Source organism: Perca fluviatilis, chromosome 23 (genome assembly GCF_010015445.1).
Source record: "Perca fluviatilis chromosome 23, GENO_Pfluv_1.0, whole genome shotgun sequence".
NCBI lineage: Eukaryota > Metazoa > Chordata > Actinopteri > Perciformes > Percidae > Perca > Perca fluviatilis.
The window spans coordinates 8,937,265-8,998,706 of record NC_053134.1 but is presented as its reverse complement, the minus strand read 5'-3'; the positions used below and the strand labels follow the sequence as shown (position 1 = coordinate 8,998,706).

The window sequence follows — 61,442 nt, the reverse complement described above, 5'->3', positions numbered from 1 at the left end:
GCTGCGGTGTAACAAGCTCCGCTGGCCGCGCTCTCACTCTCCAACCGGCCCATTTAGCTAGCAGGAAGAGGGGCGTTGAAGGCCCTGGAGCTCTGTCAGGGCAGCGGTGTTGGTAGTCCCTACTGTGGGCTGCCAGTCGTGACGGAGCTCCAAGTACCTCATAGCAGGCCGGGGTCTGTGAAGGAAGGCAGGCCGGGCGGCGAGGCAGCACTGGTGGGCGGCGAGGCAGCACCAGCGGCTGAACTCCGACACACAGTCTTACCAAATTTGCAATTAGCCATCAATTTTCATAAAACGGCCCATATTTGAGCTTTATATAGTTGATTTCTCGCTTAAAAAAGTCTCAGAAGTGAATTTAATAACGAAATAGCCCGACAAACAATGTATAACTTTGCAGTGTCTGAAATATGAGGCCTGCTGCCGAGTCTCCCATATGTTTCTATGTAGTTTGCTCAAACCAATCAGTGCGTAGCTCATTCTGAATATTCATTAGCATACCATATTTGGAAGAAAAGCTCTTGTTCCAAATAGAGCCATATTCACAGGGTAGTTAAGGGCCTAATAAAATAGCATTCGGGCAATTTTCAGCCCAACCAATGTTACATACCCCATTAGGAGACCTTAAGGAACAGTGTAAAATACCCTATATAATCATTCTATCACCCCTTCAAGTGATTAATCATCTAGTCACTAAAATGTCAGATAATAGTGAAAAATGCAGGAGCCCAATGACATGTCTTTAAACCAACTGTCCAAAATTTGTATTTTGCCCTATTGCAGACCTTTTTTAGTTACACAAAGTGTCATAACTAGTTTAACCTTTGTAACACTCTCAGGCCCCAAAAGCAGGTCACTAGCAGGTGTGGTAAAAACTCTCCTTACTGGGTCAAAAGGCAAGTAGGCAGCAGTCAAAAGATGAGCAGATTTCAGGTCAGACATTTTGAGCTGTCGTAGTAGGAGAAGCACAGGTGCAAATAATAAAATGAATGATGGTTGAATTCCATTTAGCTGCTTTAGTTTCAGGGTCCTGGTACACTCAAGCAACAATGAACCAAAGACGACAATGATGACCTGAGCGGGAAACTCAGTAGTGATGGCTGGTGGGCAGGTGTGGAATGACAGGGGAAAGAGAGGAGGATGAAGCACCTGTCGCCGTGACAACCTCTGTGAAAAGCAGGTGAAAAAGTTGGTTGTAATTTTGTATGTTTTCTATTTAGGAATATTTGTATTTCTCTTGTAAATGTTTATATCCACTATACCATTTTTTTTTTAAATGGTATTGTTGGTTTTGACTGATCAATGGACTGTAAATATGGAAACAACATCAGACACCACCCTGGTTAGGGCAAGATAGCCGTAAACATTTGGTTAATAAAGCATGGCGTAGGGAAGTAGGGTTCTGCAACACGTTTTAATTTTGGATGCTCCTGCTGCACCTCAACCCTCTCACATGTGGACATCACCCTCTGGTGTCAAACAGATGTTAAGACATCCAGTGCCTGTCTCAGTGATGATAACTCACTGCATTGCAGCACTGGGACGCTGGCATGTGGTTTGACTGGGATCAGTGTTGCTTTACTTGTGAGAAGTACATTATTTTGGAACAGAAATTCTCAAAGCTTGACTCAACGAGCTTAGCTTCCTCTGAAACATAATGTTCTGTCCAGATGTTCAGCTAAACATAGTAAACTGTGTCATCCCCTGCATTGCAGGTAGTGTGTCTCAGTGGAATATCAAAATAAAATAACCTCAGGGCATTATTTGATTACTAATAGACCACTGAGCCAGAGCTACAGATTACAATGAGTTTCTTTGGTTATTTTCTTTGCCTTACCGACCGATCACGTCTTTATTTTACAGTGAGAAGTTGTAACTATGTTTTACTGACAGAGATTACATGTTCATTGAGCAGTATGAGTCCTTGTGAGGAAACTAGGAATTGCAACAGTCAAGTGCACTGAGAGCATGCTGCTGTCAAAAGTATGTGGACACTTATTGGTTATTATCAAATATGGCTGTGTGTTTTGTGCAGCGTATACTTTGTGGGAAATGCAAAACAGAGAATCTGATACAGCTGATCTATCCACAAATGAGGTAACAGTAAGCGCAGTGCATCCCTGGCATGACAAGTCACTGAGGTCTCATGTGCTTGTGTCCTTTTGCCTGTGACCTCCCTGTTAAAAGGTCATCCTAATGAGACTGCTCCCCGTGTGCCCTTCAAGTTCCACGCTGGAGTGCAGGAAACAATGCTACGTTACAGATGCTATTTTGAATGGTGTCACGCTGTAAAACTGGCAGCGTTGAATTATTGCCGGCCCCTTTGATGCTGTTTATATCCCTGCCGTCTTGTCAACACATATAATCATACTGCAGATTCTTGATCCAGGACCTGATATTGCCAATAACGCTGCCCAAAAACACAAGCAGCAACGTCTTTATTCTTGTGCAGTAAATGACTTACTGTTTTGCTCAAGCCCAGCAGTTCCCAAAATGGGGTCCCAATATAAATCTGAAAGGTCATGACTCACGGCTTGTTGGACTCACAATAATAAGTAAAAACTTTTTTTTAAAGCTAAAAAAGAAAGAAAATCAATGCAGCAGAACTGGAGATATCCTCTTTTTTATTCCATGCATCCTACTTCCTTGTCAAAACATGATGCCTGCATTACCCACAGTGGCACTTAGCCGCTGACTGTTAACTAGTGAGTTATGCTAGTAGCGGTATGCTACTATGCAGCTAGTATGCAGTATGCTAGTATGCAGCCTCGAGCGGCGATGAGGAGCGGGCTACAGAGGTCTGGTAAGCTCACTTCTTTCTAACTGCAGCCCCCCCCCCCATACACACAGATTTTTTTCATTTTTCAAACTTCAGTCTTCAGCCCTAACCGACGCTGACTCAAGTGACATCACTTTATTTATCGAACTTCACACAGCTCCCTCTGCAGCCACAAAAAGCTTTATCCAACCCTTTTTCAGTACATATGCAGTAGTACCCCCCAAGACCTGCAAACAGACTTGTATGTGTAAATTGGTGGAGTTCCCCTTTAAAGTGATAAGAAAAAAAAAAACTGTACATAAAAGTGCTTGTACATAAAATTTGCTTGCAGTTAATGAAAATATGAAAATGCCTGAAAACCAAACAAATATGGACGCCTCACATCAGCCAAAAACAATCCTTCAATGTAATAAACCTCAACTGAGTGGATATGATGTTATATTGTCACAGTATTTTAATTCTCACGACCAACAACTCTATAGTCGTACAACCATCTTGATGGTGCGATTGCTCGCAAATCGCTAACATGGGAACCTTTCCCATCTCTACCCACCATCTCTACCCACCATCCTGACACGAACACCGCATTAGGCCATAACCTGTGATGAGGGGTCACATGTGGACTTTGCTTCATTTTTAAAGCCAAAAATGGTTGAGACCCACTGCTCTAGCATACTCTAAATACCTTAAAATATAACAGACCAAAAGTCCCTATGAAAGTCACGTTAAACAATCACAATTACTTGTGCAATAGTCCGATTTATAACTTAAATCCATTTTTACATTACGGTAGGTTCTACCGTGTCTTCCAAAAGCACTTGTCAACATTGTTGTTGTCACAAGCCCACACTAAAATCTCTCTAGGAATGTTCATCTCCAGGCTCTCATCTCCCTTACAATTAGCTTTGTGGCTGCCGCGTGTGTACTCCAAGTCAGCGAAAGCATGCACTTAAGAAGACAAGGTCTTAAAAAAACAAACTCCGGAAGCCACTGATTGACAGATGTGTCTGCCCACTCTGGTTCGCTGGCTAAAGCCGTGGCTGCTGTGGCTGTGCTGTGGTTGCCACTGGTCTATGCCTAAAGACATCGGACGCAAGGGCATTTCTAGGTTAAAATAACAACACCACACTGACACTGCAACGCAGCCGGATATCCGAAAAAACGTAGGAAGACATATTTAGTTTGAAGCATGTAAATAACTGCAGAATGCCAATGAATTTTGTCATTGACAGAGCATTTTGTTTCCATGAAGAGCTAAAAAGACTTCCAGCTTGCAGCATATGTAAATAACAAGAGTATATGAGTAAAAGAAAAATCAAATCACCTCTTTTGCAGTACTTTTTATTACATTATCTTGCATCTTATTCATGCAAAACATGGTAATCTTTTTGCATCTTGACTAAAATATCTCACTACTAAAGAACCAGTTTATTTTTTCTTTGCTCTGCGTGGAATGTAAATAACAACACTGCAGTCTCCACCTGCGGAACAACCATACAAGGACAACGGCGCTGGACTGAGAGAGCCCCACACAAACTACCACTCTGAGATGCTATACAGTGCATAATGATGGCATTCACATCAGTGGTTGAGGGGGAAAACTGCCTCCTGACCACTTCCAACTAACAAGCTCAAATTAAGACCACTGATGACCTCACAACTGTCAACTAGGCCAGTAAATCTAGCTGGATGTCTAATTCCAAAATAGTCTGGTAATAGTGCCTGCTGGTGCCACGGATACAAGGCACAGTTATGGGTTTGTAAGATCTCTTGAAACAGGACAGGTGTATAAATTTCATATTTTGCCTGATGATGGTCTAGTACCGAAATGTTGCCAGCTATTAAATTGACCTTGCACGTTAGACAGTGTGCGGGAGTTTATTTGCATATTTTGATCCAACAAAACTAACTAAATATGTGACAACTTAGTTATAGAAAGACCTTATTTACCTGTGCAACTAGCAACAACTTCATATTTTATATATGTACTGTGTGACATAACCAAAAACGTATAGATCATACATGTACTTTAACTAATCCAGATTCTTTCCTGTACTTCTCACCAATAGTCAACTTAACATTTGCTGAAATTGTCTCCTGGATATGTTGTTTGACTTTGTCTTTCTTCACCTTTTTATTATTTATTCTATTTTCAAGAAGATTTATTTTTTATTGCAGTTGTGTACAATACCTGTACCATGCTTTCTAAATAATAATAATAATAATAATAATAATTGCTGCACTGCAAATTAAAATCAACAAAATATAAAATCAATTAAAAAAGGTGGCAGAAGACATGAACTGAAGCATTTAATCAAAGGTCAACGATATCTTATGTGCACAGCCGTGTTCAGCTACATTAACACACAACAAAACAAACAAGGAGGTTTAATAGATTGTATTGACATATAGAGGCTTAAGATGTGTTTGAAGATTTAAGGGCTGCTACTCACTCGTGAAAAATGTCCTTCATTTCTAACTAGCTGCCTGGATAAGAATAAAATAGGTAAACAACACTCTGATAATATAGGATAAAAAAAGAAGAGACAATTCAAGTAAAATAAAGTGAACAGCTCAAGTAAGCTCTCTGAAAAAAATGATTTTTTTGTAAGGAAAGATTTAAAAGAGGACATTACAAGCATTTCAGTTCCAACAGAAATGAGAGTAGCTCAATGTTTTCTTACTTTTGCCCATTTTTGGCTAAGTGAATAATTTGTGTCCAACCGAGTACAAATGTATATAAACTAAATGTACAGCACAATACGCATTTTACTTGTTTTGAACATTTACCATAACATACCTAAATATTTTTAACGCAGGACAATTTTCAGTATGCACCTTTTACCAGAGTCTTAAACAAGGAGGGTATGTCTACTTTTAGTGAAGTGAAACGTACATTGTGTTCTCCACGTGCCTTTGTTTGGGTACATACATTAAGAGGCGGTGCAATTTTCACTCCAGCAACATAAACCAAAATAATTTCCTGTACTAAGTTAAAAAGAGATGTATCCATGGAGAAGTGCCAGATACATGGAATTGTCACCTCATGATTACCTTAAGCAAAGAGATAATGATTTCTGGGCGCCTGGGTAGCTCACCTGGTAGACTCTGACCTGCGGCCCTTTGCTGCATGTCATTCCCCCTCTCTCTCCCCTTTCATGTCTTCAGCTGTCCTATATAAATAAAGGCCTAACATTTCCAAAAAATAATCTTAAGAAAAAAAAAAAAAAGGGCATAATGATTTCTCAGGTGGTTAGGACAACAATCTAGTCAGGAGCACAACGTAAACATCAATATGTGTGAATGGAAACGTGATGTTGTGACCGCAGTGTTTGCATGACTGGATCTGATATTTTAGTCATAGCTGTAGGCAGCGCTGGAGGAGTTTAGGAATGTGTGACCACAGGAACCTTTGGCCCCACGGCTGCAAGTCTTCCTCCCTTGTCTGGGTCCGAAGACACGGACCATCACACCCTTGAACGTCTCAGTCCAGGTCCACTGTGTGACAAACCGCAGCCGACAGCCACCCACTCACAAATTGGAAAATGACAACCCTTAGGGACGGCTGGTGCTCTCTTAGACGTGCAGTAAAAACTGAGCGATTTCCCTTTTACTGCACTTCAGAGGGAGCTGGGATTGCTTCCGCCCTGAGAGTGGGCGACTGGGTGGCTGTAGACATGTCATGTTCATGTCAATAGCAGGTCAGTGTCTGTACCTCTGTGATCTAAGGGCCTCAAGCATCAGACTCCTACTGCCATCTGCTGGACAGCTGGCTGAACTCTCACATGGGTATAAATGGAACTGCTGTGGCCTGCAAATGGAGACACAGAAATGTCCTCACAAAATCAGCACGTCAGTGCTTTTTCATTATTTTATCAGTTTGTTCCATTTAAAATATACATCATCTTATGAGGAGTAAAATGTGAAATGCAATCCAATGATCAAATCTGTATAAGAGCCACAGCAAGTATCCATATTGAACAAAAAACACATTTCACTTTAATATTAGAACATAGTTTGGAGTTTATTTGAAATCTATAAAAACTGCACGGAAAGATATATTTGCATGTAGGCTATATTGAAAGAGGACCGTTGATATACAGTAGTAGTAGCATACATATTAATATACTATTTGACACCTCGATACACTGTATAGTTTGAATAATAAATATCATGTATTTCTTTTTTAAATCTCTAAATATATTTTTTAAGTAAATTATGTTTCTTTTTTTTTTTCTTCAACCTGAGCCCCCACACACCTACATGTTCACTCATGCAAACTTGGGTTTGGCAGCCTGGTGCTGTAGGTGTGGGATGAGTAACTACTTCAGACTCTCTTTGGCATGCTCTGTCTCAAAATGTCCCTTTTTTTAACTGGCAAGAGGAAATATTTACTCAAAACAACAGGAAGCACAAAGACACCAGCTAGCACATGTTATCCTCACCATTCATTTACTGAAATAAATACTGGAGTCTGAACAGCTGATTTAAGTTTGACACATGTAATCAAAGCTAATCATGTATGTAGAGTATGACCAATAGTGGATTCTTGAGGCAGATACTGATAGTTTAATAATATATATATATATATAATATATATAAATATATATATATATATATATATATATATATATATATTATATAATAAATCTGCTATTTGTTTTTTTAACATAAACACATACCATAAACAAATACCTTTGATAAGCAATGTGACCAAGTACGTACTGAGTTTTTCACTTGTGTTTGTAAAAATAAGTTCTATGCACTTTTATTTCTCTTACCTGTGTTTCTATTACCTAACTTCATTATGTAAAGCACCCTGAACTGCCTCTGTGTATGAATAAATAAACTTGCCTTGAGTTATACAGATGCAAAAATAAACTTGCTGTGCGTGCTCTCTGCTGGACAAACTGTGAAATAATGACACGGTTTCTAAATGACCTCAAAATTAAAGTATATCTGGCGTTTTATGACAGAAATGTCTTTTTACTTATCAGCCAACATATATGCCCATATATATCTGAATATATCTGTGGTAAATTAATACTCAACAGTCAGGCTCTGATGTAAAGTAAGTTGCAATCACATTACCAAACTATAGTAAGTAGGAAGCAGATGATAATAATAATAATAATAATAATAATAATAATAATAATAATAATAATCATATAATTTAGTTTATTTAGATTGCACTTATCAAAATCAGCCATTACAAAGAGCTTCACAGAGGGCAGGCATAAGGAAATATAATAATTCAAATGAAAACAGTGAAAAAATAAAAATATATACTATATAGTAAGAATATAATATATAGGATTAGCAGATAATTAATGTAATTTTTAGTTGCAGCCCCTTAATATTTCACTAAGGTTATTAACTTTTTACCTTTTTCTTAAAAATGGTTTTATTTGTTTTTGTGGTGTAGCAATTACAGTAATTGTAGCTGTTTATATTTTACTGAAGTTGTTTGAGGGCAAATTAAAGTTGTTTGCTAGCTTAACTAACGTTATCTGCAATCTGATTTGTTTTAATTTATCAGTACAATTATTAATGTTATTTGTGTCATACTTCACTATGATTTAATATAAATATTAACGTTTACGTTAGCTAGCTACCTGTATCTGTATGGGATCACTAACTAAATAGTACACTTGTTGACACAGCCATAACACAGCAACATTCATGATAATATTATTAACAAACACTAACTATTAAGACTCCATATACTTACATATGTTATACTTTCTTTATATCTAATGTCCAAAAACAAAGTTAACGCTACTGACCAAATAGAATGAGCACTGATTGAGCACTCCAACGGTTAGCACAGTCCATTCATCTAGCTAGCAATAAATAACTTCAATGTATTTAACAGAAGCAGATTCGACACGTTCTTATATAAAATGAGTGTCACTTGAGTAATTACCCATTTTGAACACCAAGTCATATACCAGTTACCAATGTTTGCTTCTGTCTGAATTTTCTTTAGAAGAGCCATAAAGATGATATGTAGCCATATCCTAGTAAACGAATCTGACCGTGGTAAAATTGGTTTTATATTGGACGTTGGATATTCGACACATTCGAAAAATCTATTATGCAGCTTGCCCTTTCAACCTATTCATGTCAAACCACTTGTGATGAACTCAGCTAACCACCCTACACATTGCACAAAGCTTCGTTTTTCAAAAAACCCCAAATTTAATTTTTTAAATATTTTTTTATGTAAATAAATGCTTTGAATCTATTATGCGGCCTGACCTTTTGACCTATTCAGGTCAAACCACTTGTGATGAACTCAGCTAACCACCCTACACATTGCACAAAGCTTCTTTTTTAAAAAAAACATCCTTTAATTTTTTAAATATTTTTTAATGTAAATAAATGCCAGAAATCTATTATGCGGCCTGACCTTTTGACCTATTCAGGTCAAACCACTTGTGATGAACTCAGCTAAGTCCCCTACACATTGCACAAAGCTTATTTTTAAAAAAGAAACATCCTTTAATTTTTTTTATATTTTTTTATGTAAAAAAATGCTTTAAATCTATTATGCGGCCTGTCCTTTTGACCTATTCACGTCAATCCACTTGTGATGAACTCAACTAACCCCCCTAAACATTGCACAAAGCTTATTTTTTAAAAAAAACCCATCCTTTAATTTTTTTTATGTAAAAAAATGCTTTAAATCTGTTATGTGGCCTGACCTTTTGACCTATTCAGGTCGAATCACTTGTGATGAACTCAGCTAACCACCCTACACATTGCACAAAGCTTATTTAAAAAAAAAAAACATCCTTTAATTTTTTTTATTTTTTTTTATGTAATAAAATGCTTTAAATCTATTATGCGGCCTGTCCTTTTGACCTATTCAGGTCAAACCACTTGTGATGAACTCAGCTAAGTCCCATACACATTGCACAAAGCTTATTTTTAAAAAAAACCCATCCTTTAATTTTCTTAATATTTTTTTATATTAAATAATGTCATAAATCTATTATGTGGCCTGACCTTTTGACCTATTCAGGTCAAACCACTTGTGATGAACTCAGCTAACCACCCTACACATTGCACAAAGCTTATTTAAAAAAAAAAAACATCCTTTAATTTTTTTTATATTTTTTTATGTAATAAAATGCTTTAAATCTATTATGCGGCCTGTCCTTTTGACCTATTCAGGTCAAACCACTTGTGATGAACTCAGCTAAGTCCCATACACATTGCACAAAGCTTCTTTTTTTTAAAAACCCATCCTTTAATTTTCTTAATATTTTTTAATATTAAAAAATGTCATAAATCTATTATGTGGCCTGACCTTTTGACCTATTCACGTCAAACCACTTGTGATGAACTCAGCTAAGTCCCATACACATTGCACAAAGCTTCTTTTTTTTAAAAACCCATCCTTTAATTTTCTTAATATTTTTTAATATTAAAAAATGTCATAAATCTATTATGTGGCCTGACCTTTTGACCTATTCACGTCAAACCACTTGTGATGAACTCAGCTAACCACCCTACACATTGCACAAAGCTTCTTTTTTCAAAAAACCCATCCTTTAATTTTCTTAATATTTTTTAATATTAAAAATGTCATAAATCTATTATGTGGCCTGACCTTTCGGCCTATTCACGTCAAACCACTTGTGATGAACTCAGCTAACCATCCTACACATTGCACAAAGACAAAACAAAACAAAATTAAAGGATGGGTTTTTGAAAAAATAAGCTTTGTGCAATGTGTAGGGTGGTAGTGCTGAGTTCATCACAAGTGGTGGTTGACCTGAATAGGTCAAAAGGGCCCCCGATAATAGATTTAAAGCATTTTTTTACATAAAAAAATTATATAAAAAATTAAAGGATGTTTCTTTTAAAAATAAGCTTTGTGCAATGTGCAGGGACTTAGCTGAGTTCATCACAAGTGGTTTACCTGAATAGGTCAAAAGGTCAGCCGCATAGATTTCTGGCAGCATTATTTACATTAAAAAATATTTAAAAATTAAAGGATGTTTTTTTTGAAAAAAGAAGCTTTGGCAATGTGTAGGGGGTTAGCTGAGTTCATCCACAAGTGGTTGACGTGAATAGGTCAAAAGGTCAGAACACATAATAGATTTATGACATTTTTAATATAAAAAAATATTAAGAAAATTAAAGGATGGGTTTTTAAAAAAAGAAGCTTTGTGCAATGTGTATGGGACTTAGCTGAGTTCATCAGCAAGTGGTTTGACCTGAATAGGTCAAAAGAACAGGCGCATAATAGATTTAAAGCATTTATTTACATAAACAAATATTAAAAAAATTAAAGGATGGGTTTTTTGAAAAAAGAAGCTTTGTGCAATGTGTAGGGGGGTTAGCTGAGTTCATCACAAGTGGTTTGACCTGAATAGGTCAAAAGGTCAGGCCACATAATAGATTTAAAGCATTTTTTTACATAAAAAAAATTAAAGGATGGGTTTTTTTTAAAAATAAGCTTTGTGCAATGTGTAGGGGGGTTAGTTGAGTTCATCACAAGTGGTTTGACGTGAATAGGTCAAAAGGTCAGGCCACATAATAGATTTATGGCATTTATTTACATTAAAAAATATTTAAAAAATTAAAGGATGGGTTTTTAAAAAAAATAAGCTTTGTGCAATGTGCAGGGGACCTAGCTGAGTTCATCACAAGCGGTTTGACCTGAATAGGTCAAAAGGACAGGCCGCATAATAGATTTAAAGCATTTTTTTACATAAAAAAATATAAAAAAAATTAAAGGATGGTTGTTTTTTTTTAAATAAGCTTTGTGCAATGTGTAGGGTGGTTAGCTGAGTTCATCACAAGTGGTGTGACCTGAATAGGTCAAAAGGACAGGCCGCATAATAGATTTAAAGCATTCTTTTACATAAACAAATATTTAAAAAATTAAAGGATGGTTTTTTTGAAAAAAGAAGCTTTGTGCAATGTGTAGGGTGGTTAGTTGAGTTCATCACAAGTGGTTTGACCTGAATAGGTCAAAAGGACATGCCGCATAATAGATTTAAAGCATTCTTTTACATAAACAAATATTTAAAAAATTAAAGGATGGGTTTTTTGAAAAAATAAGCTTTGTGCAATGTGTAGGGTGGTTAGCTGAGTTCATCACAAGTGGTTTGACCTGAATAGGTTGAAAGGTCAGGCCACATAATAGATTTAAAGCATTTTTTTACATAAAACAAATTAAAGGATGGGTTTTTTAAAAAATAAGCTTTGTGCAATGTGTAGGGGGGTTAGTTGAGTTCATCACAAGTGGTTTGACGTGAATAGGTCAAAAGGTCAGGCCACATAATAGATTTATGGCATTTATTTACATTAAAAAATATAAAAAAAATTAAAGGATGGGTTTTTTAAAAAAAGAAGCTTTGTGCAATGTGTAGGGGGGTTATTTGAGTTCATCACAAGTGGTTTGACGTGAATAGGTCAAAAGGTCAGGCCACATAATAGATTTATGGCATTTATTTACATTAAAAAATATTAAAAAAATTAAAGGATGGGTTTTTTAAAAAAAGAAGCTTTGTGCAATGTGTAGGGGACTTAGCTGAATTCATCACAAGTGGTTTGACCTGAATAGGTCAAAAGGACAGGCCGCATAATAGACTTAAAGCATTTTTTTACATAAAAAAATATAAAGAAAATTAAAGGATGTTTTTTTTAAAAAAATAAGCTTTGTGCAATGTATAGGGTGGTTAGCTGAGTTCATCACAAGTGGTTTGACCTGAATAGGTCAAAAGGACAGGCTGCATAATAGATTTAAAGCATTCTTTTACATAAAAAAATATTTAAAAAATTAAAGGATGAGTTTTTTGAAAAAAGAAGCTTTGTGCAATGTGTAGGGTGGTTAGCTGAGTTCATCACAAGTGGTTTGACATGAATAGGTTGAAAGCGTAAGCTGCATAATAGATTTTTCGAATGTGTCGAATATCCAACGTCCAATATAAAACCAACTTTACCACGGTACGAATCTGCCCGGTATTCGTCAAATTCGTCAACAAAACGTCACTTCTCCTCGGTTCAGGCGGGCTGGTTGAAAACATAGACAGTGTTTAAGGTTGAAAGCAGAAGAGAAGCGCTTCACTTGGGTCTTGTGTAACAAAACTAACATTAATAATTAATATAGATAGCATAGTTAACATGTTAGTTAGATAGTACACATTTTACCTGGTGAATGATTGGACGCATTTTAAACTATTAAAGCTAGGTTAGCTTCTTCAGGTAACAAACATTGACGTTAGCTTGTGTTTGTTCGGTGTTTACGTAACAGATAGCTAGCTAACCTAGTGGTTAATGTTAGCTAAATAAAAAGCTCTTGATTTTACAAGCAATGGACCGACCATCAAGGTTTGTAAACTAGCTACCTTTTTAAACCCTAATTCGTTGACATTTTCTTTTCCTGATTTTGATTAACTTAACTAATGTCTGTTGAATGCTAACACGTTGTTTACTTACTGTTGACACACAGGAAGACAACGGTTGTGAGTTACTCTGAAGCAAAGGACTTTGATGATGGTGAGAAGTTGTGGCCTCTTATTCATGCTGCATATAACGTTACAGATGTATATTTTACAAGTCTTGAAGACAAATATTACAGTACTCTAGGTATTATTGGTTTAAGCAATGTTGACCTAGAAACCCAATCAAACAATTCCCCTCAGTCTGTAATATTAGCTGTACTAGGTGCAGGCAGCGCATTGTTACATTCTTGTGGGTTTACTCACTGCAACAAATGGTGCCAGTTACAGCTCATTTGCAGACTTGTGACGCTCATAAATATGAAGGGGTACACATAGACAGTAGGGGTGGGCGATATGGCCCTAAAATAATATCACAATATTTCAGGGTATATCTGTGATAATGATATTCTTAATGATATGACAAATAATTCTGCATAAAATATAAATAACACAACAAAGTGCATATCTCAACAGTTGCCAAATGAATAGGAAATTACGTCAACAACTGGGAACATTGCCTTTATCAAGATATTATTTTTTTCACATCGTGATATTAAAAGTTATACTGGTATTATTGTGAACGATATGAATTGGCACACCGCTTATTAGTATAGACAGCCATACAGTAACAAACTCAGTCTTCTATCACCACTAACATATCTCCATGTTCTGTCTTCATGTTGACAGATGAGGATTTTGCCTGCGTGAAGGCTCCACCCAGTAAAAAGGCCAGAGAGGATGTGAAACAGGAGAACAAGAAATCATCCAGCAAGTCCTCCAGTCAAGAGTCAAAATCACAATCCACACTGAGCCAGAAGAGCAGGTAGGTGACAAGATAATGTGGACCATAATGTGTCATTCATTTATTTTATGGGATGAGTCCAAATTTTTTTTAAATGAATCTATCAGTTGTTGTTTTCTTTTTTAAGGTATTTGAGGAGTAAAATAAGCGTTGAAACTCTTTTAACATTATGCATTGTTTGAATCTTCTCAACATTAATTCTGTTTTTTCACAGAAGACCATTAGATGTGAAGTTGTACGAAAGAGATCTAGAAGCAGCCATTACACTATCCTTCCTTAAAAATGAAGATGGGATAAAGGACCAGTCTCCAACCAGTAAAGGTATGACTTAGCTTGAAAACGTAAATATAATAGTCTATTGTTAAAAATGTATCAACTTAAATGAATGTTAATTTTCTCTAGGAGATCTCAAGGTTAGAGTTCCTGTAGTTGAAAACACAGATCCAACTTCTTTGCACATGTCCAACTGCAGTGTGGATTTGGCAGTTTTCGGTAGATTCCCTTTTTCTATAATTGCACATTTAATTTCCTCATGCTTAACTAAATAAATTGAATTTAATCTTGTTAGATTAAGGATAGAAATGGTATGAACATTTTCTGTGGCTGTTTTGTTTTCTTTAGGCCTGGATGAAATCACATCAGAAAAAGAGTCACCTGCCCTTCCCAGACATAGAAAGGCTGCCACTAAAGGCGCTGAGGAGAAAAAGCTTAAGGATGAAGATGAAGACTATGAGCCCAAACTGACACCAGGTTGTTATCCCTCACTAAATATTTGTTTTCTGTTTAATTACTTATTTTCTTGCATCAGTAAAATAACAATAACTCCTTTCCAGATTCAGAAAGTGATGAGGATTTCAGTGAACCAGCTGAGAGCGATGATGAGGAATTCCCAGTGAAGAAAGTCAGCAAAACAAAAAAAAAGGATAGAGTTACCAAGAACGAGAAGACCAAAACGCCTCGTGCCTCTAAAAAAGAAAAGCAACCGTCGAAACCATCAACGTCTAAGTCCCAGGCAGCGGGTACGTAGCTGAAGTTCATCGAAGAAGATTTAGCTTTTTGGCTGTAATGGTAATTTAATTTAGTCATTTGTCATAGAACTACTTTGTCTCACAGCAGCTTCCACACCGGTGAGAAGTCCTCCAACAGCCAAACTTGCACCCAAAGGACCTGCTTCATCCTCCACGGTTTCCATGTCGAAACCTGCATTATCTCTAAGCCCAGCAGGGGGCAGGATACCCAAGTGGAACCCTCCAGGTAAACAACCGCAGTGATAGCTACATATAAACCTTTAGAGATGCTTGCAGTATGTTTTTAATCAAGCCAATGCTAATGTTATTACCTTTTTTTTTTTTTTTTTTTTTTTCTCCCCAGCTCAAGTTGGTGGAAGTCCCACTTCATCCAGTCCAGCAGTGAAGTCTCCAGGTCAGGGTCTGCGGCTTGGACTGTCCCGTCTTGTTCGAGTCAAACCTCTTCATCCTAGCGTTGCAAGTCACTGACCTGTCCGTGGATCCCCCTGTACGTGTCAGTTGTTGTTGTCCTTTTAGCTTTATTTAAAAAAAAAAAAAAGATGCTTGTAAATTATTCATTTCTATTTTCACGATTATACATATAAAGTCACTCCCAGGATATATTTTCCCATGATGGTCTCACATATGCCACTTGAGCTATATTTTTCCACCATACAATGTAAAAAGCTCATTCAACTGTCAGGGTGTGCTTTGTTGACTCTGGCTGAAATGTTATTGATGTCAAGCTTTATCAGTACAGTAATGTGTCTAAGTATTTTTAGAATTCTTTTGAGAGTTCACATCAGGATAAACTGTTGGTAAGACTGGAATGTGGACAATTATAAATCCCTTTTTTAAGTCTCATAATCTTCTCCCCTTTTGTTTTCCTGTTGTGCTAACAATGTATATTGTGTACATATATGTGAAATAAAATTTAAAAGAAGTTCAAATTTAGTTTGCTGTGTCTCCAGAAAGTATTGCATGCATTTTTAGATTACCATGAGCGGCAGATGAGACAGACATTATTTTAACAGGCATAGAATTGACTGCTATACTTTATATCAAAAATTTTTGGCTTGCTTAACGTTTTGGTCTGGTACAAATTCTCGCACACGTTTTTCTTGTTCAGGTAAAGTCCATAATGTCAAATCAAATATGTTAAGAGGAGCTGGTATGCCGATTTTTGTTACCATTTGACAGAGCCAATCTCATCTGTCTGTCAGAAAGTGAAAAAGTGTATTTCCCAAAATGTCCAACTATACCTTTTAAGAGACCTTGAATTTAAGAGCGGCAGGAGTAAAATTGAAAGATTTTAAAGTCTACTTTGATCCTTAATCTACTCTAATCAGTTTGATAAATAAAGGCCCTGAAGTTATCAGGAGTGTGATCTTAGATTATATTGTATGATATATCAGTCTAGATCCTCTATTGTTAGTGTTTGATAATGTCATTGAGGGACCAATTTTATTACCCCATTTAATATCCTCAGTTACCCTTGGTGTCTTTTTCCACATACAATATTTTGCATGCCAAAGGGAACACTTGAACTATCCTGTGTCACAAACACTAAAAACACCAGTTTTTTTAGCATAAACTTTGATTAGTGCTGGGCTATATGACCCACAATTTGTATCACAGTCTTTCACTGTATATCACAGTAATTCTTTGTTCCCTGACTGGGCCTTTTAATAGGTGGATGGTGGCTTATTCTACTGATAGTTGTGGTTTATTAATTGTGTTAAAAGCATCAGTGAATAGGGGTCGCCTCTCAATACACGCACAGCTTGCTCTTTGTGGTAAAAAATATATATTTTCCAATACAGCAATTGTTTTTGCTATGCCCCTGTATGGCCGTATATTAAAAAATGATATTGGGAAATAAAAGACATTTTACCGGTTCATCAAAAACAAAACTAACTTATTAAACAAATATTCAATAGTTTATTTTCTTAATTTGTTTCTATATGCTTCCCGACATCTTGTAGCTGAGAGCTAATAGGATACAAGGGAAACATGATATGGATTAGAAGATGAATCCTATGAGATTTTGCTTTATTGACACAAAGGCATCTGGTTCTCAGCACACTTTTCAGACAGGCTATAAGCAGACATGCTGAACATTGTTGTTATAGCAACAGTAACTATGTACCTGATTTGACTGTCATGGCTCCTGTTCCCAGGCATAGTACTTCTTGTTTTCTAACTTTCCAGGTAACTACAACTAATGATATACACCTGGTGGAATGGAACAAACAGCATCAGAGTGAGGGCTGAAAACCACAGTTCCAGCTATTGTGGACTTAAGGGTGTGTGTGTGTGTGTGTGTGTGTGTGTGTGTGTGTGTGTGTGTGTGTGTGTGTGTGTGTGTGTGTGTGTGTGTGTGTGTGTGTGTGTTGTGTGGGTGTGGGTGTGTGGGTGTGGTGGGTGTGTGTGTGTGTGTGTGTGTGGTTAGGGGTGTGGAGAAAGAGCGAGCACCTGACATTAAAGGCAGGGGAATATTTTCTTTCAATGCAAGGCCAAGAAAAAACACATACTATGAACAGAAGCAGCAGGATGAGATCTGGCAGGATTAAAGGATCCATTCTGGTCTTTGCCCTGGCTGTGGCTCTGTTATACCTGGGCTCCATAAAGAGGGAGGTTTATGACCATTCCAAGAGACTCCAGAGGGCCCACCACAATGACTCCATCAGGGATCATGGAATGCTCACAAGGATGGACAAGATCGAAATGGACATCAGCAGGCTGCGTGAGTCTCAGGCCCACAGCTGGTTCTGTCCTTTTTTTTTTATGTTTCGGAATTAAGCTTCAACAGAGTAAACTTGATTTTAAGATACTTATGCACGGATTTGGGGATTTGCAAGTTAAAAGATGTAGATGTCTAGATTAAATCGGCAATACATTTTGGTTTCAAATAAATAGTTTTTTGTGCAGCTATTTAAGTTGAATATAACCTGCTTCACGTAAAAAAATCCATTATTAAAATGATGTTAAAATAATGGGTATATTAAATAGGGTTGCAACTTAAATAGATTTTCATTATCAATTTTTGATTATTTGTTTTTCAAATTAAATGTAAGAGGGAAGAGCCCAGGGTGACATTTCCTTGTTTCATATGACTACTATCATATGATAAAGTAAAAGAATCAAATACTCACATTGGAAACTGGAAGATATTTGGAATTTTTTGCTTGAAAATTGATTATAAAACAATCAATTGATTATAAATAAGCTGCTAATTAAATTTCTTTTGACCGACTAAGAAACTTTTAGGCTACTTTTCAACCAAATCAATTCTTACAAAAATGTACTTCTAATTGCCTATGACTTTGGTCCAACCTGCTTTACATGCAGCGATATGATTGCTGCATTTTTGGTGAGTCAGAAGCAGAGAGCTCGAGGCTATCGCAGGTGCTTTGACTTGTGTTTGCCTTTACATTCAAACAAAAAACACAAAAGAAGAGACCAAAATTGCTCATAGCCTACATGTGTGTTGACTCAACAGGGATAACAAGAGAACTTGATATAGAAGAATAAATATTTGAAAGCAATACAGAAAGCCGTACTGCACTTTATTCCATTATTTTATATATTTTGAATATATTATTATAAATAATGTCACCTGCCGCCTGAGTTATGTTTTCCTTTACATAAAGACATGTCCACCATAAATTGATGCAGAAAAGGCAGACTTTGGTACATACAAATGTAACAGAATGCAGGAAATAAAGGGTTTGATGCTTATGTCATAGGTTTAATTTCAACAGTGGTGGGGAAACATGTGAACAAACACAAATTTAAAACAATTTCTCGTCAAGTAGGAACGTGAGGCAGTAATCTTTTGTAGAACCATTGAAAATAATGTTTGATTTAAAAGCATATGTATTTAATATGAAATTGTTTGAAAATGGTATTGTAGGTATTATTATTGACCATACTTATTTTCTTGCACAGTGCAAACGACAAACTAGGCCTACATTATTTACAGATTTTAATAGTGACAAAGGAGGTGCCAGTTCCACTCTGGGAGGTCCTGGATCAAGTTCTGCAAATATCTGACACAAATTGTGCGTGACATGTGCAAACACTATGTTAATATATGTATAAAAAAAAGATTAATGCTGTATTTATGTCTCAGGGAGGGGCACCTCTTTGATCAGCCATTTTTCTTAACCGTCACTATGCACATAGCAGAACAAAAAAGGGTAAAACAAATAGTCAGGTAGTCTCTTTTGTCAACAGTCAATCTGATGAATAAACTTGAAAAGAAGGAACCGCTGAAACGCAACAATGCAGAGGTGAAGATGGAGAGGAAGGTTGTGAGGAAGCTATACCCGAACTCAGCTCTGTTCAGAAAGTGGGGTGATGCGCTATCAGAGGAGGAGCAGAAGGAGGCTGAGAGGTTGTTCCAGAGATACGGCTACAACGCCTTCCTCAGCGACAGGCTGCCTCTTAACAGAGAGCTCCCGGATACCAGGCCCACCAGGTGATTGGAACTTTCTGTAGGAAGTCATAAACTAGGGGAGACCAGGTATGGTTGTAACACTTTTTTTCTTCAGCACCTAAAACTTTTTTTTATTTTTTTTTTAGCTACATGTCCTGAACCTTTTAGGAAAAGTAACCACATTTGTCTACTACAAATAGCAACAATTTAAATTTCTTTAACTATATCACAGACTTTGTGAGATGATGACAAATACTAGGTAGTCCTTTGTTACAACCTACCCCACTACTGGGGTAGGTTGTAACACATACTGGGGTAAGTTGTAACAGCTAGAGAAAACGCTCAAAAACTAAGGATACTCCAAGTGATATGCCACAACAGTTTTATTTTAAATGAAATGCATTCTTTATCAGTCAAAATGGTGACAAAAACAAACAAATGAAATGCATTGTTAATTAAAGTCACAATGGTGACAAATGAAATTAGTCAGGCCTGGAGTGCATGCCTGGTGGGCCCTACATAAAACACACTTGACCCACCCTTCTCACCTATCTTATCCTACTGATAAACGACACCGCGTTCATACACCGGTGTAGTGCCAATGAGCCCCTTTATGATCAGGGCTGGGTATCGCCACTGATGTCCTGAATAGATTTGACTCCGATACACAAGGTCCCAATCAAATTTGCTTTTTGATTTGATTCATTATTGATTTGATCAGGGATATTTCAGTTACTATATCAATTTTGCTTGGATAAGAAAGGGATTCTCAGAAAACTAATACTGTAAATAATACAAGGAACCCCTCTAACCTGATTAAAATATTAAAAGTGCTTTTTTCACAAATCCATTCAACATTTATATTAATTTTGCTTTAAGTAATCTGAACGATATGAATTCAGCTTTACATCTAGCGTCTATATTGGTGTCATTATTTTTGGACCGATATTGTCATAAAACTTAATGTGAACAAATAAACTCTACTACTTCCAGTGCAAATGAAGCAAGTGGGTACACTTAACATTTTAAGGCTGAATAAATGTGAGTTTTAAAATTTCTTTTTTTTTTATAAAAAATTGAATTGGTTTGGACACAAAATCTACAATTTATTTCTCCCCTCACAGGTGCGTTGAGAAAAAGTACCCCGAGGATTTACCTTCCATCAGCGTTGTGTTAATCTACCTGGATGAAGCTCTTTCTGTCATCAAAAGGGCCATCCGAAGCATCATAGACAAGACGCCAGCTCGGCTGCTGAAAGAAATCATACTGGTGGATGACCACAGCACTAACGGTAGGTCGACCTGCTGCTTAATAATTTGAAAAATTATACAAAATATTTACTCCCCTCCCCTTAGTGGTATTTAGCGATGTAAATAGCTTAAGATATTTGCATCTGAGAGATCTGACTGTTTCTATTGACAGTGCTGAAAGTTGAAAAAAGTGACTTGTCCGCCAGCCAAAACAGCACTTGCTTGAATGTGAACTAATCTTGACAGGAGATCTAATCAGGAGTAGTTTGGGATGTATGCTATTTATTTCCTTGCTGAGAATGTCACAACCTGGCTCAAAAGTATTTTACAAAATTTGAGCAGACCTCGGCTGCTCCGAGCTGCCAAACACCGTTCATCTAAACACACAAAGATGACACCGCTGATTGAAATCGGCAAAATATCCCTTTAAGTAAACAATTCTTGTTTACTTTAAACTTTACTTTGTTTAATATGCAAAGAGGGAGTGATGAGGAGTGTTAGAATAACTGTGAAAGACAAATTACAATATAAGTCAGCAGGGCTAGGGAAAGAGGATTTTGCGCCTCCTGAGCCCAGCACGCTCAGGTGTGTTTCATCTCTGACGGCGCTCAGCTCGACCCATCAGTTTCCTGGAATAATCGGGGAAAACCCAGCCAACTAGAAGGGCACTCTGAGAGCACAGAGCACAGACCTCTGGGAATGCCATGCCCTATCTTGCAATTACGGAAGAGGGTTAGGGCCACATGTGAAAAACATTATTTGAGTTCTGGGTTAAATTCAGAAGTCTAAATTTAAATTTAGACTTCTGTCTAAACTTTTTGTCAACATTGAGTTTTATTTTATTTTTTTTTATTTAAGTTAAAAAGTCAGAATTCTGACTTTATTCTCACAAACACATCACCTCCTCATTGAAATTAATGTTGTTGCTTATCTTTGACATATCCAAGACTCTAATCACCACCAAAGTTTTTTTTTTTTTTTTTTTTTAAATAAATAATGAAATACTTCAAATAAATAAACTTGCATTTAAAGGGTTAAAATCCTGAAAATTATTGTTTGGTGGTTTTGAGCAAGTTAGAAGTTCTTTAAGTGATTTATGAAAAAAAAGCAGAAAAACATTGATATATGATTATTTAATAGCAGTTTTTGTGTGCGTGTACATTTTTGCCACAAAGGTGTCCAGAGGGTACAAAATTAATCAATCAAGTATAAAAAACATGTAAGAGTAAAAAACACTGGATTTAAACATTTTGACCAAAAAGAAAGGATCTGACAAAATTTCATGCCATAAGCAGTAACACAGCAAACATTATCACAAAATGAAAAAAAAAAAATACTTGAGAAAAATGTACAAAATGCCCGAAGAGGGCATGAGGGCTAACAACAGAGTGAAAAAATGGAATTTCCCCTTGCGGGATTGATAAAGTAGGTATTCTTCTTCTTTGGAGACTCTTCACCCAAATGCAGATAATGGAGTTTAAAAAAAAAACTAAAAAACTGCAGTGCTCACCTTTGTCCCAATACTGTTGCTATGGGAGACGGGCCATTGGGGGGACGGGGCTCATCACAGGTACTCATCTCCATCACCACTTTATCCAGGGTCTGGAAGCAAGTCAAGGCCTTAACTTTACGACCAACAACCAATGTCTTCATGAAATGACTTTCTTAGCTTTTGATTCTGTAGTAGACAGTCATTCACAGTGACAGGCTGCTGTGGCCATTTCCATCAACCTATTTAACACGGTTTTGTCCTAATTCAGCACCTCATTCTAGTGTTTTCCTTACTGTAAGATGTGCGTCAGTCAGTCGATCACAATGTTATACTGGAAAAGAGCATTTTTGCAAGCTTGACATTTACAGTGTAGTTCAATTGATAGAATAGATTGCTGCAGCCTGCTTAGCCCTTTGCCACTAGAGATGTGGAAGCCGCTTACATATCACTTACACACAAATAGCAGCTCGTCTAGCAGGAAAAAACACATTGAAATGCCATTAATTATGCCATCGCTCTTCTGAAATTAATTAAAACTCTTGACACAACATTTCTATATGTACCACCTTGAGGCAGTAGCCTTTTCCCTTTTCACACTGTTATATAATATTTCCTTACTATTGTTGGTGGTGTGATAACATGGTGTTCTACAGTATTGTGACTAAAAGCAGATCACCGAAGTTCTATTGTGCTGCCTTTAAATATAATGCCCTTGTATTATGTGGTAGTGATAATCATGCTGAATGTTTGATAAATAGTTTTTTTATAGTTTTATGTTCCCCTGATAGGTTTGTTCTAATACCTTATGTAATATTATAATCAAGACAGCGTGCCAAACATGTTGCAAAACACCAGGTGCAGGAAGTATCTATCTATCTATCTATCTATCTATCTATCTATCTATCTATCTATCTATCTATCTGATTTTGTGTAGACGAGTGTTCGAAAATGGAGTGTATGTTTCTCCTGTTGATGTTGGTTTCCAGCTGTCTGTGCAATGGGAATTACAGCCACCTGGGGATTGGGACCAGCATGGCAGTCTGCCAACTTGACACCTCCTCATTGGCAGATGTAACAAGGAAGGACTAGATAGGTCCAACCCTGAGGCCATCACAAGACTTGGATGGGAAGATCTATAGATAGTTAGCTTAGCATAAAGACTGAAAACACCTGGTTCTGTATCAGCACCTCCAAAGCACCATAGTTAACTACCCAATAAACTCCCAATAACTTGTAAGTGTTTGAGTGTTGATCTTCTGATCTGACTCTCAGCACTAAGTTAATAAGCGTATATTTCACAAAACTGTCAATTATATTTCATTGTTTCATGATTGCACAAATTCAAGTGAAGTTTTACTATTTTGGGTGAACCAATCCTTTAAGATTGGGTATTTTGTGGTTCAACAATAAGATATTGGTTGGATGATTGATTGACATGGCCAACTAGACTGAATCTACAGCTCTGATTATCATCTTTACTTTCTGCAGAGGATTTAATGGAGAAACTGGATGAATACGTCAACTCTATCGACGAGGAGTTGCCAGGCCTGGTGAAGAAAGTCAGGCACTCTGAGCAGCTCGGCCTCACCCAGGCAAGACTGTCGGGATGGAGGGCTGCTGTGGGGGACGTGGTGGCCATGTTAGACGCTCACATAGAAGTCCATGTACAATGGTTGGTGATCTGAGTTGTTACAGCTTAGTTTGCCTTGCTGTGCTACAGTGGTGATAATTATCATCTATTTCTGATTTGTCAAGACATACAGCATAAGTAAAACTGTCACTGTGTGTCCAGGGCTGAACCGTTGTTAGCACGGATTAAAGAGGACCGGACTGTGATATTGACACCAGTGTTTGACAAAGTCAATTTTGATGACCTGACACTAACTCCCTATATACCTTTTGCGGATGCCTTCAACTGGGCTCTGTGGTGCATGTACGAGTCCTTCAGACCTGAGTGGTACGCTTTAAAGGACGACTCACAACCTGGAAAGTAAGTTTATATTGTCAGTTCATCCAAATCACGCATACTTTCACACTTCAATAGTTCATAGTTGATAGTGAATTTTGATAATTTCCAAGAGTTGGATGATAAGATCAATACCACTCACATGTTCCTTTTTAAGAGAGACATTGTTGTTGTTTTAAAAACAGGAGAAACGGTTCTTATTTGTATTTTGACTTTCCACCAACGCCAAAATATTTCCCTTATTTATTGTGATTTTATTTTTTACTAACACTAACAGAGTTTTGCAGATACATACACAAATACTATTAGAAGTGCCACAGGGTTAATTAAGTGCAGACAAAGTACTTGATGGTATATGTTTTTGTAGTCTCGCTTTGCCAGACCTTCCTCCACAGCGCTACGGAGGAGGGTCTGGCAAGTCCACACAGCATTCCCGGGATGGGAGAAAAACGTGCTCTGGTTTATTGGCATTTCTTTAAACCAATCACAATCGTCTTGGGTGGTGCTAAGCAACGAAAAAAGCCATGGTGCCGCTGCAAAATAGCCTCGGGAAGGAAATTGTTTTGGTGGAACATGAGCTCTGAGAAAAAGTTAACCATAGTCCTCAAAAATAAAAAATAAAGTTTAAAATGCCAACACAAAGGAAGCCCAAGGCAATGGATATCCGGCCTAAATGAGACAAAAGCGGCGGAATTTCCATCAACAATGGAGCAACCTTGGAAATGGAATGTCAAGGATGTAGACTAATGATTTTACAACACTTGGACAATGTGTGTACAATGTCAACAGACTGACAATAAACGGCTTTCTGCAATAAATCATAGGCCTGTACTACGAAGCAAGATCAACATGGCCTGGATTTCTTTCAGTAATCCGGCTTCACCTAACCTAACAACCGCAGTCCCGCATAACCTGTACTACGACGCTGGTTATCAACTAGTTCAGTCAACCCAGGGTTTCCCAATCCAGCGGCGCGCGCGTTCACATAAAAGAGGCGGTGTTTGCGCACCACGACCAATCGCAAACATCTACCAGAGCAGCATATTTTAAACAAGAAGAGCAAACTATAATTCTACATAAATATGAAGAACACAGACACGGTTTTACAGGCATAACGCAATACAGTCGCTGCTTCCTAAAACAGGAAGGAAAGCTGGCAAAAAAAAAAAAAATAGCCGACGCTGTAGATGTTTAAATCACAACGCTTATTAATATCACTTCCTCATCAGTCAGGACCAAGATCTGACCATAATTACACTTGTGCTTTCCATAAAGTGTTGTTGCTTTAGCCTAAAATTTCAGTTGCAACCCTGGCAGTGGGAAGCGATCGTGAGAGCAAATAAAACATATAAAAACATAATTCAAACCGATGTGCACATTGGCAACACATATTTAATTCCCTCCCATTAAAATATATATATTTCATACAAATACCAATCAGGGAATGTTAACGGGGTTGTCGATCTCTAAATGTTTTAACTTTTATGAGCGCATCTCTCTCTCTCTCTCTCTCTCTCTGCACCGAGCTCCGCCTGGTCTTCTAAGAACGGTGAAGCCGTTATCAATCGAGTATTGATTGGTCAGTAGGCGGTGCTTTAACACCGGTTGATCTCTGATCTCCGACTTAACCTGCTCCCGACCAGGTTAGGTGTTCAGCATGAGTTACCACGGCGATTGAACCCGATAACAACTAATCCACCTTCGTAGTACAGAAAATCCTGGGTTAAACCTGAAGTTAGCTCGTTAACGCCAAATCCTGCTTCGTAGTACAGGCCTCGGGTCTTATACGCTAGTAAATATTGTAGCTGCAAAGTTTTCCTTTCAGGAAAACATCGGAGTGGAAGTACATATCAGTGTGCATAAAAGTAGAACAGCATACATAGAGATCCTCCATCTACAAGAAAACCTACAGACAGATATTGTATACCATTCTTCAGGTGATAGCTTCCATTCCTCTCATTTAATTAATAGTTATTTTGGTATCTGTTTATATGCTCAATCTGGAGCTATTGAGAACTTTATTAAACAAAATTGAGGCATTACTTCAGGTGACCAGACCTTTTTCCTTTTTGTTCCTACGATGTCTTATTCTGGAAGGCAAACTTGTGCACAGTTTTTTTTTTATTTACCAGCATGTACTGGAAATGATCTCTTATGGCTTTAAAATAAGATATTTTTTAAATAAGTATTTCTCAAATATTGGCCCTGGTGAAAAAATATATTATCTCAGCAAATGAAAACAAATATAAGGGGGAAAAGGTTTTTCCGTGTGACCCTGAGAAAGTGACGCATTAACAACTGTAATTACTCTTGTATCTAAAGTGCATTGACAATGTTTGAAGTGTGGTTGGTGTTTCATTTCAAAGTCTTACCTATTCAAATTCTGTCTTCAGGAGCCCCTCCATAATGGGTATTCTTGTAGCTGATCGAAAGTTCTTTGGCGAGATCGGAAGCCTTGATGGTGGAATGAAAATATATGGTGGTGAAAATGTGGAACTCGGCATCCGGGTGAGATTTTTAGGGTGTATTAAAGTGACTTAAACACTGTAATTAAAGTCCAAAACGCAGACTTCATCTTGAAGAACTGTCACACGTTTGTTGCAGATGTAGAATGGTTGTTCAAATGTTACCTGATTTTACCTGATTCTAACCATGCTACCATCATAATACTAGAGAGGGAAGTTTTCCACTTTGGTCCAGACTGAAATATCTTAACAACTACTACTTCATTGTTGCCATGACATCTTATACAGACGTTCACGGTCTCCAGGCGATGTGTCTAATTGACTTTCTATCTAGCACACTCATTATGTCAACATTTTTGTTTGTGCTTTGGATAACTTCGAGGGTGATATGAAGATATTTTTTGACGGCCCTTGCAGTTCCCCTGTCTGTACAGTGTGTTTCTTTGTGATTTCTGCTAATTTAAGCTAATGGTATAATGCAGAGATCTTCAACAAGAGGTCTGGGACCCCTAGGGGGTTCTCAGAGTTACTGCAGGGGGGCCACCAAATTCTTAATGTTTTGAAAGTTTTTTTCAACATGTAAAATGTCTTAACGTGAATCCAACATATTAGCACATATAAATCAGCCTCTTTGTGAAAAAGGATGCACTGTGCCACATGTAGGTTTAATGTTAAAAGATGATTTATAAAATCATGCCAACAATTATTTTAATAGCACAGTATTCTATGCACTAAAAGTATGTACTGTATAAAGGCTTTAGCACGCCCTACATGTTATTGTAGGTCCAGTTTAAATGCAACTAATTTTAAACAGTATATGTAATAGGGGGTCCCTGATCCGTATCTCTTCCAGTTAAAGGGGTCCTTGGCTTAAACAATGTTGAAGTCCCCTGGTATAATGCATATAGTGTATTAAATGCCCTGAAAATATTAAATATTTGACCTTTGTGTTTTGGCAGGTGTGGCTGTGTGGAGGAAGCATAGAAGTTATACCTTGCTCTAAAATTGCCCACATTGAACGGGCCAAAAAGCCTTATCTTCCAGACTTGAGTGAAATGATGAAGCGTAATGCACTGAGGGTGGCAGAGGTGTGGATGGACGAATATAAATACAATGTCAACATTGCCTGGAACCTTCCCATAGAGGTAATGGATGACACACAATTCATCACATAAATTATGACTTAATACACAAATTAGGCCTAATAAAAGTGTTTTTATGACTAATGCTATAGGCATTGTCCCTCTTACTTATCAAAACATATTTTGATCATGTGTTTCTTCCCCTACAGAAACACGGGATAGATATCGGTGATGTGTCGGAGAGGAAAAGGCTGAGAGAGAAGCTTAAATGCAAGCCCTTTCAGTGGTATCTTGATAATATTTACCCCCAGCTGGACCCTCTGCAGGACCTGCTAGGTTATGGAGCGGTGAGTAGAAACAATTTCAGATGTGACTATATTTGAAATCTGAATTTGCAAGTGTCACACTTCTGCAGAATCTGTCGTTTAGGTTTAAGTTCAAACACTTAACATTTTTCTCTTTTGATTCTCTTTGAAGACTCTCAATCATCCAAGTCATAAAATATACAGTATATCTAATAGTATCAAGTCAGTTGTATTTGGTTTAAGATTTTCATGTAATCTGGTGGTTTCCAACGCAATGTCTACTTATGACCCATCGTCAGCAGTGGGTTTTTTTCCTTCCTGTTCCATTTGAATATATTTTAGAGCGCTGAAGAGAAAATAATTATCCAATTGTGTTCCAACCTGAGCGTACATTTCATCATCTGTCCATGTCCGCGAAGGTCAGCACGGAACCCTGGTTGGTTTTGGTCTGTAGCCTTCAAGTGCGTTCTGGGTGGAGCCTCAGAAGTTATATCACCAGATGATTATGTATACATTATGTATGTTGCGCCACTATTTCTAATGGATGCTTTAAAGTGTTACTTTCTATTTCTGCTTCTGTTGGCAGCTGATAAATTATCTGGCACCAGATATCTGCATTGACCAAGGCCCAATGCCTGGAAACATACCCATTGCATATGGATGCCACTACTACTCTTCTCAGGTTTGAGATTCACTGCATGCACACAGACTGTTGTTTATTTATGTTTAATTTTTTAATTTTTTTTTAAAAAAAAAGGGGTGGGATTTCAAACAGGTAAATATTACAGTTTTAAAATATAAAATCTACACCAAAGAGGTTGGTCTGTTTTACAGAAAAATGAATGTTTTTATTGTTGTTGTGTTTAATTCCCAGGATGGACCTATCCAGAACAGAGAAACAAAGAGATGCCTGGAAATTGCGAAGGCTGATGGCGGCTATTACAAACTTGTTGTTCAGCAGTGTAGTAGTCAGAGCTGGAAGATACAACATCTCATCCAAGACCACCGAAAGACTGGTGGGCATGGCCCACAAGACAAGTAACAGTAACTGAGCCATTATCGCACAAAAACTGCATCTCAGAGAAAGAACGACTGCTTGTCTTTGGGGTTTGGTTGAGTTTACATTTTGCACCAGAGGACTTGGATCACAAGAGTCAAAGTGTGCAATCAAAGTTGTGATTTACTTTTATTTAATTTATTGTTTTGGCTTTGTAAGTTTTGACAAATTTAACTTTCTTGGTTTTGAATACAAACATGTGCTGTTGAAAATTTTCTATTACAGTTTTTGTGTGGAAAAAAAACTTTTTATGAAGACAAAAGATTGCCTCTGGACAGCTTTCAAAATTTCTCAGAAGACTGAATGACTCTTCTCATCAGCAGGCTAGTTTAGTGTAAAGTTACTTTGTAGTTTCGAGAAAAAAAAAAAAATTATTAGAAACTTTTTTTAAGATACCTACAGTATCTACCCTCCTACATCGGACCAGAACATCCTCCCAAAAGACCTCAGCGTATGTTTAACTCATGTCAGCCAGTCAATTACAAACGTAGAGTAGTTCCAAAGAATTTAATTTAGAATGTAAATAAATTTGGTCCAGTGGAACCATGAGGGAGTTACCTTTTTGTAAAGCTGATGGAAATTATATTTGATTTAAACACATAAATAATATCAAATTATTGGTGGGGACAATTTGGGGGATGAATGAATAAGATGTATCAGGCTTTTGGTACACAGGCAGTACTTGATAGTAAAATTAATGTTTCATGGTATGACAAAGAATATATATCACTTTTTTTTTTAAACCTGAAAAGTAGACAAAAATCTAAAAATATGCTTAATAAAGTCAGGCATTTTAGTTAAGTAATTTGGTAAAACACGGACATGAGAGAGAGCAAATAAACTGATTCCCACCTGATGGAGTTAAGAGCCAGCTCTTTCAGAGTTCCCAGGTTTGCTTTTAACCCTCCGATGCCAACAAAGGCTTGATAGAAGTCGTAGGAGAGGCCCGTGGTGCCGAACAGAGACGGGTCATCAGAGCTGATCAGCACCTGGAGGTCAGAGGCCAAACACATTCAGGTACTTTATATATGAAGACACGCATACTGTAGGTGCTGAATCCATATGTCCAGACTTCACCACACTTCCAGACTTAATTGCCGCGTTCCAGAGAAGTCTGCAAGTTCTGAGTTCCGTCCAAATCTACACAAGGGGCCTCAGGCAGTTGAGGGTTTAATTTCACTGCTAATTCTGAGAATATCTATTCTAGCTTCTACATAATGCAGCAAATGTCATCCCCTCATGGTCCAGCACCCTTGCAGACTTGACATGATGACACTGAACACATCACAGTATTTGGATTCAGCCAGATTTTTTTCTATTGTGCCAATGACAATAGGTTATCTGACCTGGTTTGAGATGGGGCACAGTTCCATAGCCACGTTTTTTTTCCGAGATAGCTCTTTGGCAAGTGGATGGTGTGCCAAAGCATAGCCGTGCCCGATATGTGTCGTGTTGAACAGAAGGGCGTCAAGAATGTTTTGATCTACGTTGGTGCCATCATCATCTGCAAACAAGCATACAAAGTATAATGAAGAGTTAAAAGATTTATGAAACGTTTGACAAGCGCTCTGTTGTGCTTTTGGTCCACCCACCTGTTTCCCCTGCGTGAAAGAAGTATGGCAGAGTGACACCCAGTTCAGCTGGCATAGAAAGTGCCTCCCTAAAGAACCAAAGAGACCTCCCACCCTGTCCTCCTGCCAACCTGCAAACCATAACGTAAGCTCAAGAAAAAGCAAATTAAATCATCACAATAAACAAGACAATTTCCACTTACCATTTACTCCGCTTAATGTTTACTCAAACAGAAGGTTCATAGAAGACAGATCACTTCTTACCATGTCAAATCCTGCAACAACATCTGGGAAGTCCTTTTGCAGCTGGATGGCCTCTTTTACAGCTGCTTTGACCTCCGATACACTCAGAGCCCTGAAGAAAGCACCAACGAAACACCCAAATAAGTCCCCTATTTGATTCACAAATAATCATAATAACAAAACTAATGTGCAGTTTTACATCAACATTTACATTATAAGATGCCTGTATTATGTATGTAATGACTATTCTGGTGATTCTTATTTGTATTTCTAGCTGTGTGTGCATTGCTGTAATGTAGGGGGACAAACACAGTAACATGGCAAACAGTTACAGAAACACAGTAGGCCTACTGACTAGTAGACAGTAGTGTTGAGTAGTACTAAATTGATGGAGAGGCCCTTTAATAAGTCAGGAGTTCTGTTTCCAGAAACAGTTTTCTTCTACTTTCTACTTATACTACACTGCATTACCATAGTAAGTACGTTATTTTTGTGTCATGCACCAAAAGGCGCCCAAGCCCATATGGGCTTACAAGACACTACAAACATAACAAAAAGAAAGCATTAACATAATGAGAGCGAAAGAACAAATACAACACACCTCCATGAATGTCAGGTAATGTCAAAGCAAATAGATATATAACATACTGTATATAAACAGTCAATTGTCACTGTGTCTTGATCTAATCTAACCTGAAGCGCAGCGATTAAAATTCTCCGTCGCTACGACGCATTTCCGTCAATTTGATTTTAGAAATGCCATATCTGAGATCGATGCAGATCCGATGAGAAAAAAATGGGGGGGTCTGTATCTCTTTTTCTTTTTGTAAGGCAACTACAAATATTAGGTTATACATATGTTTACAGACCTAATAGTGTTTTTGAGAACTTCCTGTGTCTCAATCAATGATAGCTCAAGATGCGTCAGCCATGAGTTTCGCAATGCTGTAGCCTAGCTAGCTACACGCTTGTCTCATTAGCCGTTTACTTAAAAAACACACGTCTGGAGAACTAAAGAACGGTCTAAAAGTATTGGCCTATAGTGACACAATCGAGACAGCTGATAAGGTAGGCCAATCTGTTGAACTTTGTTGGGGTATGATCGATTGTGAGCTCTATGCGAGAGGGAGATAAGAAGTGTATGCTTGGTTCTTTCCATGCATTAATATACAATTTCTTATCGCGAACTCTTGTCAGGGGAGGCCATTTATTTGGGTGCCATCTATGGCTTGAACAGACAGCCTGCAATGCCACCCGATGTAGCCTATTATTGTTACAGTTTTTAATCAATGCAATTAACGTTATGTGTAAAGCAATGCACTAAAACAGGGTTCCCGCAGGGTCTTAAGACTTAAAAAAGTCTTAAAGGTCCCATGACGATGGTGCTCTTTGGATGCTTTTATATAGACCTTAGTGGTCCCCTAATCCTGTATCTGAAGTCTCTTTCCCGAAATTCAGCCTTGGTGCAGAATTACAGCCACTAGAGCCAGTCCCACAATGAGCTTTCCTTAGGATGTGCCATTTCTATGTCTCTAGCTATTGAGGAGGAGAGAGGGAGGGGCAAGGTGGAGGGTGGGGTGTGGCCTTGAACAACTGCCACTTTTCTCGTTTGAAAGCCATGATGTCTCTCTCCCATGGGTGGGCCAAATTCTCTGGGCGGGCAAAGCAGAGAAAGGGGAGGTAACCTTGCTTGTTATGACCTCATAACAAGCAAGATTCCAGATCGGCCCATCTGAGCTTTTATTTTCTCAAAGGCAGAGCAGGATACCCAGGGCTCGGTTTACACCTATCACCATTTCTAGCCACTGGGGGACAATAGACAGGCTGGGGGAACTCATATTAATGTTAAAAAACCTCATAAAGTGACATTTTCATGCCATGGGACCTTTAAATTCAATATTCTAAAGAAAAGGCCTTAAAAGTCTTGAATAACTTCACAACGTTGTACATTTCGTTTAGGTCTTAAATTATGTCTTAAATATTAATAAATACCGTAACGTCCTAAAAAATGATTTGTGTGTGTGTGTGTGTGTGTGTGTGTGTATGTGTGTGTGAGTGACTTTACAATTTACTCCGTGTGACTGGGATGTAATACGACAGTAGCCTACAGGTACTATTTACTTCAGTGTTTTTCTTTACGCTCTTGACCATGGAGTGTGCGCGGACGCGGGGTGTGCGACACATGGATGTAGCTAGCTAGGCTGTGACAATAACGGCACAACATGGTGTTTTATCTTAAATCCGTGGACATGGTGAAAAAGCTCTGGCCCTAAACATCCAAAGGAAGAAAACAAAACGTCTTGCACCGTGCTACTAACAAGCTGACGTTAGCTCGTCGGTTAGAATGGGCAAGTGTCAGAAGGTCTGGCCAGCGATGTGGACCAGCTGCATGGATGTATTGACCAGCTGGCGGACAAGGCTGAGAGCAATGTGGCTGTTAGCACAATTGCTATTGCTGAGGATTCCTGGCTCATTATTAGGTATGCAAATGGGACTCCTCTTCCAGTTTGATTGACAAGTACAAGGGCATACAGGGCATACCCATATGATGTCAAACCTTTGTAGGAGGCATCCATAAAAACCATGGGGTGGGGGTTCTCTTGGAGTAGAGCCTTCTGTTGTGGTGTCTGGACAACAATAACCAGTGGCTGGTCTTTTGTCAAAGGTTGAAAAAAGCAAATATTTTCTTTCAGTTCAGCTGTCACCAGCTTTTCCACACTCACAGAATCATCAATGTCCGGCAGAGTGAAGATACGGAGATGGCGTTTTACCAACCTCACATCTTCTGGAGTTAGGAAGAAACGCCTGTCGTGCTTATCGGTGTAACCACGGCTACATGCCCAATCACAACTTTTTATGACAAGCTGTGATATGGATACGCCTTGCGTGAGCCACATCTCAACAAATCCTAACAATTCCGGATTAATTGTATTTTTCTTCCTCTCTTCAGGGTTTGACAAATCATATCCCGTGTGTGTCAATTGCTGCCGAATTACTACTGCAGTGAAACCTGTCTCCTCTATAAATTTAAAAGACACATAGGCTTCACAGGAATTGGCCCTTGTTTTACATGCCTTGCCCATGCTTTTTCCTGTTTGTTGCCTCTTTCACAGACAAGGAAAAAATAATTTGGCCTGTTCTGTTTTGGTGCCAAGAAAAAGGTGTTTGTTTTCTGCTGTAGTTCTTCTACATAGTTCTCCATAAACTCCGTCTTCTTGTCCCCATGCATGAACAATTTTGATATCTGTGGAAACACGGGAATCTTTTTTTTTTTCTCAGTTGTCTTCGGATGCCCTCGATCCATAGCTGCTCCATAATCTGCAGTTGATATAAACAATACAGCTTTAAGAAAATAGAATAATTTTAATTTTTTTCAGAAATAGACACAGCATAACTGAATGTTACCGGATTAGAACAAAACTAGTTGTATGTTTGCAAATTTCAGTTCTACAAAAAAAGTAGCATATAAAGTGCCCTGAGATCAGGGCTGGACTAGCCATCTGGCATACCGGGAATTTTCCCGGTGGGCCGACACACTTTTGGGCTGAATCGCCGTTATAAATAGGCCTTTTTTATTTTTTGGCCGGGCCAGCCCATAAAGAACTCACAGCGGCCCATTGGTTAATTTTCTTTATTGGCACTGGCCTGACCCAATCAAATCCAGGAACCCCCTTCCCTGCTCCGGGCCGCAAATTTACGAATCCCACTATGGCCACACCTCCTGGCCCTGAGACACGAGCTGTAATAGTTATGCTGGAAGTTTAGCATCCACATTAAAATGGACAAACAAACACCAAAGTGCAAGGGAGGTGCAGATAAATTACAGGAGAAAAATATTAAGAATCTACAGGCGGATTCCTCAAAATGTGCCAAAATTTCGGACGTGTTTGGGGCTGTAGTAGCTGCTTCAACATCACCATTACCTGAAGCCGAGGAGGAGGAGAGGTGGCTGGCTATACAGAGAAGCAGACACAACATGAGGAGAGTGACCATGACAGGGCCATGTGAGCGAGTGAGGAAAAGATGGAAGAGAGAGTAGAAACAGTTTGGCTGTAACATTAAAGTTAGTGGCTGTCTGTTTAAGCTTACATTGAAAATGCTAGCGGTTAGCCTGTTGGGTAGCTGAAAGGTCTGTGTGATCTATAAAATCAGTGTTGATACAAGCATCAGTGTTCCTTTAATGGCTTAATTAGCTTCTCTTGTATTGGTGCTCTTTTCCAAGGCATATACTAGGCCTACTCTCAGCTTTATTGTAGCTTTTGGATTATAGTTATGGTTATAGTATTTAGCAGACACTTGTGTCCAAAGCGACAAAATATGAAGCTTACAATTGTTAAAATTAACAGTAAACTGTTTTTGCTAGTGCTAAGCCAATATTAAGCAAAATAGTAATAATAACAATAATGGAAAAAAATAATTTTGCCAGTCCAGCCCTGCCTGAGATCCATGTTTTTCCATTTACATATTACAAGGTGCCCTGAGAGCAGTATTATAATATATGCAGGGAAGTTGCCCCAAGAGCAGCCAATTCATGTTGCATGCAAGACTACAAGGTGCCCTGATAGCAGTATTAGAATATATGCAGGGAAGTTGCCCCAAGAGCAGCCAATTCATGTTGCATGCAGACTACTATGTGCCCTGAGAGCAGCCAGTATAAGAATATACAGGGAAGTTGCCCTAAGAGCAGTCAATTCATGTTGAATGTTGCATGCAGATACAAGGTGCTCTAAGAGCAGTATTAGAATTATGCAGACAATAATTTTGTTGTATGTAGCTAGCATGTAGCTATGACAAGATGCCCTGAGAGCAGCAAGAATACCGCAGCAAAAATGTCCCTAGACCTAACATAAGGTGCAATGAGAGCAGTGTAACTTGCTATCATAGCCATTAAAACTTACACATTTCATCAGGCTAAGGTAATTAATAGAATATAAGATAACATTACATTATTAGCTAGCTAATGTTGTGAGCTAGCTTACCTACATTAGTTATCTAGCTAGCTAGTAAAATAACAGGTTGATAGAAAAACAAGCTTTACTTTAATACAAATACTTTAATATCTTGACATTTTCTAATATAGTTCAACATAAAACATAAAATTACCTTGACTGCAATGATCTCCTTTTGTTTGCAAGGATCTCAAGCAATGATCTCCTTCAAATAATCCAAGCCCTGCCTCCTGCTGGCACTGATTGGACGGCTGAGAGAACCAATAAGATGCGATGCTGCCCTGAGAACATATTTCAATGAATAAAAGTCCAATGTGCCCATTAATTAAAAAGGGGGGCATGGCTAATGTCGCAAGCAGTCAAGCAGGGAGTCACAAGGAAATTTCAAAAAGGTTTTTATTTTACCCACAAATCATTACAACAAATATATATAAAGTTTGGGCCCTAAAAGAGGTCAAACAAACAAAAAACAGCTCGAAACATAGCACAAAAGTACAACTCCTCCCATACATGAAACAAACTATACTGGCTGGTCAGACATTTAACACAGGAACTAACAATTACTAATATAAAACTACAAAATACAAAAAAAACTTCTAAACACACTCCAAAAAATATACCATAATTAACATAACTGAATAAATTACTAAATACAATACAAACAAAACTCAAATATCTTAAGGAAAATAAAACAACCCCTGACATAACAACTTGGTAGAGTCCAATTTGGGCCACCACCCCTATAAAGCATCTGTTATTCCAAAGCCACCCCTTTGTCCCAGCAGCTGCAGGGTGTGGACTCCGTAACACTGGTAAGCTTTTAAGATGGCTGTGTACGGCTGGCGCCATCACACCCCCTCCTTCAAGCGCTGGCGCGAGAGATAGTCTGCAGTGGTGTTCAACTTGCCGGGATGTACTGACTGTAAACCGAACGCTGCATAGCAAGGTACCACCTGGTGATCCGCCCATTGGTATATTTCATCCTCTCCAGCCACTGCAGTGCCTTATGGTCCGACTCCAAGACAACCTCGGCCCATCAAGTAATACTTGAAGGAGTCAAGGGCCCATTTGACTGCCAAGGCTTCTTTTCCACCGTTGAATAACGGACCTCTCTGGGGAGTAGTTTCCGACTGATATATGCCACAGGATGTCGTTCCTCCTTGGGTCCCTGGAGAAGCACAGCTCCCACCCCCTCCTTCAGAGGCATCCGTCTGTAACATAAACTGTTCCTCAAAGTTTGGATTATGTAAAACAGGGCTCTTACCAGAATTTTTGAATGTCCTTGAAGGCTGCCACTGCCTCCTCTTCCACTGGACCTGGTTAGACATCTTGAGCCCGGCCTGTCTGTTAGCACAGCCCTGGCTGAAAAGTTGGGATGAACCGATGGTAGAAGCCAGCCATCCCCAGGAAAGATCTTAGCTGCTTCCTGGTCTGTGGGAGAGACAGACTCAATTGCATGGACCTTTTGAACCTGAGGTTTAATTAACCCACCTCCAATGGTGAACCCAGTACCTGTCCTAGCCACACATTTCTGTTGCACCAATTAGTCCAACCTTGAATGCTCCACCCTGTAATACAACAAATACACAAAACAACAATCATAAAACCTGCCATTAATCTTGAAATGTTGGACCCAGCACCCAAATGGCAACACAGTAAACGAAAAGCCCCAGGAGTCGGGCACCACTGTGGTTGCTTATACCTACGTCAATGGGAACTCTCCCCAATGCACTTGGTGATATACTGAAGCGATACAAACCAATATCTTCTTCACCACAGTTACCCCATAAAAACATGAATCAACTCTTCCAACACGAATACTGACAATCAGTAACAATGTAACTAAGCATTAAAGACAATCTGCAAGGGTACGAAATGAATCAGGAACACCTGGACCCTTGAGGTCACATGAACACCCACTAGACGCTGATGTCTGGAGTGGAGACTTAGGTAGTGGGCCAACTTCTTCTCACCTTAAAAGCCTGCATTTTGCAAGGAGCTTACTGTCACTGGTGCAGCATACAAAACTTCTCTGGTTGAAAGCCTCTCTGGGCTACTTGTCATACCAAGTCTTTGGTGCTTTGCCTCATCATTTGCCAGTCTCCCATTCTTGCAGTTTCTCTCCACTACAACGTGAGATTACATTAATAGCCTCTCCCATGCCTCAATAAGGCTAGGACCCCTCACCTCATGCCCATACAGTAGTTCAAAAGAAAACCTGGGAACTGGGTACTCCCTGTATGCAAAGGTGAAGCACACAGCCACAATTGTGCGCATGTGGATTGAGTTTACCGTCAGAACATAAAAGTGGTATTCACAGCCCAACTCTTGAGAAAATGCACCAAAAAACACTTCACATGGAAGCCATATACAAATCTCTTCCACACCCATAAATACTATAACGGAGAGGTTGGTGGGGAATTTTGCATGATGTCTTTTGACACGACTCCACTCAATGCAATTGCAACCTGCCAGTAAAATGGCTTATGCACGATTGGTGGCCAAGACTTCGCACCTGTGGGACCACTACCCATCACCTGCCATCTGATGATAAAAGAGGACAACCCCCTCATTAATCCCTGCTTCCTTTCTTTCTCTCTGCAAAAGAACAAAGGATCCCTGCATTTGCTATACATAAGTCATAATATGGCAATAAGAATAAGTATAATCACATCAACAGATAATTAAATAAACACACACCTTGTACAGGCTGTACAATCCTTACACGTACATGGTACCCCATTATTTTAACACCACATTTGATATTAGGGTTAACATGGTGAACAACACATCCAACTATTTTTGCAATTTAATATTTCACAAAAACAAATTGAGGTATATTATGTGTTTACACCCAACTTCGCACAACACACGCCCATTCTTCCCACTTCTTTTCCTATTTATGGTTTCTTGTTATTACTAACCTCCACAAATGTCTTCACTCAACCGGTTATTTAGAATTGTCTTTATCATACTATTACATCCATATCACATCCTGAGAAGGAGGAAAACACTTTACCATTACTCAATCCTCCAAAATAATTAAATGTTCAATATCATTTTTGTTTTTCATTTAAAATCTCTGAAACATCGTGGGTACGACTCTGCAGCGGGTGAGGCTTGAGCTTTGGATGGTTCTCATTCAAATTGTTCCTCACGGACCAGTACTGTGGAAGCAGCCGTGGATTGAGATGTACGATCCTCGACCTCTTGCTGCAGAAGGCAACTGATGCTGTAGTGCCTTGAACTGGTGTTCTGCGTCAGCATGCACTTCCTTTTCTTCCGGGCCTCCTGTTGACCCACAAATACTGGATAATCCCTGCCAGGTCACTCAGCTTGGCTCTGTGCATCTTATCCTCAGTACTTGATGTCTTTAGTACTTCCTCCGCCATTGTGTCTTCATCACCAGGTCCTCGCTGTATGAGTTAACTCAGTCTTCTTATTCTCTGTCTGACCGCCTCTTTCCCTCTCCCTCCTCGTATTTCACAAAATGGAGGAAACCCAAATGAAAAAAAACTTGTACTCCTCAACTGGTATCCCACCACTGCACCATATGAACCAAGCATCAAGCAGGAGGAGTCACAAGGAAATTTCAAAAAAGGTTTTTATTTTACACAAATCATTACAACAAATATATATAAAGTTTGGGAAAAGAGGTCAAACAAACAAACTTAAGCTCAAACAACAACAAAATACAACTGACCATACATACAAATATAACTAGATTAAACGGGAATAACAATACTATATATAATACAAAATACAAAAGAAAATTAAACTTACCAAAAAATATACTCATAATTAATAACTGAATAAATTATAAATACAATACAAACAAAATCAAATATTTAAGAAAAAAACTAACCCCTGACATAACAAACATTGGTAGAGTCCAATTTGGGCCACCACCCTATAAAGTATCTGTTATTCAACGATCCTTTCAGCACCGCAGGGTGTGGACTCCGTAACACTGGTAAGCGCTTTTAAGATGGCTGTGTGGCCCGCGTGCGCCATCACAGCTAAGCACAGAGGGGCGGGCCAAACAATCACCAATGAAGAAGGAACTCTCTGCTGAGTTCAATAATACCTCACACAAGGGTCTACCTTAAACGGTTCAAATGTTATGAAAGGGGGGCGTGGCTAAAGCTTAGGGGGCGGGTCAAACCATCACCAATTAAAAATGAACTGTGCTGAGTGCATTGACACCTCACCCAAGACTCTACCTTAAACGACTCATATGTTATGAAATGGGCCATGGCCTGAGTAAGTGGGCATGGTTAAAGGGGTGATAGAATGCAAAACTGATTTTACCTTGACATAGTTGAATAATGACAGTTTAGAGGGTAACTAGAAGGCAGGCCGGGCGGCGAGGCAGCACCAGCGGGCGGCGAGGCAGCACCAGCGGCTGAACTCCGACACACAGTCTTACCAAATTTGCAATTAGCCATCAATTTTCGTAAAACGGCCCATATTTCAGCTTTATATAGTTGATTTCTCGTTTAAAAAAGTCTCAGAAGTGAATTTAATAACGAAATAGCCCGACAAACAATGTATAACTTTGCAGTGTAAATATGAGGCCTGCTGCCGAGTCTCCCATATGTTTCTATGTAGTTTGCTCAAACCAATCAGCGCGTAGCTCATTCTGAATATTCATTAGCATACCATATTTGTTCCAAATAGAGCCATATTCACAGGGTAGTTAAGGACCTAATGAAATAGCATTCGGGCAATTTTCAGCCCAACCAATGTTACATACCCCATTAGGAGACCTTAAGGAACAGTGTAAAATACCCTATATAAACATTCTATCACCCCTTTAAAGTATAGGGGGCGGCTCAGTATCACATGTAGACCCCACATTATAAGTTTCATGTAAATCGGATGATGTTTGTCATATTAGGCGCATTTCCTGTTGCCAGCGGGGGGCGCTAAGACCAAAAGTCAATTTTGGCCTGTAGGTGTTCTCAGGCCTGGACCCTTGTCAAACGTGAGAAATTTCAGGCAGATACGACAACGTACACTCAAGTTACAACAACTTCTTTGTTCATCGCTAAACACTCAAAATGGCCGCCACGCCCACACCGTCTGACAAAAAGTTAGTTGCTATGACTTTGAGCCAATATCGGCCTGAAGATGTCGTCAGGGTTGGAGTCTTATGAATCCTGAAAAGTTTCGAGCCAGTTGGACAATGTACACTCAAGTTACACCCATTTCCTGTTTCAATGGCGAAACACACAAATTGGCCACCCCGCCACGGCCACGCCCTATGACGAAAACAACTTTTCATCTTTAACCTCTTAATATGGCACAGACCGAATTTGAAGTTGATCGGATGAAATTTCTAGGAGGAGTTCGTTAAAGTATGACATGTGGAAATGGCCAAAATCGCACTAATTTCGAACTTTGAAATCAAAATGGCAGACTTCCTGTTGGGTTTAGGGTATGGCTCCAATGACGTTTTTTTGTACATCCTGACATGCTACATATGTGTACCAAGTTTCGAGAGTCTACGTTAAATGCACTGCAGGGGCTCAATTTTTTTAACTTTGTAGTGGCAAGCAAGCAAGCCATTTTTGCGCGCCTATTCCCGAAACCCTTAAAATACGTAAATTTTCACCAGACTTGATGCGACCGCCAATTTTGGTGAGTTTTTGAATATGTTAAGCCCCTCAAAAAGGCAATTAATTTGAAAATAATAATTCCTTCAGTTTCAATAGGGGCTTTGCCGCTGTCGGCGCTCGGGCCCTAATAATCATGCAATATACTATTTGTCATTATCTCGAACCGTTGTGTAAGAGGGTCAATCGTGTTTGTGCTATGACACACAGACAGTCTAATAGCCTATTTTGGTTTCACTTTTAATGACTTACCATTGAAATTCTGTTGATCTATGGACAGGATTTCAATGTTGTTTCAATATTAAAACAGGGTGCAAAATGATGTAGAATCAACATCAGAGTTCGATGGAATGTTGATTTAAGTTCCGATGACTGTTTGCTATCTGGGATGGTAAACACTATTTGGCTTCTAGCCATCATGGATGCGTTGTTGCTAACAGAGAAGGCACAGATGTGTCTGAGATAGATAAAACAGTGTTTATTGTTATTGTAAAAACATTTTTTTACGGACAAGGCCAAAATGCTGCATTTTTGAATGAGTCATTCAGTCCTCAACATGAGTGTTCTTCTACAGTTGAGACTGTTGGTCTAGCTCCCTCTAGTCAGTCTTTTAGTTTCAGTCCTATCACAGTTTCAGACATAAATAAAGCCCTCAAGCATTTGGACACAACAAAATCCGCAGGCCCTGATAAACTGGATCCCTACTTTTTAAAGCTAGCAGGAAATTTTATTTCCGTGCCCTTAACTAATATTTTTAATCTGTGTTTGAACACAAATGTCATTCCTCCCATCTGGAAATCAGCCTTTGTGGTTTCCCTGCTAAAAGGTGGTGACCCTACCATCTTAAATAACTACAGACCGATCTCTAAACTGTCTGTCCTGGTCAAGGTTCTAGAATCCTTTGTAGTGATCAATTAAAGGATTTTTTCAACAGTTATAATGTGTTATCTGACTTCCAATCTGGTTTTAGAAAAGGGCATAGTACAACATCAGCAGCTCTTAAGGTTTTAAATGATTTTGTTGAATCCATGGACAATAAGCAGCATTGTGCAGCCCTTTTTATTGACCTTTCAAAGGCATTTGATACAGTGGACCACATAGTGCTTAAGCAGAGACTGTATAGGGCTAGGCTTTGTGAACAAACTGTCAGATGGTTTGTTAATTACCTTACAGACAGAACTCAGTGTGTGCAGGCGGAGGGCAGCACTTCTTGCTATCTCAAAATAACAAAAGGCATGCCTCAGGGGTCAGTCTTGGGGCCACTGCTATTCATGATCTTCTGCGGTCCAGCTCACCCCAAACCATCTCGATTGGGTTCAGGTCCGGTGACTGTGGAGGCCAGGTCAATCTACACAGCACTCTCCTTCTTGGTCAAATAGCCCTTACACAGCCTGGAGGTGTGTTTGGGTTCATTGTCCTGTTGAAAAATAAATGATGGTCCAACTAAATGCAAACCGGATGGGATGGCATGTCACTGCAGGATGCTGTGGTAGCCATGCTGGTTCAGTATGCCTTCAATTTTAAATAAATCCCCAACAGTGTCACCAGCAAAGCACCCCCACACCATCACACCTCCTCCTCCATGCTTCACGGTGGGAACCAGGCATGTAGAATCCATCCGTTCACCTTTTCTGCGTCGCACAAAGACACAGCGGTTGGAACCAAAGATCTCAAATTTGGACTCATCAGACCAAAGCACAGATTTCCACTGGTCTAATGTCCATTCCTTGTGTTTCTTGGCCCAAACAAATCTCTTCTGCTTGTTGCCTCTCCTTAGCAGTGGTTTCCTAGCAACTATTTGACCATGAAGGCCTGATTCGTGCAGTCTCCTCTTAACAGTTGTTCTAGAGATGTGTCTGCTGCTAGAACTCTGTGTGGCATTCATCTGGTCTCTAATCTGAGCTGCTGTTAACTTGCGATTTCTGAGGCTGGTGATTCGGATGAACTTATCAGCAGCAGAGGTGACTCTTGGTCTTCCTTTCCTGGGGCGGTCCTTATGTGAGCCAGTTTCGTTGTAGCACTTGATGGTTTTTGCGACTGCACATGGGGACACATTGAAAGTTTTCGCAATATTTCGGACTGACTAACCTTCATTTGTTAAAGTAATGATGGCCACTCGTTTCTCTTTACTTAGCTGATTGGTTCTTGCCATAATATGAATTCTAACAGGCTGTCGGCTGTGTATCAACCTGACTTCTGCACAACACAACTGATGGTCCCAACCCCATTAATAAGGGAAAAAATTCCACTAATTAACCCTGACAAGGCACACCTGTGAAGTGAAAACCATTTCAGGTGACTACCTCATGAAGCTCATTGAGAGAACACCAAGGGTTTGCAGCGCTATCAAAAAAGCAAAGGGTGGCTACTTTGAGGAATCTAAAATATAAGACATGTTTTCAGTTATTTCACACTTTTTTGTTAAGTACATAATTCCATATGTGTTGATTCATAGTTTTGATGCCTTCAGTGAGAATCTACAATGTAAATAATCATGAAAATAAAGAAAACGCATTGAATGAGAAGGTGTGTCAAAATGTTTGGCCTGTACTGTATAGCATTAATTCAGCAAGAAAGTGAACATTTCGAACAAGAATAGGCGTATTAGGTATAAATTAATTTTATTTTCTTTATTTGAAAGTCCAGCCCCCAGAGTGTCTGCTTAGAAAAATTCTGGCCCTTGGAAAAATGTAGTTGATGACCCTGCTGTACTGTATTGCTCAGCACCCACCGCAGACCAGGCCCTCTCCCAGTTACAACTTGCTTTTAACACGCTTCAACAGAATCTTTATGATTTAAAACTTATTTTAAATGCAGAAAAAACTAAAATCATGCTTTTTTCAAATTCCAAATCTCAAACAAATCTTCCTTCAATCCTCACTTCCCAGGGTATGAAAATTGAATGTGTTTCTAAGTACAAATATCTTGGTATTTTAATTGATGAATCTCTTTCTTTTACCCTTCATATTCAGAAGCTAGCAAAAAGATTAAAATTTAAACTAGGGTTTTATTTCAGAATCAAATCCTGCCTTTCGTTCGAATCTAGAAAGGGGCTGGTCGCTGCCAGCGACTGTACTTGACTATAGTGATGTTTTATACATGCATGCTTCATCTCAAAGTTTACATGTACTGGACACTGTATACCATGGATCTCTGAGGTTCATAACTGGTATGAAAGCCCTCATTCACCATTGTGAACTGTATGAACGTGTTGGATGGCCTTTTTTATCAACACGGAGACTTCAACACTGGCATATCTTCATATAGCCTACAAGGCTATTTTAGGTCTACTTCCATCCTACCTTCTGACCTATATCAGTGTAAATAGTACCGGCACAATCTTTGTTCCCAGGATCTTTTCCTTCTGTCTGTTCCAAAGGTTAGAACTGAGCTGAGGAAAAAGGCGTTTTAAGTTTGCTGCTCCCTCTACATGGAACAAGTTCCAGAAATCCATGAAACTCACTGAGCTGGTATCATTGGTCGCTTTTAAGAGGATGTTGATTGACTTGGAGGCAGCCACGTCTGGCTGCAGATGTTTAGCCTGATATGTTTAGGATAGGATTCTGGTGGACTTTGATGGATTTGCTGTTTCAGTTGTTTTTAGTGTTTTTGTGTATTTAGTGTTTGTATGTACTGTATGTGTCTATGTATGTGACACTCTTGAAAAAGAGATTTTTAATCTCAATGAGTCTCTTCCTGGTTAAATAAATAAAACAATAGGGCGCGATCGCTTATGACTTGGCCTGAAAAAAAGTTCAGTCAAAAGATTTTTTTTTTTACTTTAATTCCTGAGCTAATGTTAACTAACGTTAGCTAATGTTAGCTAGCAGTAACTAGTCTTAGAATATGAAACAAATCCTGTTGGAAATGATGTTTGGCAAGGAAATGATTGGATATGACTTAGTTTCCATTTGTAGTTGCATTATAGCTTTTGGATTTTGCTGAGGACAACTTTTAGAATTAGGTCATGTTAGCTAATGTTAGCTAGCGCTAGTCTTAGCATAAAAATCTATTTTGAACTGATGTTTGGCAAGGCATTGTTTGGATATGACTGTATTTGTTGCTCTAATGGTGTTGTAATGTGTTTGAAGAGAGGAGAATTCCAGGCGGAGACGGAAAAAAGAAAGAGGTCAGCTGCAGGAGGGACTGAAGCAAGTAAAAAGGTCATCTTCTTGTCCGTGTGCGTTTGCGTGTTGGGGTGTGTCCTGGGGGGGAGGCCTCCGAAATTTTCCTTACGAAAGGTGTCACTGCAAGCTGATCCTTTTGCCTCCCTTTAATTCGAATAAACCCATGCACATGTTCTTGGGCAATTTTGAAAAGTGCTTTGAATGTAGGGAAAACTTGATAGGCTAGCCTACAACACTGGACAAATTGCCTTATCTGATCATTGAAAAATCCTAGGCCTAGGCTACTAAATTTGTTTCCAAGTGTGCATACATGTATGTGGGTGTTCTGTTTAACTTAAAGGCTAATTTTTTCATTGTGCTTGTATTTTCTGTTTTAGATGCTCTTACACAGCAGATGGAGAAAGCCGCCATCACCTAATTTACTTTTGCCCAGGCTGTGCAAAAGTGGCTGCACTATGTGTCAGACCGGGCAGGAGGGACTGGACGACAAACCAGTCAGACATCAGAGGACCATGAACTGTAAATAGGCTAAAGAGGACTAATAATGAAATAAGAGGCTAATAAAATGAATTTGTTTTTACCTTAAATAGTGTGGTGTGGTGAGTGTTTTAGGCTAGGCTATAGGCATACAAGCTTTCAAATGTTCCATCACATTTTAACATCCTGGCTGTAGATAAAGCAGCATATTCATTATAAGTTATTTAATTTAGGGCATTACATTTTCGTATGCCTGGCAATCATTTTCTATGGCTTAAATTCTGTTGATCTATGGACAGGATCTCAAAGTTGTTTCAATATTAAAACAGGGTGCAAAATGATATAGAATCAACATCAGAGTTCGATGGAATGTTGATTTAAGTTTCAATGACTGTTTGCTATCTGGGATGGTGAACACTATTTGGCCACTAACGGTCATGCGTTGTTGCTAAAGGAGACGGCCTGTGATAGATAAAACAGTGTTTATTTATTGTTATTGTAAAAACATTTTTTTGTTTGAATTTAAATAATAAAAAAAGCTTTCACTGAAAAGTTATATAGTTCATTTTTAGTAGCCCTTGAATAAAAACAGTGAAGTCTGGCAAATTTGATTTTATAGATTTGACTTGGTGTTGAATTGCATATTAACAATAAAAAAAAACTCCCTTTAAACACTTTTAGCCTGAAATAATTAAATAGAGTGTAAGGTAAAACCTTTCTACAATATGATTGCTGCAGTAGAAAAGAATACAGCAATGGTTAGTTGTGGGATGCTACTGAAATATTGTTTTGTTCATCAGGAAAAGAGAACGCAATACTCCCTTTACTTTGCTGTTTGCATCTTGTACATTAAGGGGTGCTATCTGTATAGGTAGATGTGAACAGCTTATGACTTGGCCTGAAAAAAAGTTCAGTCAAAAGATTTTTTTTCACTTTAATCCCTGGTGTGTGTGTGTGTGTGTGTGTGTGTGTGTGTGTGTGTGTGTGTGTGTGTGTGTGTGTGTGTGTGTGTGTTTGTGTGTGTGTGTGGTGTGTTTTTTTTTTTTTTTTTTTTTGTGTGTGTGTGTGGGTGTGGAGAAAGAGCGAGCACCTGAAATTAAAGGCCGGGGAATATTTTCTTTTCCTTTCAATGCAAGGCCAAAAAAAAACACATACTATGAACAGAAGCAGCAGGATGAGATCTGGCAGGATTAAAGGATCAATTCTGTTCTTTGCCCTGGCTGTGGCTCTGTTATACCTGGGCTCCATAAAGAGGGAGGTTTATGACCATTCCAAGAGACTCCAGAGGGCCCACCACAATGACTCCATCAGGGATCATGGAATGCTCACAAGGATGGACAAGATCGAAATGGACATCAGCAGGCTGCGTGAGTCTCAGGCCAACAGCTGGTTCTGTCCTTTATTTAAGTATCGAAATTAAGCTTCAACAAAATAAACTTGATTTTAAGATACTTATGCACTGATTTGGGGATTTGCAAGTTAAAAGATGTAGATGTCTAGATTAAATCGGCAATACATTTTGGTTTCAAATAAATAGTTTTTGTGTGTAGCTATTTAAGTTGAATATAACCTGCTTCACATAAAAAAAATCCATTATTAAAATGATGTTAAAATAATGGGTATATTAAATAGGTTTGCAACTAAAATTGATTTTCATTATCAATTTTTGATTATTTGTTTTTCAAATTAAATGTAAGAGGGAAGAGCCCAGGTTGACATTTTTTAATTTCTTGTTTCATACGACCAACATCTTTCCACATCGAAAGATATTTAGTCTACTATCATAGGCTATATGATTAAGTAAAAGCATCAAATAATCACATTGGAAACTGGAAAATATTTGGAATTTTTTGCTTGAAAATTGATTATAAAACAATCAATTGATTATAAATAAGCTGCTAATTAAATTTCTTTTGACCGACTAAGAAACTTTTAGGCTACTTTTCAAGCAAATCAATTCTTACAAAAATGTACTTCTAATTGCCTATGACTTTAGTCCAACCTGCTTTACATGCAGCGATATGATTGCTGCATTTTTGGTGAGTCAGAAGCAGAGAGCTCGAGGCTATCGCAGGTGCTTTGACTTGTGTTTGCCTTTACATTCAAACAAAAAACACAAAAGAAGAGACCAAAATTGCTCATAGCCTACATGTGTGTTGACTCAACAGGGATAACAAGAGAACTTGATATATGAAGAATAAATATTTGAAAGCAATACAAGCAGTACTGCACATTATTCCATTATTTTTATATTCTGAATACATTATTATGAATAATGTCACCTGCCGCCTGAGTTTTCCTTTACATAAAGAATTGACAACCATAAATTGATGCAGAAAAGGCAGACTTTGGTACATACAAATGTAACAGAATGCAGGAAATAAAGGGTTTGATTCTCAAATTTTCCTGGGAGACATGTATTTGGGTATCTGTGTACAGGTAGCAGGAGATTAGATTCGATTTACATTAGTTTCAACTTTGTTGTCATTGTGCAGAGTACAATTATAGAGACAATGAAAGGCAGCTAGCGTCTAACCAGAAGTGCAAAAATGCAGAAAAGTGCAATGTGAACAGTATAGACAGTATAGTATAGACAGGTAGTGCAGTATAAACAGTATATGACATATGGTGCAGTGTAGACAGTAGTATACAGTTAATTAAGTGGTATGGTGTACAGTAAGGATATGTGCAGTGACATTAACAGTAACATTATAAGAGCAGAATAAATATGGATATAGAGTTTGAACAATATAGACAGATATGTGCAGTGTAGTAACAGTAACATTTTAAGAGTAGGAAAAATAAGTATGTGCCGTATGAACAGTATAAAGAGCAGTAGAATATGGGTATGCATAAATGTAGTTACAGTATGTACATATCATAAATATAAATAGAATACTATGGGTGGTATGGGGTAGTGCAAGGCCGTTAAAGAGACTATGAACGCATTGAATAGGATATGTTTAGTTGCTGAAACAGGCAAGGCTACTATTATACGGTAGCCTAAACTCTGAGAAAACGATAACGTTAAGCGCACCAGAATAAAATATAATATTCAGAATTAAACAGTGTGACCAACACTGTAAAAAACTGATTCAGTTAACATCCACAAATGAATAAGCGCAACGATTCAGGGGAGGTTCAGACCTTGGCTGGAGCAGACCACACAGTGAACTCCGAGAAAACATATACATAAATAGATACATTAAGCGCAACAGAATGTTATCCCACAAATGTTCCCATCCCACAATATTCAGAATTAAACACTGTAGCTGACTTACAGATTCAGTGAACATCCACGAATGAACGTAAGTGCGAAGATTCAGTTGAGGTTCAGAGCAGGCTACTACTTCAGGTGAAAAACAAACATCCACAAAACGTAATGAACAAAGTTTTGGTGCTGGAGTAGGTAGCTACTACTGTAGGAGGAGGAAGGGCAATTTGAGTAATGGGTGAAGATTCAGGGGGAGGTTGGCTGGAGCAGGTAGCTACTATTTTAGGAAGGGGGAAGGTAATTAGAGTGGTAAGAAGCTATTTATGGTTCTTTCAATCATAGATTTCTCATTTCTTATCCAAACAACGTCAAACTTGGCACTTCACACACTCGTTCCCCTAGCAAGAAACCTGTCAAGTTTGAACGGTTCGAGAAATATGCAAATAACAGACACTGACATATAGACATTCCTGTAGCCTAATAGATAGCCTATTGAATAACTTGATGATACAGAAGACAAACCATTATGTGGAATGATGCATCATCATGTGATATTTGCAACGATGTGACTCAAAAACAGTGTCTGGTAGCCTGCCTGTTCTGTTTGCCACTTGCTGTTTGTAGTTGGTTGTGCTTTGCATGTGTGGGATTCTGAAACGTCCTTTAATTCGGGAATTGTCGTTTTTTTATTCAAAGTCAAAGACAGTCCAAAGTAGTGCTACTTTGCACATTTTTGTGGGTCTGAGGTGTATGTCACATCTTAGCTGCCAAAGCTCCGCTGCTTTCTTCGACCCTCTCCGTCTCTGGTCCTGCGCTGTGCTCACTCAGTGTGCAGTGTGAGAGGGGGAGTGGCCAGAGGCTGGAGCGGCAAAAGCCAATGTGTGCTTCTTTAACCGATATATATATATTTAACGATATATTTTGCATTTCTAATCCAAACAACGTCAAAACTTGGCACTGCACTTACTTGTGCCCGTAGCAAGACACCTATCAAGTTTGAAATCCATCAGACTAACTGTTCAAGAGATATGTGCATAACAGACACACAGACAGACAGACGTTCCTGTAATTTATAGATAGATGAAAAGTGGTAGGGACAAAGCCCCATATCCCTACCATTAATTACGCCCATGTACAAATATACTTTTGAGTTACTCAAACAGGTAAGAGGGCTTGCTGAGCTGGCCATAATGATGGGAATTATTATTGACCATACTTATTTCTTATGTCTAACCCCCCAAACCCCAGACTTTCTTCTGCTCACCTATTGTGCAATATTTAATACTATTGATAATATTGATAATACTGTGCAATTCCATTACTGTGCAATATCTGTACACTGTGCAATATCATTACTCTCATTGTCCAATATCTATTACTTATGATCACCACTATTGGGCAATATTCAAATAATGTACAATAACCCACACTGCATATCACACTGAATATAAAACCATACTTATTTTTTTCATATGTATATATATGCACATAGCAGAACAAAAAGGGTAAAATAAATACTCAAGTACTCTCTTTTGTCAACAGTCAATCTGATGAATAAACTTGAAAAGAAGAAACTGGTGAAACGCAACAATGCAGAGGTGAAGATGGAGAGGAAGGTTGTGAGGAAGCTATACCCGAACTCAGCTCTGTTCAGAAAGTGGGGTGATGCGCTATCAGAGGAGGAGCAGAAGGAGGCTGAGAGGTTGTTCCAGAGATACGGCTACAACGCCTTCCTCAGCGACAGGCTGCCTCTTAACAGAGAGCTCCCGGATACCAGGCCCACCAGGTGATTGGAACTCATAAACTAGGCCTACTGATAAACGACACAGGGTTCATACACCGGTGTAGTCCCAATGAGCCCCTTTTATGATCAGGGCTGGGTATCGCTACTGATGTCCTATATAGATTTGATTCCGATTCACAAGGTCCCAATCAAATTTGCTTTTCAATTTGATTCGATTCATTATCGATTTGATCAGAGATATTTCAGTTACTATATCAATTTTGCTTGGATAAGAAAGGGATTCTCAGAAAACTAATACTTTAAATTATACAAGGAACCCCTCTAACCTCATTAAAATATTAAAAGTGCTTTCTTCACAAATCCATTCAACATTTATATTCCTTTTGCTCTAAATAATAATCTGAACGATATGAATTCAGCTTTACGCATCTATATTTGTTACATTATTTTGGGACCGATATTGTCATATAACTTAATGTGAACAAATAAACTCTACTACTTCCAATGAGAATGAAGCAAGTGGGTGCACTTAACATTTTAAGGCTGAATAAATGTGAGGTTAGCACCAAACATGTTGACATTTATTTTTTTCTAAAAATGTAATTGCTTTATTCAGACACAAAATCTACAATTAATTTCTCCCCTCACAGGTGCGTTGAGAAAAAGTACCCCGAGGATTTGCCTTCCATCAGCGTTGTGTTAATCTACCTGGATGAAGCTCTTTCTGCCATCAAAAGGGCCATCCGAAGCATCATAGACAAGACGCCAGCTCGGCTGCTGAAAGAAATCATACTGGTGGATGACCACAGCACTAACGGTAGGTCGACCTGCTGTGACAAAATCCTGTTTATGGCTCCTGTCATCATCTGGCTATAGTAAGTAAGCAAAGTGCTATTTGGACTTTTAATAATTTGAAAAATGATACAATATATTTCTCCCCTCCCCTTAGTGGTATTTAGCGATGCAGATAGTTTTAGATATTTGCATTTGAGAGATCTGACTGTTTTTATCGACCAGTGTTGGTAGTAACGGCGTTTAAGTATAACGGCGTTACTAACGGCGTTATTTTTTCAGTAACGGAGTAATCTAATTAATTTCTTTTCCCATTGTTGCAACGCCGTTATCGTTACTGAGAATGTAAAGTGGCGCGTTACTTTGGCTGCACACCAGCTGCCTGGAGAGAGCAGGGCTGGGGATGATGACACCGTTACAAATGCGATGATGATTGGCTGGGTGGGCGGATGCCCTGCTCACACTGTCTCACTGCACGCTCTGACTACCACTAAACACAAGACAGCGACAATGGTGACGAGCCAGGGAAATTCAAAGGTATCGTTCTCGGACTGGAAGTACCGGTGTTCTAACGGAACACCATACCCATCAGAATGGGATACCTTCGGTTAATGCGCATGCGCAGCAGTGAAATTTGTGGGATTGCGCATGCGTTAAATTTAAACCATCATTTCAGTATACCTAAGATTACAAGCGGTAAGTGTTGGTGTATTATATCCAACCCGGTCTCACGGCAGTTCGTGTAAATGGCCACGTTATTCTTAATCTATTGATACGTGTTCACGGAGACGTTTTTCTCGTTTTTTACGTGTAAATGTAACGTTATTTTTTACGTGTAAATGTAACGTTATTTTAGGACTTGTAAATGTAACGTTATTTTTTACGTGTAAATGTAACGTTATTTTAGGACTTGTAAATGTAACGTTATTTTTTACGTGTAAATGTAACGTTATTTTAGGACTTGTAAATGTAACGTTATTTTTTACGTGTAAATGTAACGTTATTTTAGGACTTGTAAATGTAACGTTATTTTCTCGGGGTAAGGACGCCGGGAGGCGGCCGAAAAGGTCGCTCCATAAGCCGCGAGGCGCCCGCTGGGGACCCGCTGGATGAGGTGGCCGGGAGGCGGCCGAAAAGGTCGCTCCATAAGCCGGGAGGTGCCCGCGAGGCGGCCCGCTGGTGAAATACATTACTTTACATTTTCGTCTTGTCCACGTAAACCGACAAAAACGTCTCCGTGAACACGTATCAATAGATTCAAATAACGTCATAATCACGAACTTCCATGAGACCGGGCTGTTATATCGCATTAAACAATGGGCTATCAAAACAGCATACCTCTTTTATAAACTGTATTTTTTTATTAAACCAGGGGTTATCAAAACAGCATACCCCTTTATAAACTGTATTTTTTTTTATTAAACCAGGGGTTATCAAAACAGCATACCCTTCACAAACACTGGTATGCTGTTTTGACAAAGTAGGCCAAATTGACAGACCCCGCTATAAAAGTAAACTTCCGGTATGCTATTCTGACAAAGTATGCTACATCGACAGAACACCGGCACTACTTCTTGCTCATTGAAATTAAAGTCAAAAATATTTATGTAACATGCACGCTATGCCCAGGAAAAAAAGACTTTATCCACACCTGCCTCAAGCAACTTGAATCTTATGAAGCACCTCACATCAACACATGCTAACACGACACTTGTTGCTGCTGCTAACCCAACCCCAAGCCCAAATGCAGCTCGCGTGAGCTCCAGCGAAGGAGGCAGAGCCACTCTGTTAAAACAAGCAGCACCGTTCATCTAAACACACAAAGATGACACAGAGCTGGATTAAAATTGGCAAAGTATCCCTTTAAGTAAACAGTACAATACGCATCTGTCCACTAGTCAGTACATGTATGCAAAGAGGGAGTGGTGAGGAGTGTTAAGGCTGTTTTAAGGCTCTGAATTTCCGGAGAAAACAAACCCATGTGACGCGTTCGTCCAATCAGCTGCCGGTTTTCATTTCTTGGGCAACATTACAGATTAGCGCCGCCTGCTGTTATAGAGATGTATTATGTCTCGTCTCCTCTCGTCTTTTTGGTCTGTTCTGTGGCAGTTTTTTGGACCTCGGGGACGCGACTAATCATATTGACGGGGTTTTCTGTCAACGGTCGCCCGTCGGCTATATGTGTCTACACCATTAGAATAACTGAAAGACAAATGACAATGTAAGTCAGCAGGGCCAGGGAAAGAGGATCTTGCGGGTCTGATAGCCTCCTGAAGCCAGCCTGCTCAGGTGTGTTTCATCTCTGATGGCGCTCAGCTCATCCCATCAATTTCCTGGGTCACATGTGACCCAGGAAATTGAGTTCTGGGTTAAATTAAAATTCTGACTTTAATCTCAGATTAAAGTCAGAATTCTGAGCAAAAAAGTCAGAAAACTTTTTTTAAGTAAAAAAAAAAAGTCTGAATTCTGACTTTAAACTTAAAAAAAAATGTTCTGGGTTAAATTCATAATTCTTAATTAAAAGTCAAAATTCTGACTTTAATCTCAGATTAAAGTCAGAATTCTGAGCAAAAAAGTCAGAAAACTTTTTTTCTTAGTATTGAGTTTTATTTTTTTTAAGTAAAAAAAAAAAAGTCAGAATTCTGACTTTAAACTTAAAAAAAAAATGTTCACGTGGCCCTAATCCTGTTCCGTATGTGATGTTGATGAGAGTGAAAAATAATTGATGCATACTCCCAGGAGCAGTAGTCTTTCCATGGTTCTGCTGACAAATGAACCAAACTGGAAAAAAAAATCACCTCCTCATTGGCGGATGTAACAAGGAAGGACAAGATAGGTCCAACCCTGAGGCCGTCTTAGGTGGGAAGATCTATAGATAGTTAGCTTAGCATAAAGACTGAAAACACCTGGTTAGCCTGGTTCTGTATCAGCACCTCCAAAGCACCATAGTTAACTACCCAATAAACTCCCAATAACAGGTTAAATTTGTGTTTGAGTGTTGATCTTCTGATCTGACTCTCAGCACTAAGTTAATAAGCGTATATTTTACAAAAATGTCAATTATATTTCATTGTGAGCACCACAAATTCAAGTGAAGTTTTACTATTTTGGGTGAACCAATCCTTTAAGATTGGGTATTTTGTGGTTCAACAATAAGATATTGGTTGGTTGGATGATTGATTGACATGGCCAACTAGACTGAATCTACAGCTCTGATTATCATCTTTACTTTCTGCAGAGGATTTAATGGAGAAACTGGATGAATACATCAACTCTATCGACGAGGAGTTGCCAGGCCTGGTGAAGAAAGTCAGGCACTCTGAGCAGCTCGGCCTCACCCAGGCAAGACTGTCGGGATGGAGGGCTGCTGTGGGGGACGTGGTGGCCATCTTAGACGCTCACATAGAAGTCCATGTACAATGGTTGGTGATCTGAGTTGTTACAGCTTAGTTTGCCTTGCTGTGCTACAGTGGTGATAATTATCATCTATTTCTGATTTGTCAAGACATACAGCATAAGTAAAACTGTCACTGTGTGTCCAGGGCTGAACCGTTGTTAGCACGGATTAAAGAGGACCGGACTGTGATATTGACACCAGTGTTTGACAAAGTCAATTTTGATGACTTGACACTGACTCCCTATATACCTTTTGCGGATGCCTTCGACTGGGCTCTGTGGTGCATGTACGAGTCCTTCAGACCTGAGTGGTACGCTTTAAAGGACGACTCACAACCTGGAAAGTAAGTTTATATTGTCAGTTCATCCAAATCACGCACACAAAAAACTTTCACACTTCAATAGTTCAGTTGATAGTGAATTTTGATAATTTCTGAGAGTTAGATGATAAGATCAATACCACTCACATGTTCCTTTTTAATATGAAGCATGGGACATTGGTTCTGAAAAGAGACAGGAGAAACAGTTCTTATTTGTATTCCGCCAACGCCAAAATATTTCCCTTTTTTATAGTGTTTTTATTTTTTCAGGCTATTACCTCCACTAACGAAGTGCCATAGGATAATTACGTGCAGACAAAGTACTTCATGGTATATGTTTTTATAGTCTTGCTTTGCCAGACCTTCCTCCCCCACGGCGCTGCAGAGGAGGGTCTGGCTAGTCCACACAGCATTCCCGGAATGGGAGAAAAACGTGCTCTGGTTTATTGGCATTTCTTTAAACCAGCATGTACTGTAAATTATCTATTTTATGGCTTTAAAATAAGATATTTTTTTTAAATAAGTACTTCTCAAATATTGGCCCTGGTGAAAGAAGATATTATCTCAGTAAATGTAAACAAATGTATGGCGGGAAAAGGTTTTTCCGTGTGACCCTGAGAAAGTGACGCATTAACAACTGTAATTACTCTTGTATCTAAAGTGCATTGACAATGTTTGAAGTGTGGTTGGTGTTGTCATTTCAAAGTCTTACCTATTCAAATTCTGTCTTCAGGAGCCCCTCCATAATGGGTATTCTTGTAGCTGATCGAAAGTTCTTTGGCGAGATCGGAAGCCTTGATGGTGGAATGAAAATATATGGTGGTGAAAATGTGGAACTCGGCATCCGGGTGAGATTTTTAGGGTGTATTAAAGTGACTTAAACACTGTAATTAAAGTCCAAAACGTTATTTTACGTCATCTTGAAGAACTGTCACACGTTTGTTGTAGATGTAGAATGGTTGTTCAAATGTTACCTGATTTTACCTGATTTGAACCATGCTACCATCATAATACTAGAGAGGGAAGTTTTCCACTTTGGTCCAGACTGAAATATCTTAACTACTACTTCATTGTTGCCATGACATCTTATACAGACGTTCACGGTCTCCAGGCGATGTGTCTAATTGACTTTCCATCTAGCACAATCATTAGGTCAACATTTTTGTTTGTTGTTTAATGACCAAATGCCTGAAAAACTATTTAGTGAATGTTGGAATGCTAATAGGCTAAACTAAGATGGTAAACAATACCCACTTTACATCAGCATGTTAGTATTATTATCATTGGTTAGCTGACATTAGCATTTAGCTCGAAATAGAGCCTCACAGAGATGCTAGCATTACTGTAAGGCACTAGCAAACCTTGACTCTCTGAACCCCCTACCCTTGTTGGGGGGGAGGTGGGCTACCAGAATAGCTTATTGTGTCCTCTCTTATAGTACAACAAAAGTTAGTTATGATGACAATTCAATTTTATTATAGTGTCAAATTATAATAGAAGTTATCTCAGGACACTTAACAGATAAAGTAAGTCTAGACCCCACTCTCTAATTTACAGAGACCCAACAATTCCCACAAGAGCATGCATTTGGTGCAACAGTGGCAAGGAAAAACTTCCTTTTTAACAAGCAGAAATCTCAGACAGAACCTGACTCTTGGTGGGCTGCCATATGACGCAAATTCCAAACCTGAAACATAAATTAAGACGCTAATCCAGCATTAGTAGTGAGCAAACAGCACGGAGAGAGTGAGAGTAATAGCCAAAACAAAAAACAGCTGATTTCTTAAATCAAATTGGTGTGGGAGATCTGGGTTCGATTCCAACTGCGATACATCAACCAATGTGTCCCTGAGCAAGACATTTAACCCATAGTTGCTCCAGAGGCATATATAGCAATTGTAAGTCGCTTCGGATAAAAGTGTCAGCTAAATGACATGTAATGTAATGTAAAAAATACAAATCGTCCTTACAAATAACCGCATCATCACACAAGCTGTGTGTGTGTGCACTTCAGTAGAATATGGGGACAACAGGTTGGGGTGCTAAAACACATGACAGCCAGCCCCTCCTGCTCCTACCACAACCTCCTAATACTGTATGTATGTTACGTTTATTTGAAACAGTCCTTGTAATAATGTTAAATGCACAGATTGACCGGTAATTCTGCATGATGACGTTAAACCTTACATACAAAACAGTGACAGCGGTGGCCAGAATAAAATCAGGCCTATCAGACTTACCCAATGATGATCGCTTTATTTGAAAACAAATTCATGTGTAATTAATGGAGTTAAATTGCCTCTCAAAGCATTGTTTTTTCTGCACCAAATTAAACTCTGTTGTAGGTCTTTCTTTGCTAATTAACTCCAACTTTTCATTAAAAGTTAATTTTGAAAACAGCGTGGATAATAAATTCGCAACGATCTCCTCCTCCATAGCTATGGTCCTCCTCACTAATGTTACTTGTGGCTTCCATCGTGAACCAGCAGGCTAGCTAGCCAGTTTATTTATTTTATTAGGACAAATCACATTAATCCAAATTTCTGTAAATGCGCCAGTGTTAGCCAGACGGCTAATTTTCAGCTGTAGTCCAAGTTACCCAGCATGCATGTCTTTATGGTGGGAGGAAACCCACCCAAACAAAGGAAGAACATGCAAACTCCACGCAGAAGGGCCCTGCCTGAAATGAGGAACGAACCAGGGATCAAACTTTGCAGTACCAACTTGCTGTGAGGCAGAAGTGCAAACCACTGAGCCACCGTGCCACCTTTTGGTGCTCATGGATTTACAGCGCACTACAGCATGGATGTTGACGGTGCTAACTTGTAATCATAGACTGTAAATATTTACAGTCTATGCCTGTAATTCGTATCCCCCACAGCGGGCAGAATGTGTCATGAAGTTAACGTTAACAAAGCCCCCTCCCCATTTAGAGTGAAGATATGTCTTAGTCAATTGACTGTCGGTTCTCTGTAAATTTATAGCTGGACCACCAAACGCAGAGCTGAAAGCATCACATTTTCTTTCCATTAACTGCAGAGGCAGCAAAATTCTGATAAGTCGACACCCTTCACTTTCCAACACAAACTAAATAGGCAGGTTTTAGGGGTTTTAAAGGGTTTCTTTTCCTCAAAAACGTTTTGTTTAGATGTTTATTGTCAAATTACGAATTGATAAAATAAAATTACAACTGATGACTTTTCAAAATATTATCAACAAACAGTTTTATCCAATCACAGTTGCTGTTTCTGTTACGACGATACTAATAAATATTTTGGACTTGGCTGTGCTTTGGATAACTTTGGGGGTGATATGAAGATATTTTTTGACGGCCCTTGCGGTTCTCCTGTCTGTACAGTGTGTTTCTTTGTGATTTCTGCTAAGCTAAGCTAATATTATAATGCAGAGATCTTCAACAAGGGGTCTGGGACCCCTAGGGGGTCCTCAGAGTTACTCCAGGGGGGCCACCAAATTCTTAATGTTTTGAAAGTTTTTTTCAACATGTAAAATGTCTTAATGTGAATCCAACATATTAGCACATATAAATCAGCCTCTTTCTGAAAAAAACATTATTGATAGGCTTACTGGCCTATAGGTAAGGTAATCACTAAGATATCAATAGGATACAGTTCATCCCAAAGGATTCACTGTGCCACATGTATGTTTAACATTAAAAGACGATTTATAAAATCATGCCAACAATTATTATTCTAATAGCATCGTATTCCATGAACTAAAAATGTATGTATTTAGGCCACCCTGTTATTGTAGGTCCAGTTTTATATGCAACTAATTTTAAACAAAATATGTAGTAGGGGGTCCCTGATCCGTATCTCTTCCAGTTAAGGGGTCCTTGGCCTAAAAAACATTGAAGACCCCCTGGTATAATTTATATAGTGTGTTAAATGCCCTGAAAATATTACATATTAAATATCTGACCTTTGTGTTTTGGCAGGTGTGGCTGTGTGGAGGAAGCATAGAAGTTATACCTTGCTCTAAAATTGCCCACATTGAACGGGCCAAAAAGCCTTATCTTCCAGACTTGAGTGAAATGATGAAGCGTAATGCACTGAGGGTGGCAGAGGTGTGGATGGACGAATATAAATACAATGTCAACATTGCTTGGAACCTTCCCATAGAGGTAATGGATGACACACAATTCATCACATAAATTACAACTTAATACACAAATTAGGCCTAATAAAAGTGTTTTTATGACTAATGCTATAGGCCAGGTTCCCAACCTTTTTTCCTTGGCGCCCCCCCTACTCATGTCCAAGAAAAGCTGAGCCCCCCCCCCAAAAAAAAACTGAAGTTGAGGTAACTCTTGAGATAGAGCCTTACTTTCTTTTTTGATACAGAGCAGTTATCAGCACTTTTACGTTTCTCCGCCATGTTTCATTCATAAAATAGTGATGCCGTGGCGGCAGGAAAAACGAGGATGATAGCAGCTAGCAGATGACCTGATGACAGCAAGGGTCCCAGGTTAAGAGGTCCCAGAGGTTTGGCCTACTAAGTAGCCTGCCTACAATTTTAAGCGAGAACAAAAATATATAGTTTTCATACAGACTTTTGTATGCATTATATATTCTAGTGTATTATCATAATGTGTTTAACATGTGCAATTTTTTTTTTTTACCTCGGCCTCAAACCAGATAAAGACTTGTGCCCCCCCTGTGATCTTTGCCGTCCCCCTGAGGGGTGCCCGGACCCCAGGTTGGGAACCACTGCTATAGGCATTGTTCCTCTTACTTATCAAAACATATTTTGATCATGTGTTTCTTCCCCTACAGAAACACGGGATAGATATCGGTGATGTGTCGGAGAGGAAAAGGCTGAGAGAGAAGCTTAAATGCAAGCCCTTTCAGTGGTATCTTGATAATATTTACCCCCAGCTGGACCCTCTGCAGGACCTGCTAGGTTATGGAGCGGTGAGTAGAAACAATTTCAGATGTGACTATATTTGAAATCTGAATTTGCAGGTGTCACTTCTGCAGAATCTGTCGTTTAGGTTTAAGTTCAAACACTTGACATTTTTTCTCTGTTGATTCTCTTTGAAGACTCTCAATCATCCAAGTCATATTATATACCAGTACTGTGCAAAAGTTTTAGGCAGGTATGAAAAAATGCTGTAAACTAAGAATGCTTTCAAAAATGGAAGTGTTAATAGTTTATTTTCATCAATTAACAAAATGCAGTGAATGAACAGAAGAGAAATCTAAATCAAATCAATATTTGGTGTGACCACCCTTTGCCTTCAAGACAGCATCAATTCTTCTAGGTACACTTGCACACAGTTTTTGAAGGAACTCGGCAGGTAGGTTATTCCTAAAACATCTTGGAGAACTAACCACAGATCTTCTGTGGATGTAGGCTTCCTCAAATCCTTCTGTCTTTTCATGTTATCCCAGACACGATGATGATGCTGAGATCAGAGTCTGTGGGGTCCATGCCATCACTTCCAGGACTTCTTGTTCTTCTTTACACTGAAGATGGTTCTTAATGACCTCGGCTGTATGTTTGGGGTCGTTGTCCTGCTGCAGAATAAATTATGGGGCCAATCATATGCCTCCCTGATGGTATTGCATGATGGATAAGTATCTGCCTGTATTTCTCAGCATTGAGGACACCATTAATCCTGACCAAATCACCAACTCCATTTGCAGAAATGCAGCCCAGAACTTGCAAGGAACCTCCACCATGCTTCACTGTTGCCTGCAGACACTCATTATTGTACCGCTCTGAACAACCTGCCTTCTGCTACAGCCAAATATTTCTAATTTTGACTCATCAGTCCAGAACACCTGCTGCCATTTTTCTGCACCTCAGTTTCTATGTTTTTGAGCATAGCTGAGTCACTTGGCCTTGTTTTTATGTCGGAGGTA

General features: G+C 38.8%; 2 protein-coding genes, 1 long non-coding RNA gene and 1 pseudogene across 8 annotated transcripts in view; 3 read left to right on the top strand and 1 right to left on the bottom strand.

Annotated features, from left to right (window-relative positions):
* Positions 1-12,781: 12,781 nt before the first annotated feature.
* Positions 12,782-16,002, top strand: LOC120553610 (RAD51-associated protein 1-like). Of its 5 annotated transcripts, none has more exons than XM_039792217.1 (9): positions 12,782-13,126; positions 13,248-13,294; positions 13,927-14,062; positions 14,259-14,362; positions 14,444-14,533; positions 14,663-14,791; positions 14,875-15,060; positions 15,137-15,295; positions 15,413-16,002. In XM_039792217.1, the coding sequence occupies exons 1-9, from the start codon at positions 13,110-13,112 to the stop codon at positions 15,535-15,537; spliced, it is 993 nt and encodes a 330-aa protein (XP_039648151.1). In that variant the 5' UTR covers positions 12,782-13,109; the 3' UTR covers positions 15,538-16,002. The 5 variants fall into 5 exon arrangements, with proteins under 5 accessions (XP_039648151.1, XP_039648154.1, XP_039648150.1 ...); XM_039792220.1 differs by having other exon boundaries at positions 12,783-13,126; positions 15,155-15,295; XM_039792216.1 differs by having other exon boundaries at positions 12,784-13,126; positions 14,256-14,362.
* A 1,554-nt stretch (positions 16,003-17,556) lies between these two features.
* Positions 17,557-29,370, top strand: LOC120553609 (annotated as a pseudogene).
* A 17,848-nt stretch (positions 29,371-47,218) lies between these two features.
* The window catches only part of LOC120553608 (probable polypeptide N-acetylgalactosaminyltransferase 8), a 15,832-nt gene continuing 1,608 nt past the window's right edge, over positions 47,219-61,442 (top strand). The window contains exons 1-8 of one of the 2 annotated variants that reach the window (XM_039792213.1): positions 47,219-47,458; positions 50,848-51,091; positions 51,700-51,866; positions 55,080-55,263; positions 55,384-55,581; positions 56,291-56,405; positions 59,513-59,698; positions 60,351-60,488. In XM_039792213.1, coding sequence (XP_039648147.1) covers positions 47,221-47,458; positions 50,848-51,091; positions 51,700-51,866; positions 55,080-55,263; positions 55,384-55,581; positions 56,291-56,405; positions 59,513-59,698; positions 60,351-60,488 — 1,470 coding nt within the window. In that variant the 5' untranslated portion in view covers positions 47,219-47,220. The remainder of the gene's footprint in view (positions 47,459-50,847; positions 51,092-51,699; positions 51,867-55,079; positions 55,264-55,383; positions 55,582-56,290; positions 56,406-59,512; positions 59,699-60,350; positions 60,489-61,442) is intronic. The other variant, XM_039792214.1, reaches the window with a different exon arrangement.
* Positions 55,170-56,866, bottom strand: LOC120553611. The gene is made up of 3 exons (XR_005638190.1): positions 56,270-56,866; positions 55,705-55,740; positions 55,170-55,574 (listed from the first exon to the last, which is right to left on the bottom strand). It is a non-coding gene; the product is annotated as an uncharacterized LOC120553611 (long non-coding RNA).

What these genes read in the sequence shown, in the direction of transcription:
- LOC120553610 (XM_039792216.1), top strand. An exon ending in TGAGCCCAAACTGACACCAG is followed by an intron (nt 14,792 to 14,874) that starts GTTGTTATCCCT and finishes ACTCCTTTCCAG; the next exon opens with ATTCAGAAAGTGATGAGGAT. An exon ending in GTCTAAGTCCCAGGCAGCGG is followed by an intron (nt 15,061 to 15,136) that starts GTACGTAGCTGA and finishes CATTTGTCATAG; the next exon opens with AACTACTTTGTCTCACAGCA.